Source organism: Ylistrum balloti, unplaced genomic scaffold (assembly GCF_031769215.1).
Source record: "Ylistrum balloti isolate Yb309-2 unplaced genomic scaffold, AGI_CSIRO_Ybal_v1 Utg371680, whole genome shotgun sequence".
Classification (NCBI taxonomy): domain Eukaryota; kingdom Metazoa; phylum Mollusca; class Bivalvia; order Pectinida; family Pectinidae; genus Ylistrum; species Ylistrum balloti.
The window spans coordinates 421,056-493,144 of NW_026782849.1; the positions used below are offsets into that span (position 1 = coordinate 421,056).

The following is a 72,089-nucleotide window of genomic DNA, read 5'->3' on the forward strand; positions in this document are numbered from 1 at the left end:
GGTGGAACCCCTGTCCTCCAGAACCGGCTCGCAGATGTAGTACTTCATCGTCAACTAGGGATAGACTTTTCAATACTTATTGATCTAGCTTTTTTGACCGAAATCGTACATAACAACTGGGCTTTTATGACCGAAAATGGCCTGGAAAGTTGTATCGTATTACGGTGGTACGAGTTATTCCCCTTAGTATACATGCATTCTATTTAAGATAATACTTAATCCGTTTAGACTAATATGTCGGTACAAGTGTAGCGGGTGTATTAACGTTTGTAAGTGACAATGTATAAATATATAATCTATAAATCCTTAATTCGGTTTAACAGCATTTCGGTTTCCGTAAAACCTTCCATACATGTTTAAGCACTGATCTTAAAAAACTGAAGGGCTCTGACGTCTAGAGGCGGTCATTCAACGGGTCCCTATTTAGTTGGTTGTTTTTACGTTCCCCGCCCGTCAGAATGCACCTTACTAGTATGAAGACCTTTTCCAGGTAAGAAGTGTTATTTTACAGTTCTGTAAACACCTGATATTGTAGTTACCTATCGGGAGGCTGCTTTATAGACTTGTTGACGTCATTTACCCAATATATGGGTGAGTACGATCGCATTTTAATGTAAGGTTTGTGTTAATAGACATTTTAATCCTTTAAACTTCTTTATGAGATTAAAATTGGACAATATAGTTCTGTATAGGACTAGTTAATAGGGTTTATATATCAGGTGGAAACTTTTCAATATGGCACCTATATTTCTGTACATGATATACCTATTTCAATTTGTTTATCAACCAAAATGGTTAACTAAACGTGATCATTTCCGTAATTATTCATACATAGAATAGCTGTATAAATTGATAAAAAATATAAATGAATAAACAAATAAATAAATAGCCTTCTACAATGAGATCGACAAATAGTTTTACAAACTTTAGAAAAAGTATCGACCAAGGGCCATATTTCAATCGCAATCAAAGGCTGTAGATTATATTTTTTTTCTTTCCGTTTCATAGAATTGTGATAAAATATTGTTATAAAAGAGGGGAAAAGTAATCTGATATATATGTGACTTCACTTAAATAGAAAATACCACAAAATCAATATGCCTGTCTAGATGTTATACAAACAAATAAATTGGTCTACAAATGTTATAGGTGTTGCCATTTCTGTTGTTGTTGGTAAGCAATGTCAAGGTTGTCGCAGCCCGTTCCATTACCTTTTCAATCTATTTTCAGAAATTTGCAGTTAAACAGCTTTTTCAATATATTTTTTTAACTTTGAATCACGTAATGCTTTTTTTAGGAAATCAGAAAATATTGAAAAATATTATCACAAGATAATAAATGAATGAAAAACGTGAAACAAATAGATATGTTGTATTCTGTAGAAATATTGTAAGGTTAATTTAAAATAAAAGGAAAAGCTTATTTGTCTATCATTTTCAATACATCACACAATTTCAAATGTCAGAGTCGACACCTAAACTATCTTAATTTGTGTAAGATAAGAACATTTATGGACATATATCTCTAAAAAAGTGCAGAAATGAGGAATTATTCGTTCAGCATTAGCACTTCAGTATTCATCTTAGTGCTTTCAGTATTCATCTTAGTGCTTTCAGTATTCATCCTAGCGCTTTCAGTATTCATCTAAGCACTTTCAGTATTCATCTTAGCAGTTTCAGTATTCACCTTAGCGCTTTCAGTATTCACCTTAGCGCTTTCAGTATTCACCTTAGCGCTTTCAGTATTCATCTAAGTACTTTCAGTATTCATCTTAGCGCTTTCAGTATTCATCCTAGCGCTTTCAGTATTCATCCTAGCGCTTTCAGTATTCATCTAAGCACTTTCAGTATTCATCTTAGTGCTTTCAGTATTCATCCTAGCGCTTTCAGTATACACCTTAATGCTTTCAGTATTCACCTTAGCGCTTTCAGTATTCACCTTAGCGTTTTCAGTATTCATCTTAGCGCTTTCAGTATTCACCTTAGCGCTTTCAGTATTCACCTTAGCAGTTTCAGTATTCACCTTAGCGCTTTCAGTATTCACCTTAGCGCTTTCAGTATTCACCTTAGCGCTTTCAGTATTCATCTAAGCACTTTCAGTATTCATCTTAGCGCTTTCAGTATTCATCCTAGCGCTTTCAGTATTCATCCTAGCGCTTTCAGTATTCATCTAAGCACTTTCAGTATTCACCTTAGCAGTTTCAGTATTCACCTTAGCGCATTCAGTATTCACCTTAGCGCTTTCAGTATTCATCCTAGCGCTTTCAGTATTCACCTTAGCGCTTTCAGTATTCATCTTAGTGCTTTCAGTATTCATCCTAGCGCTTTCAGTATTCATCTAAGCACTTTCAGTATTCACCTTAGCAGTTTCAGTATTCACCTTAGCGCTTTCAGTATTCACCTTAGCGCTTTCAGTATTCATCTTAGCGCTTTCAGTATTCATCTTAGCGCTTTCAGTATACACCTTAGCGCTTTCAGTATTCATCTTAGCGCTTTCAGTATACACCTTAATGCTTTCAGTATTCACCTTAGCGCTTTCGGTATTCATCTTAGCGCTTTCAGTATTCATCTAAGCGCTTTCAGTATTCATCTAAGCGCTTTCAGTATTCATCTAAGCGCTTTCAGTATTCATCCTAGTGCTTTCAGTATTCATCAAAGCGCTTTCAGTATTCACCTTAGCAGTTTCAGTATTCACCTTAGCGCTTTCAGTATTCACCTTAGCGGTTTCGGTATTCATCTAAGCGCTTTCAGTATTCACCTTAGCGCTTTCAGTATTCATCTTAGCGCTTTCAGTATTCATCTTAGCGCTTTCAGTATACACCTTAGTGCTTTCAGTATTCATCTTAGCGCTTTCAGTATACACCTTAATGCTTTCAGTATTCACCTTAGCGCTTTCAGTATTCACCTTAGCGCTTTCAATATTCACCTTAGCGCTTTCAGTATTCATCTTAGCGCTTTCAGTATTCATCTAAGCGCTTTCAGTATTCATCTAAGCGCTTTCAGTATTCATCTAAGCGCTTTCAGTATTCATCCTAGTGCTTTCAGTATTCATCTAAGCGCTTTCAGTATTCACCTTAGCAGTTTCAGTATTCACCTTAGCGCTTTCAGTATTCACCTTAGCGCTTTCAGTATTCACCTTAGCGCTTTCAGTATTCATCTTAGCGTTTTCAGTATTTATCTTAGCGCTTTCAGTATTCACCTTAGCGGTTTCAGTATTCATCTTAGCGCTTTCAGTATTCATCCTAGCGGCTTCAGTATTCATCTTAGCGCTTTCAGTAGTCACCTTAGCGGTTTCAGTATTCATCTTAGCGCTTTCAGTATTCACCTTAGTGTTTTCAGTATTCATCTAAGCGCTTTCAGTATTCACCTTAGCAGTTTCAGTATTCATCCTAGCGCTTTCAGTAGTCACCTTAGCGCTTTCAGTATTCATGGACGAATACTGAAAGCGCTAATGCTTAACGAAGACTTCGTCTTTTGTGCAATATAAAATATTTTAAACCGAACAATGTAAATATATACTGTTACATTATATGGTAACCATTTGCAGACTGATCATTGGGACTTACGATGGAAAATGACCACGAAACTGACTCAAATACAGTTGACAACAGAGCCACAAGTGGAAAGACACAGCGGACACCAAGCGTGACTTTTGGTGGGGTTCATTTGCTAGCGACGCCGGATCTTACAGAACCTATACCAGAAAAAGACGACTTCGACCCAACCAGGATCCCTTCTAGTATACTTCGCCGGAAGTCCAATATTGCAATGGACAGTGGAATTCCAGGTATACATTTTTATGAATATTTTCTTAATGGCTGGCCACGTTAAGTGTAATTTTGTATATAGTACAACTGTAAATGGCAGAAAGTCGATATATTATTACAGTGAGTGTTATTCGGTCCAAACTTTGTGTAAACCTTTGAATCTGACGTTACTAAACAATCCTAATGAGTACTGTGTAAACTATTGCATTATCATCTATTATAAGGATGGTGCCTCGAAATGGAACAAAGTAATTTATTTTCACATTTAGAATAATTAACACCACTTTCGATCTCTTGGGAATGAGTGTTCGGCCCTTTAAAAAACTCTAGGTAAATTCGCACCATGCTAAAACAATTGTTAAGTGAATCGTCAGCCACCATAAATCTGAGTAGAAAACTTAACCAGAAGAATGACCAAAGTTCAAAAGATGCCAAAAGTTATGTGAAAAAAGAAAACAGTTGTCATCCTGTAACATTAATAATGGCAGGCCCCTAAAACTGCTATATATAGTATCAGCATCTGATTATTAAGTGAATGGTGAGCACATCAATACCTTTAACAGTGAAATATTATCCAATGTTAACTCGGACAACCCCCGTTTTACCGGTACTAATCAGTGTTCTCTGTATATGTATTTGACATAAGTATGTGTTTAGATAATAAAGTATAGTCTAGCTGCATACACTTCTGCTAGGTAATGTTCTCCTTGTTTGACACATAAAATCAACCATTATGATCAAAATATTTAAAATTCTAAAGACGGGGATCAGTCTGATGTTAATTGTAACTAAATATTTCATTCTATTTCTAGCGACATCGATCGATGTACAACCAGCCACGCCCACAGTGGACACTATGATACCAAGACGAGAAGCTGAAAACAAAGCGCGTGCGCTCCTGACAGAGGAAACTCTCACGTTACCGACCAGACCAACAAACAGAAGCAGAATAGAAAAGTCGTTTGTAAACTTTGTTGTGATTGGTCATGTTGATTCTGGAAAGTCTACTTTGATTGGTCATCTTGTTTACCTGTGTAATGGTATCGACAAAGAGACGATGAACAGATTAGCACGAGAGGCTGACCTGGTGTGTGAACTAACTCTGTGTTAATTTTTCTTTTTTGATCGTAATAGCCATGTATTTTGTTTCATATCAGTGCCCTTGTATACCGTCACATATATATGCCAATGTCATATTTACATTGTATCGTATAAAAACTCAAAATAGTTTTCCGTTATCACTAAGTAACACCATGATTGTCTCGGTTCTGAAAAATACGTGGCGTCCGAGTTTATCTTTTAGTTTCAATTTTAAATTTTAAAGCTCGCCTTTTTATACGCCCGTCGAAAGACGGGCTGTATTATGTTTTCACGCGGGCGGGCGGGCGGCCGCACATAGGTTTGCGTTCGATAACTTGAATATTTTTTTGTAGATTAATTTGAAAATTCACATGAATGTTGATTACCATCAAAGCCCGGTCAAGTTCGATCACCAAAACTTTTCGCCCTTAATTTCCCCTCAATAACTTGAGTAATTTTTCATTTATTTATTTGAAACTGCGTATGAAGGTTCATTACAAAAATAGTTTTGGACGGACGTGTATTGTTCCGCCCTGCGGTACTCTTGTTGTATTTAATTATGCTATTCCTTGGTTACAGGCGGGTAAGGCGTCATTTAAGTATGCCTGGGTCATGGACAAGTTGAAGGGGGAGAGGCAGAGAGGAATTTCAATTGACAGCAAACTGAGGCGGTTCGAGACTCCAAACAACTATGTCGTCATCATAGACTCCCCGGGACATCGAGACTATGTACACAACATGATCACCGGGGCATCACAGGTCTGTGTGCATTACATCACTGTTTTTCTGTGTAGTTTTGCATAGGATTATGCCTTAGCTTAATTATTGTATGGCAGAAGGCACTGTGCTCTATCAAGTTTGTCATCACTTTTATCAAATACTATGTCTCTTTCTCCTTTATACTTTGATAAAAAAAAATGTTCATATCGAACCAATTTCTTATTCTTAATAGGAGTTTACTTTACGGTTCCGTTTTAGGCGGACGTGGCTATATTGGTAATATCTGCAGAAAAGGGCGAGTTCGAGCAGGGAGTGAAGAGGCGGGGCCAGACAAGGGAACACCTCCAAGTCGCATATTCTTTCGGTGTAAAACAACTAATTATTGTCATCAACAAGATGGAAACAACATCACCGCCCTACAGCGAGGTAAGATTCTATACAAGGGAGATAACTGTCTTTGATAGAACATGACACACCAAAGTAACAGTGAAATAGAGTCTAAGCAGGGGAGAAAATTGGTTTTGGTAGGTAGGCCACAACAGTCTACACTTACGTAGGATCTACGGAGGGGAGATAACTGTCCTGTTACGATTTATAGCTCACAACAGTCCACACCTAGATAGAGTATATGCAAGGGGGATAACTAAGTTTGCTAGGATAGACCATCACAACCTACAGAGCTAATTTGTATAGTTTGTTTCACAGTCCCATATGTAGAAAAATATTCATTCCTTAATTCCTATGAAAATAATTCGATGGTGTGACACGTGAGAGTGAATTCTTTTCACTAATCTGCCTAAAGGGCCGAGTTCGACCAGTCCTTTAAGGGGTCACTTCTCTCATTTGCATATGGTTCTAATCGATAAGTTGTATCGAGTGATTTCGAGGTAGCGCCCCTTTAAGTTTTTCTTCTGTGTTATGTAGTTTTCTGCGGTAACAGGATCTTTAATTTTGATGTCTTCCACTAAGACAGTGATTCATCATCGTAAAAACTGTTTTATAATTACAATTTGTAACGGACACTCTGGTCAGCTTTTGCGACAGTGTGTTCGATTCCGAATGTCCATAGGTGACATTAACGTTGAAATGGCAAGACCTAGTCGTGGAAATAAGGTAGATAATAAAGCTCTATTTGAGGGAGTGGCGTGGTCAGCAGTGGTAATAGATTCACGGACAGAATAACTGAACAATGAGATTAGTGTTGAAACGAACGCGCCGATGGGGAACCCCCACTCAACTTCCGTCAGTAGCTTGAGTTCGACACGTGCGGTGACAGAGTCAAATGAGGAAACTTATATCGGGAGTGGATGTTGTCGTCTAGTTCGGATGACAGTTCCGATATACACAAAGCGAGTAATGCATTTTCTGTAGCGCTAAAGTCTTTATCCAAACGTTCGGGAATTAAAACGGAATTGTATGATTCTGTTGCCCTTCCTCAAAAGTATCCTCATCAATTTTGACATTTTGAATATATCAATGACAACATACCCTTTAACATGTTGTCCTTCAAATTGTTCGTAGTAGGCGAACTAGAAAATATAGCAAGTAAGAAGTAAACTGGAGTTGAAAGAGGAGGCATGACAAAGTATTTGTTAATTTAGCCTACAGTTGGTTCTTGGCTGTATATAAAAGAAATGGAAATACGGAAAGGGGATCAGCTAGTGTTGAAAGGTGTGCTCAAATTTGCGCTACATGTTGAAGGTAAAGGCAAAGTCGAGAGAGCCTACAGTTGGTTCTGAACTGTATATAAAAGAAATGGAAGGTACGGAAAGGGGGATCACCAGGGAAAGGTGATGCTCAAATTTGCGCTACATGTTGAAGGAAAGGCAAAGTCGAGAGAGCTCACCAGGAATCCTCCCAAGAATGCCTCAATCATATCTGACTTGGCCCAGGGTGTGGAAAATCCTCCCAGGAATGCCTCAATAATGACCCAGAGTGTGGAAAATCCTCCCAGGAATGCCTCAATCATATCTGACTTGACCCAGGGTGTGGAAAATCCTCCCAAGAATGCCTCAATAATATCTGACTTGACCCAGGGTGTGGAAAATCCTCCCAGGAATGCCTAAATCATATCTGACTTGACCCAGGGTGTGGAAAATCCTCCCAAGAATGCCTCAATAATATCTGACTTGACCCAGGGTGTGGAAAATCCTCCCAGGGATGCCTCAGTCATATCTGACTTGACCCAGAGTGTGGAAAATCTTTGTCTAAATTTAGGACAAGGAAAACTTTTGTAAATAGGCTCCAGTACTGTCTGGTTGAATAGTTTCTACCCTATCTTTATAATGATATAGGGTATATGACGTCAAACGTGAGGGTAAGAAATTCGAGTTTCTCGCACTAAAATCCGGAAAAATGTGATAGAACAACACCGTAAAATCCTGGAGTCGGGGTAATATAAGTATAATTTTGAAAGGAGACGGCTGTCCGTTAAATCGGCATTCAGCGTCGGTTTTTCCGAGCTGTGTTAACCAACCACAAAGACCGGAACATTTGCGATTTGATTTGTTTTCGCTTTGAGGTTTCAGATATCAACACCCCGGTAAGTAATCGGCTACAGTCATTGATTATCCTGAGCAAAATGATGAGTACATACATATTTGGAACGGGAGCTGAAGGTGGGGTCGTTATAGACCCTTTCGAGGTTATCCTCTCTCTGTATACATATAAGATTATCTCTCAATTCTGTACCTAAAAGAAACCAGGAAGAATATTATTAACTTCAGTCTACTATTAGGTAAGTCCGCCAAGTCTCACAAAGGTTACTTAACTCCATAAACATATACATGTAGTTCTAACATGTCCCAGAGTGAATGATCTTATTCAACTGATCAAAGAGAATGGCAGGGGATGTCATTTGTTCTGTTGATATCTCAAATGTACATACTGACAAATTCCTGTTGACCCTGGGGAAAATTACGTTGTGGGAATGTAGAGTGGTAAGATTAACTTTACAAAAGGGTACGGAAGCCCTACCAGACAACACCCAGAAACTATGTTTGTACATTCAGTTTTTAATAAGTATAAAAGTGCTGATTCTTTTTGCAATTATGGCACATTACTGGTTATGCAGAAATTAATTTGAAGTTAATCTTGCCCTGAGAGGTATAGCCCGACTCCATCCTCACTGCCTAAATAGAGCATCCCCCATCATTCCACAGATTTTGTCAGCGGGGCAAGTGTCTACTTGGTTAAGATAGACCACAACAACATGCAGCGATGTCCACGCGTTGTCTTTGTTAGGGTATGCATTGTATGTTTTGAAACATAAAGAAATTTAAAAAGACAACTTCATATTGTGGACAGATTTAAAGATCATTCCTGGTCTATATTGATTAAATCTACAGGATAAGTAAGTCTGAGTAAGTACAAATATATTGTAACCGTACCATATAAAGTAGTTGGTAATTACTGATAACTTGACCACTTTCATCTGTTATCTTTAGACGAGATACAACAACATCATCAAAGTGCTGACTCCGATGATCAAAAGGATCGGCTTTGACCCGGATGCCATTGCCTTCTTACCAATATCAGCCTTCGACGGCGACAATTTGGTGACGAAATCTCCAAACATGCCATGGTTCCATATGTGGCGCGTGAAAAGAGGTTCCGGTGGGGCTGGGGGCCACACCCTGCTTGAAGCGATGGACCAGGTCGACACTCCAGTCCGGATGCAACACCGACCCCTTAGGGTTCCAATACACTCCGTGTACAAACTAGGGGGTAGGTACTCAACACATACACCTCAGGGTCTCCGATATACTCCGTGTATAAACTAGGGGGTAGGTACTCAACACATACACCTCAGGGTCTCCGATAAACTCCGTGTATAAACTAGGGAGTAGGTACTCAACACATACACCTCAGGGTCTCCGATAAACTCCGTGTACAAACTAGGGGGTAGGTACTCAACACATACACCTCAGGGTCTCCGATATACTCCGTGTATAAACTAGGGGGTAGGTACTCAACACATACACCTCAGGGTCTCCGATAAACTCCGTGTACAAACTAGGGGGTAGGTACTCAACACATACACCTCAGGGTCTCCGATAAACTCAATGTACAAACTAGGGAGTAGGTACTCAACACATACACCTCAGGGTCTTCGATAAACTCAATGTACAACATATATCAGGAAACACGGTAAAGATTTATTAATAACAAACAATTCAAGATAATGCAATCTAGATAAACTATAACATATTTCGTTTGGTCAATGTAGTGTGATACCGTTACATTTAACTCACTAGAAACTATTCTGTCGGAATCAAATATTACATGTATTTTGTGTTTATGTGCTTACCTGTTTTCCATGCTTTTCATAAAGTAGATACATAAGTGTATATTTCATATGTTGATATTTTCCTAGATATTGGTATTGTGACAGCTGGTAGAATACACTCTGGATGTCTAAGACCAAACATGGCCGTCACGTTCGCCCCGAATGGCGTCAAGGCCAAGGTGAGTGAATCTAACGTTTTTCATGTACAGTACAATTACAACATGTGCATATTTAACACTGGTGATTTACTAGCCGCAACATACCACTGAGATAAAGAGAACTTCTTTTTAACTTGATCGGTCGAGTTTCAGACTAGTAAGGCAGGGGCCCCGGGTTCCAATCCTAGCAGAGTCATTTAAATAGACATGACTTATGTTCCATTTGCGCCTATGTAGGGACTCGGGAATAACATTTAGCTTTACTACACAAGCTTCTCTTTAACCCCTGGAAACTCGATGACGAGAGGGATTATGTAGCCATGGCAAATACTTGCCGCAATATACTGCTCAGCTAGGATTCGAACCCGAAACTCGCCTTTCACCCAAGCAACCTATGCCCGATTCCTTTATCAGGCTGTAGTGATAAACCACTCGCCTTTCACCCATACAACTTTGGGTCCGATTCCCTGATCAGGCTGTAGTAGTAAACCACTCGCCTTTCACCCAGACAACTTTGGGTAGTAGTAAACCACTAGCCTTTCAGTCCCGCAACCTGGGACCGATTCCTTGATCAGACACGAAAAGTCTACGGTAAAACCACACTAGTTTTCACAGTTTACCCCGGCTTGTTTCCAAAATACCTTGCGCCTCCATCTGGAAGAAAAAAGTCTTGGCGTTCAAATAAGCTGGTGTAACTTCTATTTCAACTGTCTAAAATTGATTTGGGTTCTGACATAATATCATTATTATACGGTGAACATTTCCGTGGCACAGGTAAGAGCTGTACAGGTGTTCCGAGAGGTGATGACGGAAGTCCACGCGGGAGACAACGTAGGGATCCAGATAGAAAACCTCGGACTGAAGGATATAAAAAAAGGCGACGTTTGTGGAGATCCGGAGGAAGATCCACCAAGGCAGGTCGGAAAGTTCACAGCTCAGGTAAGTAAGAGAAACCACACTGGAAGATCGTTAAGGTAAGTCATCCATAAGGTAGGTTATCATTGACCTGAGAGTCAAATAAAAACCTGTCCTGTCCCGTCCGTTCTGTTCTGTCCTATTCGGCCGAAAGTTCATAGCCAACTTTAAGTCGAAGAAATCACAAAGGAAGGTAAAAACGTACACAGTCCAGGTGCGTACACATATGTATGTCACAGGGTCCACAGCGGAAGGTTGGAAAGTCACAATTCAGTCACATACATGTAAGTATGTCACAGTATCTACACAGGAAAGTCCAGGTAAATTACAGGAGCCATCCACAGCATACATCAGTTAGGTCACATCATGCATTAAAGACGGATAGTTCGCAGCTCAGGTAAATAAAAAAGATTTCACAAAGGGAGATCAGGAAATACGCAAATAAAATATATCAGAGTATCCACACATGAAGGTTGAAATTGATAACTGTTTCTTGTTACCAAAATTACTTAGGAAAAGGAGTGTATTTTTACTGAAATAATGAAACAGACAGTATATTAAATGTGTTTTCTGTCCTCGATTAAAAAAAACTCGTCTTAAGTAGTATGTTACGGAATTTTCAATATTTTGTTGATAAACAGATAAAAAATTCGATCATTTGTTTATAGATCCTGGTGTTGAATCATCCTGGACAGATCAAGAAAGGTTACACGCCCCTTCTAAACGTTCACACGGCCAATGTAGCATGTAAATTCGTCGATATCAAGGAGCGATGCGACCGTCGCACCGGAGAGATGGCAGAGCAATCACCGTCCTGTTTACTTCCGGGTCAAGTGGGCGTGGTCGAGATGGTACCAATGAAGCCATTATGTGTGGAAAGTTTTTTTGATTATCCGTCCCTTGGACGTATTGTCATTCGCGACCTCAAGCAGACTGTGGCGGTCGGTGTGGTTATAGATGTGGACGGTCGGTCGACGCGTACAGATAGTGATAAGATGAAAGGTCAGAGTCGGTTTGTGTCCAATAATTTCGGAAATGATTCTCAATTAGATAACCTTACTCTTGGACCAGATTCCAGGCCAGTTACAGCTGGAGACCCACAAACAGTCAAAACTGACGAAATGGAAACCAGTTCACCTGTAATCATCAAAACTGATCCGGGAGAACCGGAGATCGCAGCAGACTGTGATCAACCGCCTTTAACAGACGACAGTAAAATTGACACTCTCAAGACCGATAAAGTAACGTTTCGAACTGGGTCAGGGAAACTCGAGTCAGAGTTGTAAAAAGTGACTGATTTTTATTGAGAAAAAACATATAACTAAATGCAAGGGTGATATATGATTTTTTTTTCTTCATTTATAAAATTTCACTGCTAAAGTGTTTACATATATCACCGCTACACAATGAACTATTATTATTTACAAGTATCAAATATCCGTACCGATGATTTTAAGAAACATGCTGTCATTTCCTCGCTGTATTGAATTGATCACTGACACAGTAGAACTGTAACATTAACCTATATAAGAAGACAGACAATTGTTTACTTTTATAGAATTGATACAGAAGTATCAACTGTTGTATTTAAGATGGCTATGTAATCATTGTCTCACCAATAAATTTGTCTAGCACACCTTATCACTGCTATTAAGAGAGATGTTTATACAAAATCTTATTACAAAAGATCAATGCAGTTTTTATCAAACAATTACTTTTGTTCCATACTTTGTTTCTTCATCAAAAATGAAATAATGGAAGGATGACTTAATCATCATCGGGACAAGTGACTGTGTTTGTGCTGAAGAAATGTCGTTTCGCCATGTTTGTGCTCCCAGACGTTTTACTCATATCATATTCCTATGTGTAATTGGATTGCGTCATTGTGTTGCCATGTAGGGTAGGTTTACCCATATATGGAGATCCGATATTAAACGGGGATGATGATATGTTATTTGCAAAACAAAGTTAATAATATAAGCCAAAGCAAACGGTTTTACTGAATGTGACTCTCTCTCTCCGTAAACATTTACTTGCAGTAACATGGGTTTAAATTAAATGGATGTTTTAAAACCGTTATAACGCTACGTTCGGACTTTGGTCTATACCCCGACTTTCTTCCACTGTCCGAAAAATCAACGCGTGTTAACTGAAACCGAATACCTGTCATGATCGCCAATTTCTTGGGGTTATATTGAATATGTCTACATCAACCAGCTGGACCGACATAACCCTGACATTCACACTGACGGACTCTAGATCATACAGCATATCGACAGAATTCAATTTACAGCACTTAATTAAACGTTGATTAAATGTATTTGAACACAACCCTGTTGGAATCGCATATCTCATATAGTTTAGCTTCATGCACAGAAAATCAGGGAAATTCATTGATAAATTCCATGAAATAAAGACAAGGACAACATGCATTCTCAAGGGTTCACAAGAGTGAAAAGAAAGCCCTCAACACCTCAGCATACCATAACTGACATACCACGGCCACATTCATACCAAGGAAAAGGTGAACACTATTTTCGGGAGCTTTGTTTCTCGTGATAACGCATGCCTGCCACGAAAATCACACTTGGCTTCGGTTTGAAGACGTGTATAACCTTTGCTTTTGTATTCTATATACGTACATTTTGGGAAATGTTTAACGCGGTGTTTCAAATCTGTTCATTTCGTTAGACAATAATTTAAGAATACCAGCGAAATCAGACAGTGAACTAATATCGGGTATTACATTTTGTAAATTGTGGTATTAAATTTCGCTCTTCACCTCCTTTTAACTTCATTTGATTTAATTATTTCTAGCCGATATAATTGTGTATCACGGGATAGGAAACGTATATCAAACGTATGTAAAACAGATCCGTATACCAAAACCCAATAGCTTCAAAATCTCACCACATTTGAAATATTTCGCAAAACTGTTGCTCTATAGTTTGTTACTTTAAACATGAATACCTCTCGATAGGTTGTTTTTATTAGGTGCATTATAGTTTAAGTGAACAAGCACCTTGTATGCAAATGAGTCTACAGCCACACGGGCGATTCTGTAAAACATGTATAAGAAATACACCAAAGGAAGGACGGTGGGCGTATCTTAGCCTCAAAAGGAGACCTTCAAACTTTAGTTATTGATTATTGATTTTTGTAAGTATCAGCAACATGCATGAAATTGGTGTTTTAGGACCTTCTGGTAGCTTAGTGGTGAGGCTAGCTGTAACGACAAGGTCACTGACAACAATTACCTACAATTGTTGTCCTCTATTGAAACTATTCAAGACGTCTGTTCTCAAAAAAGTGGAGAGGAATGACCTAACAACAAAATATATTTTGTAACTTTCGACAGAAATGAGTTGTAAACTTTATTGTATTAACATTATAAAATGTCTCGTCTTAAGAACATGACGTATAGCTGATCAAAGAGACCTGTATAACACATGTACATACAACCCATACAATAAATTATCTTATTCATTGAAATATATACAAGCATTCGACTAAAATTAATGTAATGTCGCAATATACTGTATGCAAGTCTTATCCACATATATATATTATTGTAGATAAATGGACTACTCAGTATCACTGACACAAGATTTTGATTTCAGGCTCCGTGTAAATCTACATCTGATATAACTTTGAAGTGACCCTCTTTGGCTAAGACTCTAAAATCGAATATACTGTGTTTGAAAAATGAATATCGTACTTGTATATGCCATTAAAAATAAAATCGAAATTATTGCAATATAAGAATGATTGTATATACTCACACTATTAAGAATAGGATGAATAGAGTAAAATCATGTCTCGCCAATATTTTACAAACAGCAGTAATTTATGTATAAGGTTAGATACGAACCCTATTAGTAATGCTAAGAAGATAGTATAGAAAACTCCATCCACATTTCTATGAAAAGAGCAAACTGAATGCAAAGCTTAATTTATCAAATAAACTCGCATTTGTTACATTTATCCTGCAGTAAGCCCCTTCAGAACTTAGACGAATATATGTAGCAGTTTGTCACTGAAATAAGTAAACCTAGATACATTGTTCATGTACTACAACTTCCTTTGTAGCCATTCTCTTAATACAACTTTGCAAATAGACATATACCATTTAGACGAATACCAGTCGCACAACCTATCAGGAGAGGTATTGATAAGATACGATGGTACCTACCATAAACTACTCATCGACATCCGCCCGAAGTAAAAAATAAAACAACATGATAATTGTCATTGTTGGTTGGGTGGTCCCTACCTTCCACATATCTTTTTGCACCCTTCCTCCCCACAACCTCCCCCGCCAAAAAAAGAAAAAAAAACATTATTTGAACTTTTTAATAAGGGGTAAATTTCTTCTTTTTACTAAAGATAAAATACACAGATAATTTTATTGAATCAATTTTACAAATACCAGTTGTTGTGGTCACGTTAGAAATTTTCGGAGATTCCTCTGTTTTCACTGTCTGATTCATTCCAGCGGCGTAAGACGCGAGGCGGGGAAGTGTGTGTGTGTGTGTGTCCCGCAGTTTTGACAATTTCATATTCCACTGATTCTCCTCTTTCGGACGCCTCCATGGTCGTGATCGGGGTACAGAAAGTTAAGTCATATCCCAAACGAACCGTCTCGTATAAAATCTTGGATGCCGCCAGTTTTCTCTTTGTCAGATTCGACCACTTTCACCTACTGTTACTCTGCTCTGAGGTCCGGTTTAGTAAAAGAGGTCCCCACCGCTTAAGGTGTATCATCAAATCTAAGGGAGGGTCATATAAGTATCCTTTTGAGTCCAGGAATTAACCATACGGTAATCTGTGCAAAACCTTAGGGACCCATCATTCTCCCTTACCAAGACAGCATTTGAAGAGTAATTGCTATAAATGATTCTCGTATGATCCCAGCATTTTCTTGATATGTTGTCGGACTTTCTCATACATAACCGTTTCTATTTTGCGATAAGGCTGTTTGAATGACATATCATCTGTAAGGTTAATCTTGTGCTGGTAAAGTCGGTATGGCCGATATCAAAGGAATCATTGGAAAAAGCACATTCTTACCAGGTTCTTTGCCTCATCTCACACCCAGTTCATTAGGTAAAGATAAGTTATCTCCCTTGTCCTTAACCATCCATTGGGAATCACCTTTTAAACTATATGTACTTGACAAATAAATAAATTCCGGAGCTTAAACTCAAGTTAGGTTTACCAGTATTGTTTCATAGTTTCACTGGAATCTTGGCACTAGATTTTTTTCTTCAAAACTTTGATAACACGAGGGTACATCGAATACTATAAAACATAACCATTACGATTCTCGGTGACTAGCCTATGTACATGTTCAGGTTGACGATAGTCATGAAAACATTATAGGTACACAGCTGATACTGTTATAAGCCACGCCCCATTGATATGTAGAGATCAGATCACTTCGTAACAACTTACTTACCGAGTCTGATTATGTTAGTACCCACACTAATATGACATGATCGATTTTGACACGTGTCTGGTACAACCAACATTAGAAATCTAAATTCATATATATACATTTAAATAATGATCTCTGTTACATGTAACATCATTTAGCATTCATATTCAATGAACGCATATCGAAATCAGTATGTCACGGGAAGCAGTATACTTAAAAAAGAAACATTTAAAAAAAAAAAAAAAAAAACACAGAAAAAGATCTGAAACACGGATTTAGAACAGAATCTGTTCTAAGCACGTGCTTCAAAAGACAATAAATTGGTCCCGAACTCAAAAGCATGTAAAACATGATGAAATTCACAGGAAGAATGATAATATATCGGTTTTTTAGCGCTAATGAATATTCAACATGCATAGAAGTTTGTAACAGCGTTATGTTGTAGGTGTTTCATTAAATCTTATCCTTAATAATTTTATATGTAAATGTAGCATACAATCTTCTTTCCTTCCTTTCTCGATTTTCATGTAAACTATATTAGGGTATTAGTGTGCCGGTGGAAGAACGCAATTTCATTTAAACTGACAGTTAACTAGAGAGTGAGGGAGGTTAACGGAACAGCCAATAATCCGACACTTTCGAACCTGATGGATATTAACGTTATCGTTCCTGTACCAACCACTTACAGTTTGAGGCCTCGTAAACCGTTAACATTACTTACTACAAAAACATCATCAACTGGTTGGAAAGGTTTCGGGCGTTGCCTCTGACTCGGTACAATTTTCAATATAGCGAAGGTAAGAAAAACGCACACACATTCTGAACTGTAGCTGTAGACATTTTAAGTACAGCATTGCCATAATATTTAAAGTCATGCGTAAATCTTGGCAAATGAAGGGTTGTCAAACCTAACCTGAAATCGCATTCCGTGACAGTACTCGGTAGGCACAGTGTGGCTATCGATCAACTTGCCATGTCCTATCGGTCATTTTTGACACCCTTGGCTATATCTGGTCAAGTGTGTTTACTGATTGCAATGCCATGAATGCTGAATGTTTCCCTTAACGCTTAATATGCGAAATATTTACGAAGATTTTTTTTTCATGCTGAAAAGTGAACTGTCAAGTATTTTAACAAACATTGTAGTGTGACTACGAAATGTCAGCCCCCGGTAAATTTTATCCGGTTTCGATAATATCCTTATAATTTCAACAACTCATCCTTCATTTACGGAATTGTTAGTATCGACTTGTAAATTAAAGTATATTATGTCAGGAACATGTCGATACTGCTGGCTTTGTGTAAATTTTATGGATATTTTTGGTCTCCGCCATAAAAATTAGAAATTATCACAGACTTAAATACATAATGTATCGCTAAGCCTGTGATACATCGTGGCTGGAACAGCAGGAATTTTTTCAAAATGATGTATGATAAACTGATATGAACCATTTATGTAGGTGTAACTTTTTCAGAATTGAAACAGATAAAAGTTTTAACGAGGAATTGTTGTTTCAATATCTTTCGTTGTTGTTCTATTGTTCAATTAGAAAAATCACCTTTCAAACATTGTAATAGTTTAACTGGAAAACATATAATTCTAAAAAGAAATAAGATGATTGATAAATGTACTACATCTAGTTTTCAAAGATGGCCAGAATTGATCATTTTGGGGAAACAAAGGAGATTCAAAACCACACAGGGGTTAATGTCACACCGTACACATTACTTTTCAGACATAATATCTGCTGTATGAAAGTCTGTGCTATTATACATTATACACTATGTTTTAAATCTATAAGAACTATGATCTGAATATTGCATATAAAATAAACTAAGCTGAGGGATCTTTATATTAGATTCTACATTCCCATGTAATTTTGTATACATGATATTATTTTAAAAAATTAATTCATTCATGATGATATGTAACTCTATGTGATCAATATTGCTTTATTTAAGGTTTTATTTTTTCTATATTTCTTCAGTTACAATTTAGATTTAGAATGATTTGAGTTGCATTGAGCCACGTTGAATGTGTTCAAATCGACCATTATTTTTGGTACAAAGCAGTTAGGTGAGACATATTGCTTAATACCTGAATTCTGAATAAAGGCCGGTTAATCTTTTTCTGTGTTGTTTGTGACGACCCAGATACCATTGAATTTAAACACTTAATCCGTCATGTAAATACAAAGCTAAGTAGGTAGAAAGTAGTGATCAGGGTTAGAAGTGATCTCCCAATCACGTGCAACCAATAGTTTTCTCTTCATAAATGGCTGCCTTCCTAATTCCTGTAGTGATATATATATATATAGCATATAAGGTGTCTCAACTGTTAAGGTGTACAATATTTGAGAAAATCAAAATTAAGAAATAAGACATGTACCAGACCTTTCTTTTGAAGTTTTCTATTACATTTCACGTAATTTTATCATGATAGTTTTATTAAAATGACACAATTAATGGATATAACTTAATTAGATTGTCCTCAATCAGTTGGAATATATATAATCAAACAGCTGGATTTAAAATTTACAAATAAAACAACATTTCATATATTTAAGCTGCAGTGTGTGTGAATTATAATGATTTGATAATACAAAAAAATTGTATGCACTGATGCATGTTTTCCACTTTGTAAAAGTAAATCATTTTCACGTGTATTGACACCTGAGCAGTTCTGATGGCTGTAATAGACATCCATTGTGTATACAAGGGAAGGAAAAGCTTGTAGGTGGTTATGGTACAGGTATGTTCATTTGTATTGCTGGGTGGATGTATGTCTGAGTAATAATGTGATGTATACCCATGAAGTGCATTGGTGTAGGTTTGTTGTAGTGGGTGGGTGTGGTTCTGTATCAATCAAGTGCGGTTAGAGTTTTGTATGTGTTTCTATACATAATGTATTTGACTGTAATATGCATTACATTAGGTTGAAGTTTTATTCATTATAGTTAGTAAGTACTAACATCATCAATGAATTTTTTACGAGGCAGGATCACATACAATGTAGATGACATTTGATTTGATGTTCATAATCAGACATGTTCTTATGTAGGTGTCTCATGTAGGTGTATACAGGTAAAATTTCTGCCAACAAAATAGGAAATTTGATGAAACTTGTGATTAGACATGCAATTCAAAGTTTATTAGTATAATTAATAAACACTACAATATAAGTAGGACCCTGTATCAGAGATGCAGGTGCCCTCTAAGGTCTAGCAAGCAAGTTTTCCATCTGTATGTTTTTATTTCAGCACAAAATATTATCTCATGCTTTGTTGGACCAATTAAGGAAATGTACCAGTAAATATAAAGGAATAAACAAAAACACATTATCGTTGTAATACTCGATTTAGAGTCTGATACATAATAATACAGGATCTTTCCTGATTTGTGTACCTGTCAGTACTTCCTTAAAAATGTTTGAAGGGGTTGTCTGGAGGAGTCCAAGCTATTAATATTAACAAACTTTTCATGAGCAGCATTATATGATTAGAGATTGCTGGGTTCTCAAAATTTATGTGACTTACGAAGGAAAAGTATGAACCCAGGAATTGTCTATCAGAATCACAATAATCACTGGATCCCTTAAATCTGCCTCGCCATACCACTTTCTAGCGTTAGTCATTATGAATCATATAATTACTCCTAGTTCATCATCAGCTTGCTTTATTTATTTATAAAAGGAGTGATGAAAAACACTGCCCTCACTGGGGTTTGAACTAGTGACCCTTCTGTCTCTAGGCAGATTTAACGCCCAACCACTCAACTAAAGGAAAGTTCCCAACAACCAAGGCTAGTAAGGCACTGCATACTCTCAACTTCTGTACATTTAAGGGTTTTTCAGTAAATACCTTGTACAAGGCTTGTATTGTGCATACGTTAGGATTTAAAAGACCTTGTTCTCTATCATTTGTCAATTTTTGTTCAAGTGCATCATGCATAGTCTTGAGATAAACATATGTATTTCACAATAAACATTGTATGGTGTAAGTATCAATTTTTTTTTTGTGTTTATTGTGTCCTGTTGGAGGTGTACTGTTTAGTCAGCTCTTACATTGACAACCACCATTAGTAACCACAGAACTATTCTTCTGCAGCTGACAATGGTTAAACAACTCAGATGAACATTAGCCATGAGAATTTTTTCACATAAAAAAACTTAGCATTGGGGACGGAATAAAAAGATCAATATATGTAGGACACTGTTATGTATGGTTGTACCTACTGTTACAGACACAGTTAGTCTACCAATAATGCACTTTTATATGAAATGGAATAAGGCTCTCCCTGTGCCAAACTTATCAGGAGGGTCTGTATTGAAACAATTACCTGGCCCCTCGTAACTGAAAAAATTGAAAAGAAGTACAATTTAGCTTTAATTGCTCAAAGTGCACAGTATTTTCTATTGATCAGGTGTATGTACAATGTAGACATATATACATGTACTGTAGGAGATATTACACAGACTTATTGCTGAATAAATATTGTACAACATGTACATCAATGTGGTGACAAGTCAAGTCCCATGTTAGCGTCTCCTCTGTATAAATGAGAAAAGCTAAGCCAACAGTTTCAATTCAGTATACACCCCAAGCTCCAAGAAAAATGTAAATATTTCAACAGGTTATGTACTTATCTGCTGGATGTACATTAAATTACTGAACAACTTTATTTGTAATCATTTAGGATAAAACCTAAGCGGTCTGGATTGCAGTATACATATACAACTAGTGTAAGTCAACGAAAAATATTTACCTTTTATAAGGAAAAATCAATATTAAATTATTTGAAAGTCAACATGAAGCAAATCATCTTTAAGTATAGTTAATAAAGTGTTTCTCCCTGCATGACAAAATTTAATATACGAATGTATTGTTAATAAAATGTACCCTCAAACAACAAAACATTTAGTAATTATAAGTAAAAGCAGTATAAAAATGGAAGATTTGATTCAAGACTTGTAGTTTAGCAAGATACATATGCAGGTATGGTTACGGTGTTGAATCATGATATAGTGTTCTTTAGTTTTGACTGAAACTCTACAGACATAGATATTTTAGGATTACATACTGAAAAAGTTGTCGCAGTTTGAAATGTCAATATTACATTATTACAGGGACAGGATTAAAATTAGTTGCTGGCCCAAGGGTCCTCCATGTCAGTTGATCTCACTTTGGCCAGAAAGGTTTACAGTAAACTGCACCACCAGGCCAATTTTTTGTTGAGGTTAAACTAGGATATAGTTATGTTTTCATTATTGTCTATAAATAATGGGAAATCAGTTAAAATACATATTTGATTATTGATTAAAATCAAAAAGGCTTTTTAATGTAGTAAATTGATGACATAGTTATCTGACTGTTCAATGTTTATAGAAAGTGAAGGTATTACAGTGATAGCAATATTTTCTTTCTTTTTTTTTATTTTGTAATTTTATGTAAAATACATGTTCCTGACTTAGCTAGAATTGATATTAGATTGAATAGTTTCTTATAACACAACCAGCAGAAGATAAGACGTTTCAATGACTACACGGTCACCTTCATCAGACAAATGCAATGATGGTGACCATGTAGTCATCAAACTGTCTGACTCTAATACACTGCTGTTTGTGTTATAAGATGATGGTGACCATGTAGTCATCAAACTGTCTGACTCTAATATAATACACTGCTGTTTGTGTTATAAGATGATGGTGACCATGTAGTCATCAAACTGTCTGACTCTAATATAATACACTGCTGTTTGTGTTATAAGATGATGGTGACCATGTAGTCATCAAACTGTCTGACTCTAATATAATACACTGCTGTTTGTGTTATAAGATGATGGTGACCATGTAGTCATCAAACTGTCTGACTCTAATATAATACACTGCTGTTTGTGTTATAAGATGATGGTGACCATGTAGTCATCAAACTGTCTGACTCTAATATAATACACTGCTGTTTGTGTTATAAGATGATGGTGACCATGTAGTCATCAAACTGTCTGTTTGTGTTATAAGATGATGGTGACCATGTAGTCATCAAACTGTCTGACTCTAATACACTGCTGTTTGTGTTATAAGATGATGGTGACCATGTAGTCATCAAACTGTCTGACTCTAATATAATACTCTGCTGTTTGTGTTATAAGATGATGGTGACCATGTAGTCATCAAACTGTCTGACTCTAATATAATACACTGCTGTTTGTGTTATAAGATGATGGTGACCATGTAGTCATCAAACTGTCTGACTCTAATATAATACACTGCTGTTTGTGTTATAAGATGATGGTGACCATGTAGTCATCAAACTGTCTGACTCTAATACACTGCTGGATGTGATATAAGATGATGGTGACCATGTAGTCATCAAACTGTCTGACTCTAATACACTGCTGTTTGTGTTATAAGATGATGGTGACCTTGTAGTCATCAAACTGTCTGACTCTAATATAATACACTGCTGTTTGTGTTATAAGATGATGGTGACCATGTAGTCATCAAACTGTCTGACTCTAATACACTGCTGTTTGTGTTATAAGATGATGGTGACCATGTAGTCATCAAACTGTCTGACTCTAATATAATACACTGCTGTTTGTGTTATAAGATGATGGTGACCATGTAGTCATCAAACTGTCTGACTCTAATACACTGCTGTTTGTGTTATAAGATGATGGTGACCATGTAGTCATCAAACTGTCTGACTCTAATATAATACACTGCTGTTTGTGTTATAAGATGATGGTGACCATGTAGTCATCAAACTGTCTGACTCTAATACACTGCTGTTTGTGTTATAAGATGATGGTGACCATGTAGTCATCAAACTGTCTGACTCTAATACACTGCTGTTTGTGTTATAAGATGATGGTGACCATGTAGTCATCAAACTGTCTGACTCTAATACACTGCTGTTTGTGTTATAAGATGATGGTGACCATGTAGTCATCAAACTGTCTGACTCTAATACACTGCTGTTTGTGTTATAAGATGATGGTGACCATGTAGTCATCAAACTGTCTGACTCTAATATAATACACTGCTGTTTGTGTTATAAGATGATGGTGACCATGTAGTCATCAAACTGTCTGACTCTAATACACTGCTGTTTGTGTTATAAGATGATGGTGACCATGTAGTCATCAAACTGTCTGACTCTAATACACTGCTGTTTGTGTTATAAGATGATGGTGACCATGTAGTCATCAAACTGTCTGACTCATCAAATATAATACACTGCTGTTTGTGTTATAAGATGATGGTGACCATGTAGTCATCAAACTGTCTGACTCTAATATAATACACTGCTGTTTGTGTTATAAGATGATGGTGACCATGTAGTCATCAAACTGTCTGACTCTAATATAATACACTGCTGTTTGTGTTATAAGATGATGGTGACCATGTAGTCATCAAACTGTCTGACTCTAATACACTGCTGTTTGTGTTATAAGATGATGGTGACCATGTAGTCATCAAACTGTCTGACTCTAATACACTGCTGTTTGTGTTATAAGATGATGGTGACCATGTAGTCATCAAACTGTCTGACTCTAATACACTGCTGTTTGTGTTATAAGATGATGGTGACCATGTAGTCATCAAACTGTCTGACTCATGTAGTCATCAAATATAATACACTGCTGTTTGTGTTATAAGATGATGGTGACCATGTAGTCATCAAACTGTCTGACTCTAATATAATACACTGCTGTTTGTGTTATAAGATGATGGTGACCATGTAGTCATCAAACTGTCTGACTCTAATATAATACACTGCTGTTTGTGTTATAAGATGATGGTGACCATGTAGTCATCAAACTGTCTGACTCTAATATAATACACTGCTGTTTGTGTTATAAGATGATGGTGACCATGTAGTCATCAAACTGTCTGACTCTAATATAATACACTGCTGTTTGTGTTATAAGATGATGGTGACCATGTAGTCATCAAACTGTCTGACTCTAATATAATACACTGCTGTTTGTGTTATAAGATGATGGTGACCATGTAGTCATCAAACTGTCTGACTCTGTTTGTGTTATAATATAATACACTGCTGTTTGTGTTATAAGATGATGGTGACCATGTAGTCATCAAACTGTCTGACTCTAATACACTGCTGTTTGTGTTATAAGATGATGGTGACCATGTAGTCATCAAACTGTCTGACTCTAATATAATACACTGCTGTTTGTGTTATAAGATGATGGTGACCATGTAGTCATCAAACTGTCTGACTCTAATATAATACACTGCTGTTTGTGTTATAAGATGATGGTGACCATGTAGTCATCAAACTGTCTGACTCTAATACACTGCTGTTTGTGTTATAAGATGATGGTGACCATGTAGTCATCAAACTGTCTGATACTACACTGCTGTTTGTGTTATAAGATGATGGTGACCATGTAGTCATCAAACTGTCTGACTCTAATATAATACACTGCTGTTTGTGTTATAAGATGATGGTGACCATGTAGTCATCAAACTGTCTGACTAATATAATACACTGCTGTTTGTGTTATAAGATGATGGTGACCATGTAGTCATCAAACTGTCTGACTCTAATATAATACACTGCTGTTTGTGTTATAAGATGATGGTGACCATGTAGTCATCAAACTGTCTGACTCTAATATAATACACTGCTGTTTGTGTTATGTGTTAGTCATAAGACTCATCAAATACTCTAATATAATACACTGCTGTTTGTGTTATAAGATGATGGTGACCATGTAGTCATCAAACTGTCTGACTCTAATATAATACACTGCTGTTTGTGTTATAAGATGATGGTGACCATGTAGTCATCAAACTGTCTGACTCTAATATAATACACTGCTGTTTGTGTTATAAGATGATGGTGACCATGTAGTCATCAAACTGTCTGACTCTGTTTGTGTTATAATATAATACACTGCTGTTTGTGTTATGTGATGGTGACCATGTAGTCATCAAACTGTCTGACTCTAATATAATACACTGCTGTTTGTGTTATAAGATGATGGTGACCATGTAGTCATCAAACTGTCTGACTCTAATATAATACACTGCTGTTTGTGTTATAATGATGACCATGGTGACCATGTAGTCATCAAACTGTCATGTGACTGTCTGAATCTAATACATGCTGTTTGTGTTTGTGTTATAAGACACTGCTGTTTGTGTTACCATGTAGTCATCAAACTGTCTGACTCTAATATAATACTCTGCTGTTTGTGTTATAAGATGATGGTGACCATGTAGTCATCAAACTGTCTGACTCTAATATAATACACTGCTGTTTGTGTTATAAGATGATGGTGACCATGTAGTCATCAAACTGTCTGACTCTAATATAATACACTGCTGTTTGTGTTATAAGATGATGGTGACCATGTAGTCATCAAACTGTCTGACTCTAATATAATACACTGCTGTTTGTGTTATAAGATGATGGTGACCATGTAGTCATCAAACTGTCTGACTCTAATATAATACACTGCTGTTTGTGTTATAAGATGATGGTGACCATGTAGTCATCAAACTGTCTGACTCTAATATAATACACTGCTGTTTGTGTTATAAGATGATGGTGACCATGTAGTCATCAAACTGTCTGACTCTAATACACTGCTGTTTGTGTTATAAGATGATGGTGACCATGTAGTCATCAAACTGTCTGACTCTAATACACTGCTGTTTGTGTTATAAGATGATGGTGACCATGTAGTCATCAAACTGTCTGACTCTAATACACTCTGTTTGTGTTATAAATGATAATACACTGCTGTTTGTGTTATAAGATGATGGTGACCATGTAGTCATCAAACTGTCTGACTCTAATATAATACACTGCTGTTTGTGTTATAAGATGATGGTGACCATGTAGTCATCAAACTGTCTACCAGGCTCCATAGAAAAACAACCATTGCCAGGGGGTAAGTCAATGGTGGTCAGGCTCCACCCATAGAAAAACAACCATTGCCAGGGGGTAAGTCAATGGTGGTCAGGCCCCACCCATAGAAAAACAACCATTGCCAGGGGGTAAGTCAATGGTGGTCAGGCCCCACCCATAGAAAAACAACCATTGCCAGGGAGTAAGTCAATGGTGGTCAGGCTCCACCCATAGAAAAACAACCATTGCCAGGGGGTAAGTCAATGGTGGTCAGGCTCCACCCATAGAAAAACAACCATTGCCAGGGGGTAAGTCAATGGTGGTCAGGCTCCACCCATAGAAAAACAACCATTGCCAGGGGGTAAGTCAATGGTGGTCAGGCCCCACCCATAGAAAAACAACCATTGCCAGGGGGTAAGTCAATGGTGGTCAGGCCCCACCCATAGAAAAACAACCATTGCCAGGGAGTAAGTCAATGGTGGTCAGGCTCCACCCATAGAAAAACAACCATTGCCAGGGAGTAAGTCAATGGTGGTCAGGCTCCACCCATAGAAAAACAACCATTGCCAGGGAGTAAGTCAATGGTGATCAGGCTCCACCCATAAAAAACAACCATTGCCAGGGGGTAAGTCCAAGGTGGTCAGCCCCCACCCATAGAAAAACAACCATTGCCAGGGGGTAAGTCAATGGTGGTCAGGCTCCACCCTTAGAAAAACAACCATTGCCAGGGTAAGTCAAAGTCAATGAAAAACAACCATTGTAAGTCAAGGCCCCACCCATAGAAAAACAACCATTGCCAGGGGGTAAGTCAATGGTGGTCAGGCTCCACCCTTAGAAAAACAACCATTGCCAGGGAGTAAGTCAATGGTGGTCAGGCCCCACCCATAGAAAAACAACCATTGCCAGGGGGTAAGTCAATGGTGGTCAGGCATCATTCATAGAAATACAATTGGTCCCAGCGGGTAAGTACAGTGGTAATAAGGTGGTCAGGCCCCACCCATAGAAAAACAACCAGTCCCAAGGATAAGTCTATTGATAAGGTGGTCAGGCCTTGTTATTTTACATGATAATCAATTTATATATATTACATATAAGGATAATGAGAGTTTCGTTGAAACTTTACTGACTGGTAAGTGTTTTCTGCTTCACTTCTTAATCATTAATAACTGCAAAAATTAATTCATAGACTAGAGTTGTCTCGGGTTAACATATACTATTCTGAGTCTTTTAATATTGAAAGTTCACAGTAATACAATATACTCTTGTAAGTCTTGTAAAATTCATACTTGCTTGTACACCTATGTTTAACTTTTTAAAAAGATGACTGATATGAAAATGTACATATCAAAATTTGTATTGAAGGTGTAGCACCAACGCCTATGGCCCCAGGGGCTGCTCCAGTAGGTCCTGGGGGTTGGGCAGCTGGTCCCCAACAGCCGCCAGACAACTGCCCTCCAGGGCTGCAGTACTTGTCCCAAGTAGATCAGCTGCTTGTCAAACAGAAGGTGGAAGGCTTTGAAGGTAAGCTGGTACCTTGTTAAAGTACATATGCCCTATTTATAATCTACAATTAGATTTCTAACTAGTGAATACAGGTAATATGTTTGATTGTGGAATTACTATCATATCTTTAACAAGAGTGAGTGCCCACAAACTATTAATTAAGGTATACTTACAGTGTACTCTTAATAATTTTTTGTTTACAGAAATCATTGTAAGCATCATTTTCTGAAAGTTGTCACTTGCCTTTTATAGAAGAACAATATTTCACCATTAAGAGCAAATGTAACAAAATTTTTTTTTTTTTATTTTACAGCGGTGACCGGAATAGAGACCAATAACAAGTATGAGGTGTTGAATTCTCTTGGTCAGATTGTTTACAGAGCTCAGGAAGGTAACTCTCTAATAATGTTTACAAGTTATGTAACTCTCTTGGTCAGATTGTTTACAGAGCTCAGGAAGGTAACTCTCTAATAATGTTTACAAGTTATTTAACTCTCTTGGTCAGATTGTTTACAGAGCTCAGGAAGGTAACTCTCTAATAATGTTTACAAGTTATTTAACTCTCTTGGTCAGATTGTTTACAGAGCTCAAGGGAGATAACTCTCTAATAATGTTTACAAGTTATTTAACTCTATTGGACAAATTGTTTACAGAGTTCAGGAAGGTAACTCTCTAATAATGTTTACAAGTTATTTAACTCTCTTGGTCAGATTGTTTACAGAGCTCAAGGGAGATAACTCTCTAATAATGTTTACAAGTTATTTAACTCTATTGGACAAATTGTTTACAGAGCTCAGGAAGGTAACTCTCTAATAATGTTTACAAGTTATTTAACTCTCTTGGTCAGATTGTTTACAGAGTTCAGGAAGGTAACTCTCTAATAATGTTTACAAGTTATTTAACTCTCTTGGTCAGATTGTTTACAGAGCTCAGGAAGGTAACTCTCTAATAATGTTTACAAGTTATTTAACTCTCTTGGTCAGATTGTTTACAGAGCTCAGGAAGGTAACTCTCTAATAATGTTTACAAGTTATTTAACTCTCTTGGTCAGATTGTTTACAGAGTTCAGGAAGGTAACTCTCTAATAATGTTTACAAGTTATTTAACTCTCTTGGTCAGATTGTTTACAGAGCTCAGGAAGGTAACTCTCTAATAATGTTTACAAGTTATTTAACTCTCTTGGTCAGATTGTTTACAGAGCTCAGGAAGGTAACTCTCTAATAATGTTTACAAGTTATTTAACTCTCTTGGTCAGATTGTTTACAGAGTTCAGGAAGGTAACTCTCTAATAATGTTTACAAGTTATTTAACTCTCTTGGTCAGATTGTTTACAGAGCTCAGGAAGGTAACTCTCTAATAATGTTTACATGGTATTGAACCCTTTGGTCAAATTGTTTACAGAGCTCAAGGGAGCTAACTCTCTAATAATGTTTACAAGTTATTTAACTCTATTGGACATATTGTTTACAGAGCTCAGGAAGGTAACTCTCTAATAATGTTTACATGGTATTGAACCCTCTTGGTCAAATTGTTTACAGAGCTCAGGAAGGTAACTCTCTAATAATGTTTACAAGTTATTTAACTCTCTTGGTCAGATTGTTTACAGAGCTCAGGAAGGTAACTCTCTAATAATGTTTACAAGTTATGTAACTCTCTTGGTCAGATTGTTTACAGAGCTCAGGAAGGTAACTCTCTAATAATGTTTACAAGTTATTTAACTCTCTTGGTCAGATTGTTTACAGAGCTCAGGAAGGTAACTCTCTAATAATGTTTACAAGTTATTTAACTCTCTTGGTCAGATTGTTTACAGAGTTCAGGAAGGTAACTCTCTAATAATGTTTACAAGTTATTTAACTCTCTTGGTCAGATTGTTTACAGAGCTCAGGAAGGTAACTCTCTAATAATGTTTACAAGTTATTTAACTCTCTTGGTCAGATTGTTTACAGAGCTCAGGAAGGTAACTCTCTAATAATGTTTACAAGTTATTTAACTCTCTTGGTCAGATTGTTTACAGAGCTCAGGAAGGTAACTCTCTAATAATGTTTACAAGTTATTTAACTCTCTTGGTCAGATTGTTTACAGAGCTCAGGAAGGTAATTCTCTAATAATGTTTACAAGTTATTTAACTCTCTTGGTCAGATTGTTTACAGAGCTCAGGAAGGTAACTCTCTAATAATGTTTACATGGTATTGAACCCTCTTGGTCAAATTGTTTACAGAGCTCAAGGGAGATAACTCTCTAATAATGTTTACAAGTTATTTAACTCTATTGGACAAATTGTTTACAGAGCTCAGGAAGGTAACTCTCTAATAATGTCCACAATGTGTTGAATTCTCTTGGTCAGACTGTTTACAGAGCTCAGGGAGGTAACTCTCTAATAATTTCCACAAGTTATTGAACTCTCTTGGTCAGACTGTTTACAGAGCTCATGAGAGTCTTTATCAATTCCACTTTTTTTGGTAATAAAGGTGGATGGATACACTGTAATGGCCTTGTCTTTGTATCTGTATTGTTTTATCCATACCAATAATTTCTTTGGCTCTGATTTGCTGTCAGTGCTTTGAGTAACTATATGTTTGATTAAATTCCTTAATATGAATATTTATCTTATAGATACATGTTGCTGTACTCGAAACTGTTGTGGATCAAAACGGCCATTTGACATAAAGGTCACAGACAATACTCACAAAGAGGTCATCCACTTGTCCCGTGGATTGAGATGCTCCTCCTGTTGGTGTCCTTGTTGTCTGCAGGTAAACCTCTCGGATAAATATTTGTAAAAAGATTTGACATCTTTTTGTCTCCTTTTGTCTAATGATGAATTCTTGACTTTTAGTGGGTTGGTTTATAATAAACTTGTGTTTCTTTCACACAGTGTGTCTTTTTACTTTGAAGGATATAAATATGTTTTTACATCTATATAATGAATCCTAAATATATTTTTCATCGTAACATTACAAGTCTAAAGACCCTTTTTGAAACTGTTGAGATTAATAAAATTCTAGGTTATCTGAAAGATGTTGGTCTTTATTATAAACTAAGACTTACCATTTTAATCTTTTGTGATGATATAACCATTAAAAATTTTTAGCATTTGTCTTATACCTTTTAGTTTATCGCTGTGTGTTTTACCGGTTGATGGCACTAATGACATTTTATGTGTTGACGGCCGTTCATAATTTAATGATAATGATAGTATATATAACTGTTTAAAATTTAACTTAGAAGTTTAATACTTATATGTGAAGAATGTTTTTCTGATATAGAAATACTTGATCAATTTTGTGATGATATTGATTTATGATATTGTGAAAACATATCACACAACCAATAAACGATCGTGGGATTTTGTATTACAGAAAGTGACTGTTGAAGCTCCACCAGGAAAGGTAATTGGATACGTGGCCCAATCATGGAGTTGTTGTAAGCCACGCTTTCGTATTGAGAATGCTGCGGAAGAAACAGTGCTGAGGATTGTGGGTCCATGTTGTACTTGGAACATGTGTGGGGATATTGAGTTTGATGTAAGTAATTTTTAATGGTGATGATATTTACATAGATAGTATTTAAACAGTATCCTTTAGGATGCTGGTCTTTCTGTAGATAATATTTACCAAGTATCTTTTAGAGCGCTGGTCTTTCTGTAGATAATATTTACCAAGTATCTTTTAGGGTGCTGGTCTTTCTGTAGATAATATTTACCCAGTATCTTTAAGGGTGCTGGTCTTTCTGTAGATAATATTTACCAAGTATCTTTAAGGGTGCTTGTCTTTCTGTAAATAATATTTTGGTGGTATCAGCTATTACAGGAATGAGTAATGGACTTCACTAACAAATAGCATTATATCTTAAATCACTTACTTAAAATATATTTCTGATCAAAACTTTATATTTTTGTCAAATTAATCAATAGCTTGATGTATACTTAAAATAAATTTAGAAACTTGAAAAAAAGGATGAAAAGTTGTCAGAAATATAATTATGAAAAGCATAACATCGGGATGAAATAGAACTCTTAACCCAAACATATGAATTGTTAGTGGTGATAGTAAAAAGGATGCCTCCATTTCTTTCAAGTTCACACAGTTCATGTGTCTTTAAAAGTTTTAACAGTTGTTGGTTAGAATAGTAATTTGATATAATAACCTGTGTTCAATGACTGCTATAAAGTTTTAAAGAAATTTGAACTGTGTGAACATTAAGACCCTTTCCTACCCTTGAGAATTGTACATTATGTCATAGCTAACAATCAAATGTTTACGGCCTAAAGAGAACTTCAGGGGGGAGGAGGGAGGTTCTTACCAGCAAAATTTGTCCTGATGAAGCCTCTGTTATAGAAGCAAAACTAGTAGACTGAGATTAAAAACCCACTTACAGGTAATGTGTGAGTATGTTGTGATTAATTTCTTCTCCAAACATACTACTTAATTTTTGTTCATCTCCCTCTATGCTCATTACAAAGTACCCCACTTAAGACCTATTTACACCTGGTGTTGGCTCCTCCCCATTTTGTTTCACAATTGTTATGAACTAGAAAAATGTTGTAGATTTAGATAGGATGGGGTCACAGAATGGTGGTCTTATTTATTGAATAGTTTTAGGTTTTCTTTTATAAAAGAATAATATCAATCAAAATGAAAAGATCAGCCAAAAATATGAACAAAAATCATATAACATGGAGACTGATGTAGTTTCAGTACAAGTTTTTATGAAATCTTACGTTCTTGCTGTGTTACAGGTTTATGCTGCAGATGAGGAGACATTTGTTGGTCGTGTGACGAAGCAGTGGTCTGGACTTGCTAAAGAAGTGTTTACAGATGCTGACAACTTTGGAATTTCTTTCCCCCTGGACCTGGATGTTAACGTTAAAGCTGTCCTAATGGGAGCTGTCTTTCTAATTGTAAGACTACATAGTGGAAAGGAAGAATGTTTTTCTGGTTTCATCTGAAAGCTTAATGTCAAATCTAGAAACCATTTAATCCGCAATTTATGATGCATAAAATGCCATTTTGTTACCTTTAATCTCATTTTTCTCATCTTCTTTAAATCTTGAAGTACAAGTATTTCCATTATTTAGAAATAAAAAATTACCACTCTCTCCAGCATTGATTGTTATGCAGATTACTGTATCAGATAATAAGTTTACGTCACAGTGGGTTTTTTTGTAAACTAATCTTTGTTCTGTTTGTTATTTCAGTCTTGATCAGTAATATTTGCTCTTTGCTTTCAGGATTTCATGTTCTTTGAGAATAACACCAAGAAAGATGATGTAAGTAGAATACCTATGAATCAAATTAAGTTTTAATGATAAAATCCATGATGGAGTTAAATGATATTTATTTTTGTCTAAAGAAAACCAGGTTTATCAATACTCCATAATATAATCAGCTGATATCTCAGTGAGATGGTTCTGAAAATTGTTACTACTTTTGTTTTACAGAAGGGAAAGAAGACATTATCAGGAAGTGCCTAATTCTTTGGGAGTCAAGGTCATTGCTCACATCATTTGAGGTCGAAGGTCACCTTACTGCATCATATGATTAAATGAAGATGAAAATATGTGTAGAATAATCTATTCGTTATAGTGTTTGTTTCTCATCGTTTTTTACGATCCAGTTTTACTATTGTTCCTGCTTTTTGTAATAATATCCTCATTATGAATACTGTAACCGTACTTAATTCGGCAAAATGAAATTTTGGCACAGAGATGAATGGGCTAGTCCATAATGATTGTTATAACAGCTTACACAGACTGTAATCACTGCAGCTGTATTTTAGCGCAGTACTTTCAATATGGAAAGTATTCAATTAAGAATATGTAAAAATATGTACTAGTATGTTTATAGTATTATGCTGTTCCAAAATGGCTAAGTGAAGTAATGCTATCCACATATTCAGTGACAATTGTATATGGACTATGGGTTGTATAGACGGGTGGTGTTAATGTTTGTTGCTTTGTTTACAGTTATTGTCTTTAATTACACAACAATTTCTTGAATTTGAGATATAGAACATTTAACTGTATTTTATCATATTTTATATATTGTTATACATGTATTCATGTTTTATGAAAGTTTTATTAAAACATTTACCCCTAAAAGAAGATTATTAATAATATCTGATTGCTTTACTAGAAATATTTTGTTGTTAAATTTTTTTCTACAAAACTCTGCTGTTTTTTTCATTATTTCATAAACATTGATATTATGGCAGTTTACCTTTTGTTTATATTCTGTTAATGTTAAATTCAAAATTTACTTAATGAAAGAAATTGATTATTTGTTTTTTAATTTGACCTTGTTGCAAAACATCCTTTTGCATATTTTGAATTTTTACTTGCAAATATTGTCCAAAACTACCACATTTTGTTTAAAACATAAATATGTTTCAAAGATGCTGCTTGTTTTAAACAGACTGGTGTGGTTTTAACTTCATACAATAACATCAGATATAGGGGTCAATCTACGATGATGACTTACCATAAAATGCAGTTCCCTGGCCACTTGTGAGGTAAATAATTATATCTTAATATCATGCTGAATATAAAAGATTGGGAGAAACACGTTTCAATGTTTCAAGAAGCAAATCACATCTGTTATGTCATCTGATAGGAAAACATTGACACATAGGTTTGACATGTTGTAGACACAGCTACTGTATGCAACTTATGTTTGTTTGATAACTAAATGATCTGTTCACCTGATATCACAAGAATTGGCAAATTCGCCAGAACACAGTTACACAATAAGAGGAAGCAATATGAAGACTGCTTAAATAAATTGTGAAAGGAGGATTTTCACATCCAAATTTCTATGCCAATGAATTTTCTTAAAATATGTAGAATTTTAAAATGAACTTGGGTTTGACTCTTGACTGATATGTTAAGTTTGGTTCTTGTTTTATATAAGAATCCCAATTTAGTACTACTCTTACAACCACAACCCTGCTGTACTATTATTAAATACTTTGATGTGTTGCTACATTTTCTTAGAGGTTGTTTTAGTCTTTCATCCAACATAAAAGAGAATAATGATTTTCTATCTGTAGGATTTCCATAAGATTTATACTTAGAAATGACATTTTGATGATAATTATATTTTGTATGGTATGACAGTATTAAGTCATTAGGACTGTGTATACAATCAGTACAAGTGTATGCTATTTGGTTATTGGTTCTCACCTACATCTCCAAGTTTTTGTTTGTTATTTGTTTTTTTTACCCTGCTTCAAAGTAGCTGACTGAAATATTTGTTGAAAGGGTTGTTATTACTTGTAAAATAAGGGAGGTAACTTTAGAATTAAAACAGGGTAATGGTATACAATGTAGAATCTTAGAGAAGTGTAGCAAAGTAAGGGTTTGTTTGTAGAGGTTGTAGATGTTAACATGTACTGTTACACTGTATAGTTTCTGTACCAAAGAAAAGTCAAGTTTCAACACAATAGGGGTTAGAGTTTATTTTCTGTAGTTTTGCCTGGTATAGGGTATTATCTGCTGTTACATGAAATAGTGATTGTCTTTGTGTTTGTTGTTTTCTAAAACTTTGTTAATGTCAATTAATCCACGTTCTTTGATTATGTTCACATGGCAATATCCAAAATAGTACTGTTGGTATATATTGCTACATGAATTCTCCATGATATTGCAGATCAAACTTGCTATGTTTTCTTGCAGTTCTGCAACAGAGCATCATAATTTGCAGGAAACTTATGTGGCTGAAATGAAATTCATTTGTGAAAATATAATGCTTACAACATTCAGTTTTTCATATGAATTTTGAAAAGTTGTGAGACAGATATTTGTGCCTTGTTTTTTAACAACATTACTGAACTTATTTTTAGGTGTTATACATTTGGATTTCTTTATATTTTTCCTATGAATGATGCTTGACTCTGATTTGAGGTCTTTCTCTATCATATTCTATCTTTATTTATTTGTTTCTCTTTTACATAAGATTAGAAATATATGTCATTGATTAATTTGCTCTGTAAACTTAAAGGATTTGTTGAATTAGAAAAATTAATTTAAATGGTATTTGGTTTTTAAAATGATGTAAGAAAAAGAAAATTGCAGATGAATTATTTCTTACATGTGAACATGCTCTTTGTAGATTCTTTAAAATGTTCAGCCTCCCCTACCTCTAGTCTAGTGATTACACCATGTCTATATATCTGCTACGGACATCTCGTGATTTCCCCTACCTGTAACGTCTTATATTAAATTTTATACGTGATATTGACCCAGATGTAATGCCTTATATTTCCTACTACTAGAGATTACATGTACAATCCAATGGTTGTATTTGGTTAAATTGGCATTAGACTGATAAGTTGCATTTCATATGATTTATATAATGATTGGCATTGTGTATGTAAAGTTGATATTCACGCCAAATTATTGCCTTTTTTTTCATTTTGGTTCAAAAATTTATGATATTAATTGATTTGATGAAAAATGACTTTAATTAATTAATACATGATATAAAATTAATTTAACTGATTAAATGTTGACATTTTAAAATTTTCTTCCATAAAAATAAATCTGGATTTATAAGATCTTTCTTAGGATACTCTGTAAATGAATTGTGATGTTATTTCTTTTTCTATAGTTATTAAGATAATTTGTTTTTATATAAGTTTATCTCCAACTCTATAGAATTCTATGTTGAAAACAATTTGCTGTAGTTTATGATATCTAGTTCATGGTATTTGCTGTGATTGTCCAAGTCTATTTTCTCCCCAATAACGTAAAAGATGGGTGAGAGGATTTTTGTAATTCACATAGATCTTTACTTTCTTACTCTTTATAGTTAATATTTATTCTTTAAAGATAAAATTTCTGATATTAAGTACATTTCCTGTTGTGTACAAGTGTCTTTCCCGGCATGTAAATGTTTATATCAATTTAAAACTATTTTGTAGATTAGATATATATATATACCGATTGTAAATGTTTAACCATTAGATACTTATGTACATTTGTGTCTTTTATAATTTGTTGTCTTAAATGTGTATATGTACATAATATATGTGTACATGATATATAACTTTCCGTCATTAAAATCATACAGGAAGCCTTACCTTGTTTTTGTTGTTTGCTACGTTTGAAGATAAAGTTGAAAATGAAGGCTTTTGTAGAAACCATAGAGTTTACTGGAGAAAATAACCTGCATTTCTGATAGGATAAATAATGACTGGACTTCCGTACCCCCATTTTTAAAAACTGTACAAATCATTGTATTTTTTAATCAATGCAAAATATTGTGGTGAGATAATTGATTGGTTAACTGCTGTAAATGAAATCACTGTATGTATATAGAAGTATATACATGGTGCTAAGATAGAAAACCACGCTTTTTACACCTTCCTCATTACTTGTATTACGGGTTTGGGTCACGTGACTCGAAAGGCCAGGGTGACCTTTGGTGACCGTTTTCGTCCGTCGTGATGCACCGTCTGACGTACTTAATTTTCTACATTCTTAACATGTCAATTCCACCTGTGGGAATGACCCAAAACTTGCTAGAAATGATCCTTACTAAAGCATGTGTTGTTATTTTTCGTGTCGTTTCGAAATTCAGTATGACTGCCATTTTGAAAATTACATTTTAAACTTGTCATGTTCAAATGGTGCCAGTGAAATGTGAATTTGAGGGGAGGTAAAGGAAATAAATCCGACGAAGGGTGGTTATTTTTCGGCTTCGTCAAAAGTTCATTATGGCTTCTCTGAGCTGAAACGTGTGTTAAATGATCCGGAGGAGGTGGTCAGTGACGAAGTGTTTCGGGTCAGTTCAAAATCCAATATGACTGCCCTCATAAAGAAACATTGTAAACTTCTCAAGGATGCAATTGAACTGAAATTTTGTGGGTATATGTCGACACTGAAATTGTTTCAACCATAATCGCTGAAATATTCTGAACTTTTAAAATCATTACATAAATGTACCACTGCTGTTGTTACTTGTACGTCATATACAGGCGTTTAACACAGGTAGTCAACTGACCATTCAGGCCCATGGGCCTTTTGTTTTCAACTAGGATACTTGTACTCTAATTTCATGGCGTCGTTTATTTAGCATTTCTATTATTTTTCGTTTATTCTTAGATGAAATACTAAATTAGTATGGATGTGGGTTGTTGTGTGTAACAGCAGAATATATTGGTTCTGCTCATCTGAAGCAAGGTCACAAAAAAGTAAAACCGTACTGATTATAGTTTGTTTGTGCGCACCGCAACATCAGTGATCTGAAACGGTATTATCAAGATAAAGATAATATAATAATTTGTCCTAGTCTTTCTTCACTAGGGAAATATTAGTCTTACCAGAATCTGTTTAACATGAATGAGTCAACACTGTTTTCTGATCATAGTTTGGTTTCTGTTTCTCAAATAATAATGATAGTTCTTAAAATTAAAGACAATATAATCACTAAACATACTGTGGTTGCTTCCCTTCCTGTTGGACAAATATTTTACAAGGTAAACGTGCGTGTATATTTAATTTGCTTACTTGTCGAATTAACGTCTCTCTGGCAAACAGGAATTTTAAATTGGCTGACGGTACAGTTTCGAAAAGGAAGCTTTCACCCAAAACTAGTACAAGTGACCTTCAACACTCGGCCAGGTGTTTTACACCGGATATAGTTATTTTTATGTCGGATGTCGCTTTTACTGTACCGAAGTTTCTTCTGTATACCGGATATCGATATAACTGTATTGCAAACTCTGAAGACAAAACATATGCCATTTCCTTTACACCGGATATTGTTGCATTCTGTATCATCGAATACAGCTATATATATATAATACTATCTCGTGGCCAATTATAGTTACATTTGTAGTTAAAAAATGTACTATATTTGAATGATTTTCATAAGCCTACTACTCCTTAGCTGCCTTTGAACCTAGGTGCTCTTTTTCTCGGAGGCATTGAAAAAATGATTACTTCTGTTGCAGAACAGAAATGAAGTCTTTTTATCAGGTTATGTGAAATCAGAATTGTATTTAGTAACATGGACATCTGTACCAACTTAAGTCAGTGCTAGCCTCCTGTGCAGTGTAGTTCCGTTTGGCCTTTCGATGTGATCTTGTCTAATAATGAAAACGAGTGTTTCCAACACTACCTTATAATACCCAGTATCTATCAGAGTCGTCATGTTTTATTTACTCTCACTATCGCACTAACTCAGACACAGATGCCTACAACAACACACATTTTCTAGATCTTAAGTGGTCGTTCACACGACAAATATTAATTACTAGTGCTTCTTGAGAACATTCACAATAGCAATTTGTAACGAGCAATTCATCTTGATCACTTAAAATACTGTTTACCTGACCAACGCGTTAAAATTCCGTGGTCATTGAACTCCGAAATCTAAAGTTTAAAAGGGCCTACAAGGACTAAGTCTGGTCACATGTACAAACTGTGTCGTGGTCAGTTACATCGGTTATGCGTGTTACATGAAGCTCTAGTTAATTTTTAGTCAGTCTCGTGGAATAATTACATACTTTTATATATAAAAAAAATAAACACATAGACCCGTGTATGTTTTTACTTGCAATCCTGATACTGCTTCCCTACAATTAGAAATCAAAGCCATCATGAAATCTACACACAAAGTTGATATAATGTTTTTTATTGTACAATTACACATTATTTACACAGGTATATACATGTAACATACATGTTAATTGTAAAATCTGACACTTGACGCACTTTTTCAATTCTTCATCTTCTTTCTGCCTTTTACACTAGAATTGTATTTATATATCTATATTTCGTATTCTACGCTCGAAACAACTCGACCAATAGCTGTTGTATTAACTCAACATTAATTACGTACAATATATTAACAATAATGTTAATAACATTTCCCATTATAGCTGTTTTTGACCGAAATCCAGGTCACGCGTCACTGATTTGATTACCTGATGTTGAGTTGATGATTGAGATTATTTAACGAGTTCGTACATTATTTTCCAGACCAAGTATCTTGATTCACCAAGGATTAAGTGCCTACATATCCTGCATGAAATGTCAGTTATTGTGTTGGTCAAATACACATTCGTTCAAATTACTTCACCATTTCACGTGATCAATCAGACAACAGATTTCTAAATAAACATGGTCGCTAGAGTGCTTGATACAGTGGTCAATCTTTATGGTTGTCAATTGTACTACTATGACATGTGAAAGTGACAAGTACAAAGAAAATTGAGCCGAAAACATAATACCACACGTACATATATACTCACGGCTAAGTGCGACTTTTGTAAAGTCATAATACATCTGTAGATATTTGTATTGTCATTAACGGGGGCTCTGTTCCATTTAAATACACTCATATCTCTGACAATGTAATTTCAATATAGGTGACACTGTTGTTCAATGTTTAAATAACATTTATTTCGTTTTGTATGTATATATTTTGAGACCAATCCTTGAAGATTTAGTATAACCATATCCGTTTGCTGCATGTTATGGGCGGATGTTGGTAACGACACTCAGTGGATAATTTACCTTGATTTATAGGATGTAAGGAATTTCAAAATAAGTTTATTTTGACGTTCTAACGAAGAAACAGATTCGATTCTAATTTCATGAAAATAAATTTCTCGACTGGAAAAAGAGGAATTTAACAATGTCCGTTATCAGACAGTATCTCAGTTCTCTTGGTCTACTGCTTGTGCTTCCTATGTTCACTGCAGCACCTACCGGATGTACGGAATCTGGGTCGTACGCCACGTGTGATTTCTCAAGCTGGATACCACCTCTTGTATCCGCGGACTTCAGCACTTCGCCATGTTATATCACACTCAACAATGTTGACGGGACACTTCCGGCAAACGCCTTCTCTGGACTGTCTGACTGTGCCGATCCAGCCGGTCAAAGAAGCATCGCCATGACATGCACCGGAAGTAAGTCATTGGTGATTGCAGCAAACGCGTTCGCTGGAACGATGACATGGATTACGGAACTTAGTTTAACAGACTGCACCATTTCCGCCGGATTATCTGCCTCAGATTTATCCGGATTATCAGGACTGGTCGATTTTTTAACTTCCGGTGGAACAATAGCTTCATTTGAAGCCACAACATTCAGCGGTTTATCAATGAATTCCATTGCAATGTCCGGTACAACTTTGACGGCCGCAACCTTTCCGAGCGGGTTTCTGGAGAATGCTGGTTCGGCTATGACCAAAATTACGCTTGACAATCTAGGATTAACATCTATACCAAGTGGGGCTTTTGACGGGAAGACGGCTGTCACCGCTTTGAATATCGCCAACAATCAACTGACAACACTCGATACCAATGCTTTGGACTCTTTGGTCTCTCTCAGCACCCTGTCAATCATGGGCAATCAGTGGGCATGCACGTGTGATATTTCATTCCTCGTGAAGTGGGTGAAATACACTGGTAAGTAATTCACTAATTGGACACTTTATTTTTAAAAAAAAATCTATATAAAACGGACAAATTTACAATTAGATTCAGAGATTATTTTCCTTTAAAGATTATTAGTTTCATTTAAATCAATAAAATGATTTCCAACTTTGCTTTATCACGTGTTTAGAACAAATGTATTTCATATAAAAATTCTACGATTAAACTCTTTTGATTTTCAGAATTAGACTTAGAAATTAGAAAATTTTGTACTCTTTTTCGAAAAAATGGATTCCTTGTCATGTTGCGGTGTATGAAACAAGACATTAACTCAGAATGAAAATGAAGATATATTGCATTCATATTTTTTCTCCCTCCGAATCTTATTCAACTTTCCAAAATGAACAGTTACTTGCGAACATGATTATGGTGTGTTTCAGGTGTGACGCTAGATGGTGATATCACTTGCACGACACCCACAATGTATAACGGCACGCTCCTCAACAAGGTTACATTCGCCCTCGGCTGCGAAACGACGGTGAGAATCTTTTGGTTACTTTAAAGAAAAAAAAAGAAGATAATTTTAATTTTATAATATCCGCTGTACTTTTTTTGTGAGTTCGATAAATCACATTCCAAGTATATTTGTCACCTTATAATTTATTGGAAATACCGTTAAGTTTTGTTTAAAGAACTTAAAACATCTCGTTTACAAAACGGAAAAAGTACATAAGCAACAATTATACAGTCTCATAAATATTTATGTAAAGATTATCGTATATTTTACTATAATGATGATAAAAAACTTGATATGTGTAAGTGGAATTCACTTCATGACGTGCGAGCTTAAAGAAATTTTCGTTATAGTATGTATATATCGTGGTATTTAGACATGATGTTAACGTTATCGAACTATATATACTTATTGATGAACACAATAAAGAAATTTTGATATCTATGTTCCTGAAATTAAAACTTCCTATTTACTTCGGACACTGTTTGAACATATTGAGCACATTGTGTTTTCTATTGTTAACTCTTTAGGCATGGTGTCATTATAGATATGATGGATGGATGTTTCAGAGCTTCTTATTGTCTTGTAATTATTTCTGCTCCTAGATACGTTATTTCAGAACTTAAACAAATGTGGATAAATAGAAATATTAAAAAAAAAAACAAAAAACAAAAAACAAAAAAAGAAAACACAAACAAAAAAACCAGAACTTTCTGGACGATTTGTAAACAGTTAAATCTGCAAAAAAAAAAAAAAAAAAACTGTTTAATTGAAATCCGCGTAATACGTGATACGAAAAGTTGATTTTAATCAGAATCTTTCTGAAGGTAAATTATTGGTAGAGGCTTACTATTAGCAGTTGATATAAGATTTACAAAAGACACACAAGTAAATAGTACCCTTTAATACAAATTTAGAGTTAAATGTAATAGAGACAATACTGACATGCTTCATACTTCATATGCTTCAATGATTCATATTTAATTGGTGTCAGCAAAAGTAGTAATAGCTAAATTAATCACTAGCTATCTATCGAGCATAAAACATAAAGAGGAGAGGAAATATTCCGTTTGCTATCTCAACACATCCTGATTCTCCACTGTCTTGCTGTGGAGATGGTTTGATATGTCCTATTGTGAGTGTTATTTCGATGTTAACAAACAGACGACGTTCTTGGTTGTTCGCAAGTGATGAAAGAGTGTTCTTAGTTCCCTAACAGGACAATTTTTCACCAACCCTACAACAATAGCAGAGAGAACAATGACGGCGGCGAGATGTCGACGTAAACAGAGTAGCGCTTATTGTGTTCAATTTCCTTTGCAGCGGGGAGAGGTGTTTTTGGTTTTTGCTGGTTCAAAAAAAAAAAAAAAAAAAAATTACCGATCGATAACAACTCTCCGAATTGGTCAAAATTTATTCAAGGGCTGTGTTCCTATAGTGTTTTGGAGATAGGGAAAGTCTTTAGTGGTACGATGTTCATGAACATTTAAAATATTGTTTTGTCCTCAAAGAAACAAATTATTTCAATTTACGTAAGTCGTGATACAATTGAGAGAGACAGTGCCTGATAGGTATTGGAATAAAACAGTGTTAATAATACATCTGTAACGTAACTATTTTTATGATTGTTGTCAAATACATAGTCAAACAATACAAATTAACGTAACAATAATGGTTCATGTTAAGAGGACAGGAAACTTCACCTTTTTCAAGTAGTAGTATCACTTGACTAATATTCTCACTCAAACATGTGTTGATGTAGCTGTAAAGTTAATAGGTGTGTGTAGTGTATACATCTTGTAGTTAGATCAACATAGAGTTCGTAGTTCCTGATAACGTTGATGGTGTAAAGATTTTATCACCGACATCAACTGAAAGACCACTTCTATTATCTAAATAAGATTCATAGTATCATAATATGACGTAGACAGTTTATCGTCGATATCACTTGAAAACCCACTACCATAATATCATAATTTGATGTATATAGCGGCGTAGTAAATATATTTAAGGGATGCATGCTTTCAAGAGAGGGTCCAAGGGCAAAGCCCTGAGAGGGGTTCTGGGGGCGATGTAGAGCAAAAACAAAAGTTAATAAAATATCTCGATGGAATTTATGTGTATGCTTAAGTATACAAGTATCCATTACAGCTACGCCAACGGTATTAATTGATAATATGTGTGTTTTGTTTCTTTGTAGACATCCACTTCGTCTGACGAAACAAGTAAGTAAACACACCCACTACAACATTCTGACTATTCAATCTCCTTAACAATGTTTTAATACCTTTATTTCAGTATTTATCAGCTGATTTTACACCTTCGCAATTTAGCAAGATACCTTTTAATAGAAAATATATATACATTTATATGGAAAAAAATATAAAAATCCCCGTTATAAACAATGGAAAAGGACACAAAATGTTGCATAGGACACTAAAAACACACACATTTTGCCTACTGTAAAATATAATTTCAATCAACTACATTTCAATTTCCTACTTTATGTTATGGTATCAAGTTATCCTTGAAATAAAGGATCATCGAGTCGTATAAAATATTGAGTTAAAGTATATTGGGAAATATCATAAAAGTAAAAAAATACAAATGTACAGAGTTTACGTGATCTCTTTTACATTTGACCAAGGCATGTAATCACATAGGCAGTATAATGATGATCATGGAACTTTTCCAATAAAAAGCTTTTAGACCACTTTTAACAGTCCTACCCTCACTAATCCGTTAGTCAAACATGCGCGGCATACATACACATATCATTTACTCCTATGTATTGTGTACATGGTGTCACATGTATAAACCAGAAGTCTAATGCCGTCTGATTTCAGCCGCTTCCATGTAGATTTACGTCTAAATTTGTTATTGAATTTCGTGGTTTTCTTATACTTTGTAGGAGATTTTGGGGGTAATGTCAGGTCTGAATTAAGATAAGGAATAAAATCATTATAAAATGTAGAGTTAATGTCAAGTCAGAATAAAAAAAGTTATATAGCCACTGTAAAAAGTAGAGATAATTTCAGGTCAGAATTAAGATAAGGTATATAGCCAGTGTAAAAAGTAGAGATAATACCAGGTCAGAATTAAGACAAGGCATACAGCCACTGTAAAAAATAGGATAATCCCGGGTCAGAATTAAGACAAGGCATACAGCCACTGTAAAAAATAGGGATAATCCCGGGTCAGAATTAAGACAAGGCATACAGCCAATGTAAAAAATAGGGATAATCCCGGGTCAGAATTAAAACAAGGCATACAGCCACTGTAAAAAAAAATAGGGATAATCCCGGGTCAGAATTAAGACAAGGCATACAGCCACTGTAAAAAATAGGGATAATCCCGGGTCAGAATTAAGACAAGGCATACAGCCACTGTAAAAAATAGGGATAATCCCGGGTCAGAATTAAGATAAGGTGTACAACATGTAACAAATAGAGATCATGCCAGGTTAGTATTAAGACTAGGTATATAGTCATTGTAAATGTAGAGTTAATGCGAACTCAGAATTAAGATAATATATACAACATGTAAAAAGTTCTATCATAAATCTGCTGAAAAATATTCAGTGTAGAAAATGAAACTCCATGTTAGAAAAACACATTTATTCGATGAAAGTTGTATCATATAGGAAGTTAATTTTTTGCATAAATTCGATGATAAATATATTGGAAATAAAATAAAAGAAGAAAACAGTAGTACTAGGTTTTTGTATGAAGCTTTTCGGTAAAACTATCAATACAGGAATACATGCATTTTTTTATAGAAGCGACATTTTATCAATGTTTTGTAAAGTCTTATGCATGGAGTACAATTATATGTCTGTGGAGAAAGACCTTTTCTCAAGAAAATGATGTCATATGCATACAGAGATATTTTCCTGTCTGTGTGTTAACATTATAACTACATTAACATTTTTTCTTATCTTTTTAAAAGAAAAGTCATCAATGCTTAGTGCAGAAACGAATAAAAAGTCTATACGACAATGTTATGTTTGTATAGGAGTCCCAACTGTAGAAACAATGACTTATCTTTATAGGGATCATATTCACTAATCTTTTGCACGGTATTCGAAATTGCAGGTGGTAGACACTGCAATTGGACTATTAGTCCGCAAGGTATATTATAAGTTGCATGTCAGGTTTTAGTTTATTCAAATAGTGAAAAGTTTCAGAATAAAGTGTATATGTATTTGACGTTGTTCTTCGAATATCACATCAATGAAAATTACGAAATTGATTTGATTGAGTTGTTAGACCCCAAACAAAAAACCTTGATTTAGGATTTTTTTTATATCACTTTTGATTTTCCTGACTCGCCCCATTGATCTCAAAATTTAGTAGCATAGCTTCATCAGTGCATTCTAGAATTCTTATTTGACCCAAGTAATACAGTATCCAATTCTTATTTGTATATAAAATGTAAAGTTCACAAATAATTTACGTCTTTTGTTGATGTTCACCGACTGTCGCATAATCACATCGGTGTACTTTAGAAGTAATTCCATCATAATCATCATGATGCGTACACAATTCTCTTAACAACTTTTGTCTTCTTTTTTACAGCGTGGGACAAAGCGTTGAAGTACGGCACAGCTGTTATAGCAACCCTTGGGCTGGGCGTGGCTATCGCCGCTTTGATAAGTCATTGCTGCTTTATGCAGAAAATGGCACAAGCTAGCAGTTCCTCCAACACCCCGAACGACAAAGCAAAGTATAAAAAGCGCACCGTCACTCCTCTGCCTGTTAACGAACCGACTCGCAACTCATTCTTTTAAAGTTTGATTATCAAAAGAACGACAGCAAAAAGAAAGTGAATGTCTTGTACCATGTGGTTGAGCTTTTCTTTTCAGTTATATTAAACGTGTTTAAACCTAGTTGTTTTTAGTATGCTTGATAGAAAAATATATGGTTTGATTGTTGCCAAGTTGATTATAACTGAACGCATGTAAATCTTTATAATCAAAGCCATCTTGTGGAGAGAGAAATTCAATAATAAGATGGGAGAAAGTTATACGGAAGGGTAAAACTTCTTTTAATACATAAGACCAAATCAACACACAAAAAATCATCTCGTGATGTGAATTGGATTCTAGAAAAATGATTAGATGCTTTATATATATATATACATATAACAGATTTCCTGGTTTAAAGCTAACCCAATTTTTCTTTGACACTAACGCCATAAGTATAATATCTAATTCCATGTGCTCTATTTTGGGTTGCTACCAGACATACCGGCTGTTGATTATATAAACACCCAATAGAAATTAATGTCAATCTGTATCGTTATCGACTTCCATAACTAGATCCCACGAAAACATCAAATTCTTGATGTTGCAGCAGAGTACACACGGATTAATTAGGTCACCGGAGACAAAGTCTCTTGGTGATCTTTTGCGATCCCCTTTTGTCCGGCGTCGTAAACTTTTAACATTTTCCACTTCTTCTGGAAATATACAGAATGCGATTAAAAAAAAAAAATCGATTTTCTAGTTGACAACAGTTTTATTGAATTTGAGTTTGTATTATTATTATGTTGAAACCTTTGATAGGTTTTGTTTCTTATCAGCAAGCAAAATATTTTTGTCAAACTGAACCAATACAAAAAATATGCTCCATGAAGGCGTTCTGTGGGACCCTTCAAGTTTCATTGTGCCCTCTGTTGCCAATCTGTGGAACCCTTCCTGATACATGACACCCTCTTTCGGTGTTCTGTGGGAATCTCTTTCTAGTTACATTGTGCGTGGTGCCGTCTCGCGGCGCTCTCTGGGACCCTTCTAGTAAGATGGTGCCCTTTTGCGTTCTTTAGGTTCCAGCAAATTACATTACCGCCTTTGTCTGCATTCTCTTCAAATTGAAGACTTAACTTCAAATTTTAGATTTAACTAAAACTGTATGCCATTGGCCCTTCAGTAAATAGGTTCCGCTTCTATCCAGTCTTCTGTGCAACTGGTTTCAACTATAGTAAATGTTCTAGATCTTTCAGATTTTCAGTTTTAAAAACCTATTCCCATTATATGGGCAATACACCTTGATCTTCATTACCAATTTCTCTATAGCTAGCTAAAGAAAATCGTCACGCATTTGAATCGTCGAAGTAAACTGTGTTTACGATGGCAGTCATAATTGATTTTCTGACGAGATTAATAGATATAACAGTATTGATTTTGTATCCTGTTCTTTAAAAAAATCACTTCTTTGAAATAAATGTATTATCAACATTTGCAGAAAATATGTCGACAGTGACTCTTTTGTGAAATCAATAAAAACAGAGATATCACTTACACTCGGAAGCATCAATTGACTGGAAGTTTTTAATCTTTGCAATATGATTTCCAACACCTTGATATTTTACATTTCTACATATCTTTAAAGATAATGCGGATATTTACTATTCGGTCTTTCAACCAGAAGACAAATAAAATATCAAAGGATGATAACATGATGAATTTATTTAATCAATAACAACAAAGACAACACAATATATAAATGAAAGTACTGAGAGGCTAAACGTATTGAAAAATGTTCACAAATAACAGCTAAGATATATTACTTTCCCCATGCTCCTACACTTTGGAATGCAAAAATTACTAAAATAAGAGAACCAGAGGCTATTTTTCTCAATTTTAAGCGATTTTATATCTTCTTTAATTCTTATTTCAAATTTGACGACAATAATGTAATAAATCAAAATAGGTAAAAAAAAATAAATAACAAAATACACACAACCATATATTTATCGCCAACAAGCCAAATGATAAATAGCTCTATGATGAAGTTTACTAAATAAAACCTTTGAAATACCCAAGATGTTGCAATTACTATCCTGTCAATAAGAGGATTTAAACAAATCGAAATGACTTTATACCTACTTCTTTATTTTGAATGTATTGCAAAGTAAAGTCCTTACTTATTATAATTATATTTGTAGTTGAGGAAAGTAGATAAGGTATACACAGCATTTCAGATAGATAAAAGTGTAAGTAATTCCATTAAATGTATTTACATGCCTATCTTCCTTGAAGTATCATGGTTAGATTTTTCTTCCATTAATTATGTCTATAAAGGCATAGTTCTATGAGATTAAACCAGACTTCCATATATATACAAAATTTACAATATTTTCACTATAGCTACTACTATTTCTGATCTCCAATGCATTGGATAATGTCACCATGACACGCTAAATGAATAAATATGTTATGGAAATATTTCCTTTTAGTTAATTGATGATTATAAACATGAATATTTTGGGTTTTTTTTATACGCGCTTTGTTTGAAGGAATATTTTTATTTCAAGGAACTTTGATACACATTAACATTGAGAAATCAGCACAGTCAACCTTCATCAAATAAAACTAAAAGACAAAAAATATAAAAGTTATAACAAAGTCAACATCATGATCAGTACAGTAATAAAAATATATCATTCATAAATCATGAGCACCAAATGTACCTTGCCTACCAAGCGCAAACTTTTTATCTTCAAAAACTTCAAAAAGTGCCATGGCGGTGGTGTGAAAATCCTGAAAAAAAGTGTCATATCGGCGGGTGTGCACGTGGGACGAACAGTCCGATTTTGTGACGTCTAATGATGTAAAGTGATGTTATATATTAAGACGATCTTGTCACAACGACAAGGATTAAAGCAAAATTGATGTTCTGTTTGTAAGTTTTGTTTGTTTATAAGTGCTGTTAGTTGATAATTCAAACCAAGCCCCAAGACTAGCTTCTTATCATGGCGCCAACTCGCACGTACAGTGTTCTGTACGCTTACGTCATGTCGAGAATTCCGTAAAATATATTGTTCAAAATTTATCAATAGTTCAACCACACTGTGCGTCTTTTTTTAAATATATAGTAATCGTATTGTTATTAAACAAATAAACTAATTTTGGATGCTTTTAAAATAGCGATTTGAAAAATCGCGGCATTATTTACGCAGAAAATTGCCGCTAGAGGGCTCTAACACTTTTCGATATTTCAGCCAATGAGAAGGCCAGGATCGGTAAATTTTGTCTGAAAGGCCGTCGCAATAGGCTTTGCGTACTGAGTACGTTTAGCCTAAAAAGTGAACATTACCGTTATATAGCTCTTTGTCCAAAGGTACACACATGCAATGATGTAAAAACGTAGAAACCATACTTAAAATACTAAAATGAAACACAACAAACATGTTTCTTTATGTTATATAGTTTGTGTGTTTTAACAAAATCACTAATTAGTGCTTTGGAATTGTTTTACTACGTCCGAGGCGAAATTGATTTAGTATCAGTAAGAGTTATTCCAATCACAGTTCACAAATCGAAAAATAATTCGAGGAACACGGGTCATTTTTCAGTCCATCTCCACTGACAGATAAACAATTTCCATAAGCAGAATCTGTAGCTTTCAAAGTCACTAGTTTGTCACTGACAGGCTGAGGCGGGTCTCCTCCATCCCACCATTTCCTGTTCCCGTCTACTACGTACAATCCTCCATTAACCCTTAAGCGTCTCTGTACTGTTTGTAATATAGAAGTTTTCCAATCACCAATGAATTTCAAAATGGGATCTTTTATATCTCTTTAATAGGATTTTTGTTATTGTTACATTTTACTGACTAAACGTCATTTTTCACGTCACATTTGGATTTGAATACTTATAAGATATCTTGATACGTACGACAGTAACTTACCGAGGATGCTACTAGACGACCTGACTCGCTGCACAAGGTCGAGCTTCTCTAAAGAGTTGATCACTAAAAGTTTCATCTCGAAAACGGCACAAGCAGTCATGGCGTCTGTCTTGTTGTACTCTCGAGTGATGACCTTGTAAATCAGTCCTGTCGTCAAATCAGTTGTCATATACAGGTCTACGTGAGCTGGAACATTCAGTGAAACATGTTTTTATTAGTGTTTTACGTAGTGTCGTTTCATATAGTATTATTGAGACAGAGAGAAAATTATTGGCTGACCGAAAGCCGCTCTTAATAAATCTATTTTATCTAAAATAACCTCTGTATAATAAAAGAAACCAAGATTGAGTTCAACAAACTTAATTTGTTTACCTTCTCTCTGTTGGATGATTGTACTCAACATTGAAACATCTTTAGGAAATATGAATACTTTTTTTATTTCTATTTCATATACGAATTAAGAATTAAATGATACACGTTAGAGTAATAAAATGTATCAATGTAAGATGTTTTGATATGAAGCTATTATCAAGTTTTGAGTAAAAATATTTTTGTTAGTTTAAAACGGTTGCATGACAATATCTGACAAAGGCATGTGGATACGTTTTATCTATTTAGCAAAACTAGTAATTCCAAGTCTTAAGACAATAAGGTACATGCAATGTATCTATCGTCGACCAAATGTTTATTACGTTGTTCTACTGTTACATATTCATTCTTAAAACAATATATCGAGGTTAAAAGAAATGTATTTTTTAAGTTTTTTTTTTCTTTACGCGATTTGATGCTGGACGTGTTTGATGCTCTTTACATTGCCCGTTGGTTTTATATCTTGTTCTCATTTGAGAACGTTGAATTACTTACTTGGATTGAACAAGATTTAACATAGTTGATATTGTTGCTAACTCTACTGGAACACCCGGTCTTATTCTCCTTGTACATTTTCCAGAGTCTCTGTGTAAATCATCCTTTTCTTCATATTTTGTCCCTGGTTTTATTGAATTTGAGTTTGGATTATGATTATGTTAACATGCTGGTGTTTTCTTATAGCTTCTGCCTTAGTTTTTCAGACTTTGATTCGTGAATATGATTATGTGGACATGTTAGTGTTTTTTGGTTGTTTCTACCCCAGTTTTATAGAATCTGAGTTTGGATTATGATTATGTTAACATGCTGGTGTTTTCGTATAGTTTCTGCCTTAGTGTTATTGAATTTGATTCGTGAATATGATTAAGTTGACGTGTTGGTGTTTTCTGGTTGTTTCTGGCCTAGTTTTAAAGAATTTGAGTTTGAATGTTGATTATCTTGACATGCTGGTGTTTTCTTATAGTTTCTGCACTAATTTTCTGACTTTGAAACGTGAATATGATTATGTTGACATGCTGGTGTTTTCTTGTTGTTTCTGTCCTAATTTTAATGAATTTGAGTTTGAATTATGATTATGTTGACATGTTGATACTTTTTTATTGTTATTATTCACATAGAACATTGACCATGAGTTTTTTTATATCCATAGCTTTGCTTTTTTCAGTTATTCTGTAACGATTTGTTTCCTTGGAAACGCGGTTTATTTCATTGAAATGTACTAGAATTGATATACTAAACATTCAACTGTTATTCAATACTTACTCATGTCAAAGTAATAGAGATCATTCTTGTCCGAAATCGCATGCTCGCCAGCTTGCTTTGGCTCGGTGTATTTGCTGACGTTGTACAATTTGCACTGCTTGGAGGTGTCGCTGTAAGAGAACGACCGACATGTGACGTCACGGTGACACCGGACACTGCACACTCCAAGATTTTTAGCTTCAACGATTTTCATATCTTCGTCACTGATAGTTCCAACTGGCAAGGGGAGATAAGTGAATCTTCGCTTCCCGGTATCTAGTAGTCATACCAAGAAATATAAAAGCAATGCATTAATACAAAATGACGATTTTGATCGTATAAACTGCAATGAAGCAAGAAATCCAAGATGGTTCTAGTCGCCCACAATTGTATTGAACTATGTTGCTTTAAATAAGTTTCATTTCCACCTGCTATTCCCCTTTGTCCATTTATTTGTTCATCAAGTTTGTTTGATCCGTCGGTTCCAAAAATTATCATGCAAAACGAAGGATTGGAACCGACATATGGAATTTATTAATAATCAGTCCTTTCAAATTTTCAAAATCTAGGGTGGCGCCGATCGGTAATCATTATTTCCAATGCGTCCTATAATTACCATTTGTAATGTGAGATCAAAGGAAACCAGCACATGGAATTTGAAAACAGCCCATGGATTTTCTCTTCAGAAATGATGATAACTAACATTAACTGTCAAATTCAAAGATTGTCGCATATCAGACACCTCTGTTTCTTCCTACCGTGAACAGGGAAGTCTAATTTTGGAAAGGTACAATCAGCAAATTATAACCAGGATCGCATTCAAAATTCAAACCAAATTTAAAAGGCACTACCAAGTACTTAAGATTTTGAGAAAGATCCAGTCAGTGTTTATCATGAAATAACGATAACGATCTTTAATGGTCAAAATCCATGATTTCCACCTTACTGCCATTTTATTTTCCTTCCCTGTCTCAAAATCAAAATGGCATTACTAGGGACCGGGGAACCTAGTGACCTGTGAACAAGAAACTAAAAGTTCCTCTGAAGATACAGCGATAATCAATTGAAATTGTCAATATTAAATATTTCCTTCGGTCGGTCATTTTAGAGTTAATTTTATCAAAATTAACAGGAAGTTTAAACACAATCCACACAGTGCCTCTCAAGAAACAGTGATAAAAAGAACTGTTTCAGGATGGACAATCATACGGGTGAGCTATATCAAACACAAAAACAGTAGAATGAAATGAATAATCTAGATTTTAACCTCCTTGAATTGTAAAACTTTAAATGACTCTACAATTTCTACAATCTAAAATATTCAGTTAACCATTAGATAACAAGTGTGTAAGACATTTTAAATGCTACGTATTAACGTATAATAATGTGTAAGATTATATTGTGTCTGAAGGTATTGTTTAATATCAACATAAGTGAAGATACGTGTCACAAAATGACTTGACTACATCAAGTTGTCAAGTGTATCAATATTTCAATATATTTCCTACATATTCCAGAATGTTTTGTTTTTCATTCTATAAGAAAACATACAATTTTCTATTACAAAGACATATCATTTAAACACGTGATGTTATATTAATGGCTTTAATATCAGGTTTAGAGAGGAAAATGAAACACGTTGATTATATCATTGTAAGTGAATCATCTTGACAATGGTAGTAGGGTGGTTCAAAATCTACACACGCGCACGGCGGTCATCTATTGATCCAATATATAAAAATTATTAACTTTATTGAATAATGAGGCTAATGCACCTCATTATCCAGATTTTAACATTTCTTTTAACCACTTTTGATTTCCATCAGTCGCTTCTCAAACTTCAAAATCTAAGCCCTTAGCATCACTTCTGTGTCCTCGAAAGAAGAAGCAGCTATATTGTGTAGTTTAATGTATTATTTGGCCCTGTTGTGTTCAAGTTTGAATTTTTATCAAAAGTTCCTATTTATCTGCGTGTCTTTTGCACAACCAAACAGTAAATAATCCTATTTTTAAACTATATAACAGAAGAAGATAAATTAAGAGTATTTGTAAATTATGTAAATAAGAAACAGATTAACGGTTACAATCTTATCTTTCTGCTGTAAAGGCAGAGCAATTGACTTTTTCTGCCAATCATTAAAGTTACTGATCCAACTAGAAATACCATGGTTACATCCGATCACATCAAATCTGAGGCATGGCACATTTTGTGATGTAGCAGTTGTCCGGACTCTTATACGGAGGTACTGAGCCGTGACAGGTGGACTAATGCTGCCGTATTGCTTTGAGTTCAACACGGTATCATTTGGACCATAGAAAGTCTAAAACAGATAAAAAAGAAAGCAGAGCGTTAATATACCGTGTGATATGGATACGTAAAATATGTGGTATGATATATGTACTAATGATAAATAGGATACCGGCAATATTACGTGGATAGGGGTGGGGTTATGAATGCGGAAGTTATGTATTCGTCATAGAAATAGAAGGGGGTGGATATGAGGGTTTTTTGTTACCTTGCGTAAGATCAGTAAAAACCGGAACACTGTCATTTCATGGAGTATTTTAGACGGACTTGATCGGAAGATACCAGGAAATGTAACTTTCCAAGCTTTCCATGGTTAAAGATAAAATCATTATAGATGGGCCGTGTACAGCTATCGAAGGTAAAAAAAATCGCTTGCTAGATATTTTTGTTTGTATGAATTAATCATTTACAAGCAAGCATTCATTGTCTGATTTTCTTAATTACGTCTAGTCCATGCATGATTATTTTCGAGACACTCACTATGGTGTTGTTCAGTTAAGCGAGTCGGACGGCTAATTGTTACCATTCCAAAAATAGAAAGAAAACCAAATTTGTCTGAAAGCTTTCAGTGAACACTAAAATTATATCCACTTGAGTCGCAATATAAACATCAAAAGTAAGTTACATCTGAGTTTGTAAAGAAGTAAGACTCTTCAGCAGGAGTATAAGTTGATAATATTTGTGACGACCCCTACCGCCTGCTAGCTCTGAAATACGTTCGCAGCTATGAAAAAAAACAATCATTATTTAAAACACTTAATAGCTTACTGAAAATGTCAACACAGTAATCGATATAAATTCAGGTATTATTTTATACCGACGCTTCAAAGGACATGTTATAGATTTTACTGTAAACGTAGCCCATGCCTCACAGCTTCCATGCGGCACATTCGTCCTTTTGTTTTGCGATAATGCTGAGCGAATACTAGTATCTATTAGGAAATACCAATAGACATAAAGAAGTTATATCCTGATATGTACTATTATTACCTGTGTGACGCCCGCTGATTGAACGTACTTCCAGTCCTCACCGTCGGTACTATACAACACGTTGAAAGTACGGACGTCATTCCGAGTCGACGTTCTACTCAAACGATGTTGAACCACCACGCCAACTATCTTCTTTAAGTCAGCAAACTTTACCTTCAACGGTACAAGTGTGAATATATGACATACAACATAGCGACATTTTCACAATGAAGAGGTTTAATTACAATACTAGCATCACAATTTTTGATGGTGTGCTGTAAATGAAATGAGGCTGATACATGATATGTATTGTAATATTGTAAGAGAAAGCAAAACCATCAAGCGTTAGGTTGGCAAAAGTATCTAAATGTAGGGTTAGGAAAATATTCCCAACAAAAACAGATATAAAATTCATAAATAGATTTTGTGGTCAGTCAAATAAAAGTTTATGCACCGTTCCTTTAGATGTCACCCGGATCGTTTTTTATCTGAATTTAGACATTGACATTCAGGATTATTTACATATACCAATAAATCAGAAAGGATTTACCAAGAAAAGTATATAAATAAATTCATGAATGAAGCATTGCACGTCCAAACGGACAATCTCTTTTATTACATCATAATGGCCAGTACCTACCTGAATATATGGATCACTCGTTCGACCGCACCATGCTGCTACATGCGGGATTGAGCATCCCTCTGAATCCCACTTTTCGAACGTATACAGACGGCCACAAGCTGGATTATAATGATAATTATGTTTATTGTTCTTAAAAGTAGACGATGCTGTCAAGGCTGAGTCGGGTACTCCTGGGGAACCAGATATGAGATAATCCCAACAATCCATTTCACCCCAGCACAAAGTGAAGACTGAAACAAGAAATGAATGTGGTGAAAAAACTTGAAAATGAAAACAAGAAAACATTCATATGAGAGACAGACAGATAGATAGACTGACAAACCTAATTGGCCAAAAAGTCAATCTGTTTTCAATTACGAAATCATTTCTGGTAATTCTTCATGCAATAAGGTTGAAACGAAACATGAAGCCTGGATATGGTCGGATCATTTTTTACTTAAGTTACAATAGTAAGTTCAATCTGCAAACAGGCACGGCTTTAATGCAAATAAGGTTTATTACGTAATTACTAAATCCATTGAATACAAAAGGCGCCTTTGAGTATGCATAGCTTCAAATTGTAAGTGAAAGTAACACATATTAGTAAAACGATCGAGGAATAATTAGCTGTTCTTTATAAATCTATTCTCATTAAACATTCAAAATTGTACAAATGAGACATATATCGTATTGCTTGTCAAATTTTTTTCTTTTTAAAAAGGATGTCTGTTACAGAACGGTCTCATTATTTCTAATTTTAGCGATCACGTCAATATACCGCGAAATAGCGAACATATCATCCTCGCAAAAATAACCGGCTATATAGAATATCCTTTATGGATTTTGAATCTGACTATATACATTGGAATGACAGTGCACTTGTAGAGGCAGAATAGCGGCAAACCTCCAATCAAAAACTCCAACATTCTTTAACAAAACAAGTAGTACGCCGCAATATCTAAACACCCTATTTTCTCCCTTTGTGGTAGAATATTTTCTACACCAAACACATAAAACTTGTATTTGCCTAATGACTGGCTAGAGTTATCTAACCTATCTATGTTACCTCTACAATAAGACATTGCTCCAAGCGAGAAGGCACAACGTATCATTTTCATCTTTCAAAAATGTCAATCGTAACACAGATTTATACTCTCCGGTACCTAACACAGCAAATATAATATATACTATATACAGGAATACGAAATTATGCTTGTACACGCATATATTCCTGTCGTCATGAATGTACTGAGAAGGAGGAAAACTAATAATCATATATACTCAGCAATGTATCTTGGCTATACTTGTTATAATCATGTAACATTTTTATAGGGACTAAATGGTTAAATATTAATTTCATAACTGATAAAAAGCATTATAACATTTACATATCTGTTAAAATTGGTTGCATTTCCATTAACGTCAAAAAATTAAAATAAAAAACCAGCGACCAAAACTAATTCATATCACTACCGTTCGGAGAGTGTCTTAGCGCATGCAATTTCATTTTAGATTCAGATTAATTCAAATTCATTTATTTATCTCTGCCATACTTATAGTGAGAAAGAAGATGTCATTTTAAGGAGGAATAATTGAAATATGGCTGGCAAATTAAGTTTTGGCTAGTTACATAATTGTACATTTTAAGAAATCATATCAAAACGGCAGGTTAAAACGAGGCTCCGAAAGGTCACGTGATAAATTCTCCAATCATGGGTGGTAGTCACAACATCGATTGTCGGCTAGCGTTAATTTCAAGCTGATAATCTTTATCAATTTCTCCCAGAGAGTGTTATAAATTTGTAGAGGGTCCGAATTAAGTATTACAACGCTTTCCCGAAATCAAACGCATGCAAAATAACGAAATCTAACCATTTAGTCCCTTTATTACATCTCTCTTCATTTCGCATATGGAAGATTCATACTTCAATAGAAGATTATAGGCATGACCATTGAACTCTCACATGGTCTTAGTTCTTCTGCCTACGACTTTAGAAACCGTGTGCCACGAGTCTCTCCGTCAGCCAAAGATATCTTGCATGAAAAACGTGACCCCTGGAACAAGCCTATGACCATTATACACCGAACCAACCGCAACACATAAAACAAGCCTATGACCATTACACACCGAACCAACCGCAACACATAAAACAAGCCTATGGACATTAAACACCGAACCAACCGCAACACATGAAACAAGCCTATGGACATTACACACCGAACCAACCGCAACACATAAAACAAGCCTATGACCATTAAACACCGAATCAACCGCAACACATGAAACAAGCCTATGGACATTAAACACCGAACCAACCTCAACACATAAAACAAGCCTATGACCATTACACACCGAACCAACCGCAACACATAAAACAAGCCTATGACCATTACACACCGAACCAACCTCAACACATAAAACAAGCCTATGACCATTACACACCGAACCAACCGCAACACATAAAACAAGCCTATGGACATTAAACACCGAACCAACCGCAACACATGAAACAAGCCTATGGACATTACACACCGAACCAACCGCAACACATAAAACAAGCCTATGACCATTAAACACCGAATCAACCGCAACACATGAAACAAGCCTATGGACATTACACACCGAACCAACCGCAACACATAAAACAAGCCTATGACCATTACACACCGAACCAACCGCAACACATAAAACAAGCCTATGGACATTAAACACCGAACCAACCGCAACACATGAAACAAGCCTATGGACATTACACACCGAACCAACCGCAACACATAAAACAAGCCTATGACCATTAAACACCGAATCAACCGCAACACATGAAACAAGCCTATGGACATTAAACACCGAACCAACCTCAACACATGAAACAAGCCTATGACCATTACACACCGAACCAACCGCAACACATAAAACAAGCCTATGACCATTACACACCGAACCAACCTCAACACATAAAACAAGCCTATGACCATTACACACCGAACCAACCGCAACACATAAAACAAGCCTATGGACATTAAACACCGAACCAACCGCAACACATGAAACAAGCCTATGGACATTACACACCGAACCAACCGCAACACATAAAACAAGCCTATGACCATTAAACACCGAATCAACCGCAACACATGAAACAAGCCTATGGACATTACACACCGAACCAACCTCAACACATAAAACAAGCCTATGACCATTACACACCGAACCAACCGCAACACATGAAACAAGCCTATGGACATTACACACCGAACCAACCTCAACACATAAAACAAGCCTATGACCATTACACACCGAACCAACCGCAACACATAAAACAAGCCTATGGACATTACACACCGAACCAACCGCAACACATAAAACAAGCCTATGACCATTACACACCGAACCAACCTCAACACATGAAACAAGCCTATGGACATTAAACACCGAATCAACCGCAACACATGAAACAAGCCTATGGACATTACACACCGAACCAACCGCAACACATAAAACAAGCCTATGACCATTACACACCGAACCAACCGCAACACATAAAACAAGCCTATGACCATTACACACCGAACCAACCGCAACACATAAAACAAGCCTATGACCATTACACACCGAACCAACCGCAACACATGAAACAAGCCTATGGACATTAAACACCGAATCAACTGCCACACTTGGAACATGATTATAAACATGAAAGACTGAACCAACTCTCACACCTGGAACATGCTTATGGACATTAAACACCGAACCAACCGCCACATACAAAGCGGAGGATGCATGTGTATCACTATATAGACATCGAAAAAACCACAATAGGGAATTAAAAACCATCAGGTTTATTATAAAGCATGGCGAAAAGCGGACAGGCCTGTTGGCCTCGCTTTATAATAAACTTTAAGACACTTAATCTACCGGAACACCTATTCTTGCGCTAGTTTTATTGATTTTAAGCTTTAATTATGATTATGTTGACAGGCTGGTATTTCTTATTGCTTGTTTTGTATACTATAAGGTCAAGTTTCAGATTTGGCAATGACAGTACAGTGTATTTTATGGTAGTAAAGGGTATCAAATGTATATCGAATGATGTTAAGACGTTTTCAATGCAAAATAACGGCATTATTAAGACTCCTCACTGTCCAAACTATCCTTCATAGGATGATCGGATGGAGTACACTCGCCTTTCATCTAGACGACCATGGTCCGATTCCTGGAACGGACGGGAAAAGGTATGGGGTCACCTGTGGGTTTTTCACAGTTACTCTGATTTCTTCCCACGGTAAGATCTCTTGCATACTTCCATCCAGGCCAACAAGAGTGATTAATATGTTCGAAAAACTTGATGTTAAAAGATTGTTAAAGAATTAATAGAATTTATTTATTTGAAACGGTATCAATTTGACATGCATAATGATAACATATTTTAACACGTAAAAGGAAACATGTAGGGGTCACATAACAAAAATTGCTTAAAAATTTCAATTTTTATATCGACTTAAGAGGAAATATTCACTATTTACAAATGAATGTTTATATTAAATAATAACTTACCTTGTGATATAGCGGCCACAGGTAGAAGCCACGTTGCCATATTCTCAAGCTGATCCCTGTCTGAATTGATCACTTTGAGACCCTCGTCCCGTGCTTGTCGACTCCGCTAACACCACGTGATCTGTCTTTATCAATTATTTGTAATATTTCATGGCTGTTGATAACATTAGAAATATAACTTATGTATGTTACTACGAAAGCATTCACTTCATAATTAATTGGTAGATGAAAATATAAGAGGGGTGTTTTGGTCGTCATGGTGACTTCATTTAGAAATATTCTATTTCTTTGCCTGATATGCAGATGGACTTTTTTTATTCTCGTTTTTTTTATTGGTTGATTGATTTTTCCGCCTGGTAAAAAAATAATAAAAATGATACCTGATACCATCTTTACAATCGAACAAGTATTAAACTTTAATATGTCACATCGTCTAATCTAGCCTGTAGAATGACGATATTGTCGTGAAACATTGATCGATCGATTGATTGATTGATTGATTTGTCTATGTATTACAAACTAAGACAAAATCTTGACGCTACATGTATGAATTTTAACAAAATAGTCTACATGACGTTATTGCTTTTACCGAGGATTCAATGATGAATGATTTTGGGCAAAAAGAATTTTAAAAAGCTGTGTCGCGAGAATGACGCTTGAAGGGAATGAGTGAAAAAGCGAAAAGTATTCCTGATTCTTAAACTGACAAACATACGGTACACATCTGAGATACTTGGAAAAGTTCTGTGATTAGGAATAAACATTGTACCAAGCTGCATGTACATGTTTAAATTACATGCGTGACAGCGTGATATAGTAATTATTTAACAATTAAGTGAATGTAATCAATGTATACCGTGACGTTCCAAAACCTTTCCATGTCTACATAAACAGTTTATATAAACATCTCTCATTCAAATATTAAAATACTAACTCACTTATCTGGATTATTTATTTGATGACATCCCGTTTCATTTAACTTAAGCCTCTATCCGTCTTGGAAGAATAGTGTACAGAGTATCAACATATCATGGAATGAAAGACATTCAAATCGATAATACCACATCAATGAGTTCGTGGCGTGTTATAATTTTGTGCTGCACTCGCTGGAGGTGTTTGCCTATGACCATATTTCAAAGGGCAAAAATGCCCATTATTTTCTATGATTTCTCATTCTCGAAACTTGTTTTTAAAGGTAAGCTAATTCAACCATACAGTCAAGCCTCGCTATCTCGAACTCGAAGAACCCATTCGAAGTATTTCGTCGGTCCCTGGCTGATTTTACATTAAATATTCGAACTTGCTTCAATCGAACACTAGGTTATCTCAAAATTTCCCCATGGTTCCACCGAGTTGGAGATAACGAGATACAACTGTATTTCCATTTTCAACAATGGCCCTACCTTATCCATGTAAACGGAGTATTTGTTTTCTCTCACCAGGATAATTTTATCTTCCATGTTGTTTGACGTTTGTTGCTGTGCTAAGATAACTCCACGCAAACTTGAATATGAATGTAAGGGAAAGAACTCAAATGCTTGTAACGCAGAAGAGTGGAACATTGCTTACCTTTGGGTTTTGTCTGATGCAGTGTCATGAAAACGTGAAAGGATTTTGGCACGTCACTGTAATTGCAAGTGATCTGATGACAGACTATCCAATGAAACTCGCTATTATATTATTACATTGAGGAAATAGTCTGCAATTTAATTTTGCATTTCATACAACATATTTGACATTGAAAAATATGTATCTGGTTATGTCAATACATGTACACTAGGTTATATGTTTATATATGACAGAAAAACAGGAAGTTGAATACATATACGAGTAAAAATCTTGTACCGAAGCTTTGTTGGTGATCATACCATATAGCGTGCACGTGTTGTACAGAGTTATTGTCATTGGTCACACCATATCACGTGAACGTGTTGTACCGAGTTATTGTTAGAGGTCACACCATATCACGTGAACGTGTTGTACCCAGTTATTGTAAGCGATAACACCATATCACGTGCACATTTTGTAATGAGTTATTGTTAGTAATATTTTGCCATAGAGGTTGAAATTTGCTATTTGTTCCTCGTTTTTTGTGTCATAAAAGAAAGACAAAATCAGATATAATACCGATGAAATAATGCTTATTCTTATGATATAATGTATAGCACATTACCGTCCGGGTGTGTCATGGCACTAGAGAAAACTGACATTTATGTAAAAGATATATCATTACACACACACACACACATATATATATATATAAACCTGATTTAAGACGTGTACAGGGTAATCTTATTCATTTAAATACCACGTGATTCCTTCCAATAATTAAATGTGAGACAAGGAAGTAAGACACACAGATTAATCTTGGACACATTAAGGTAAGGTACATGTTTTTGTCTCAGGTTTATTTGAAATCTTTTTTATTTTCACACTTTGCCAAATTTTTAATGTCAATTAAAAATAAGGTCTTAGGTTCTACTTTAGATATAAAGATAAAAATATGTCTGATTCTACCGTTAGTATTTAGGTTCTGCCTTAGACATAAATATAGCTGATTCTACCGTTAGTATTTAAGTTCTGCTTTAGACATAAATATAGCTGATTCTATTGTTAGTATTTAGGTTCTGCCTTAAATATAAATATATCTGATTCTACCATTAGTATTTAGGTTCTGCCTTAGACATAAATATAGCTGATTCTAGCATAAGTATTTAGGTTATACCTGATATACTTATACCATACCTGATTTTGTTGTTACGATTTAGTTGATACATTAGATGTTCCATCAATAAGAGGCAAGTTGAATAAAAACAAATTGAAAATAAGGATAAAAATACGTCTTAACCTGAACCGATGATAGCAAAGACATTATGCGTCCCGGCTAAAGAACATTAGATCTTTTTAAAAAGAATGAAATATATTAGAACAACTATAGGACTATTTTTATCATTTATTTAACTCTGTATTACCTTTAACGTATATCAAATTAAAACTTTGGAATGGAACTAAAATATGTATCGCTAAATGACGGTTTCCATTGTGTATATGCACGCAGCGGAATAATAGACTTTTCAGTTATATAATATCATATTTCAGATGACCATGTGTATCTATTCATGAACATTATGTGGTCTGTATTCGAATACGCTAGTCCCTGAGACACTATGGTTAGGCACGCAACCAGCTAAACTGATTAGTTATTTTATAAAACCTCTATCATAGGTATTCCGATATTTTTTTTAACCATCGAACAATATAATTTCTGCACAAAGGAAATCTAAAAATGTGTCGTATATATTTGTAAATTACAAAAATTTGCAGTACTAAGAGGCAGCATGTGGCTGAAAACTATACTGGTATAGTCTCTTATTACCTCTAACTGTCTTATAATTGACTATTTAGTAAGAGAGCCACTTTTAAGATTGCCAGATGTAATATATAGGACATTCAGCGGTAAGGTCTGTATAGATACCCAATTAAAGTACGAAAAGGAATAACGGTTGACATCACAGCTAGGTTTTAAAAATAAAGACAATAGGAATGTTTCAACAAATCGAATTTTGTACGAGATTAGTATTCGACGCAGAGAACGGTGGATCAACAAAACCAAATCTTGGTCAATCTGCTTCACACAATAAATAATTTTAAAGTTTGAATTTTTCAATACATGTTTATTGTAATCTTACGAGCTTTATTGACTGTCTTTCAAAAATACCGTTTTGATGAAGAATTAATTCTTTTTATCATATTGCAAAACTTCTGTCCATGATATATATTTCCATGACAATGCAATTAACCGGCTGCTCACACAAATTAACCCATTACCATAGGTCGTACAACTGTCCATCAATGGTTGATGAGCGTGGTGATTTCAATTTCCCTAGTCTTATTTTTTCTTGGAGGAGGGGCGGGGGAAGAGAGGTTAGTAGCATTCCTGCTTGCGCAACGCATTGTATTTACATGTCGCAGTTGGTTTGATATGCAAGGGTTTGCTTCCAATATCATTCCTGTGCAGGATATCGACCACTAGCAGAGAAACCTACGACACATGGTTTAAAGAAATTATGGTCGTTGCAATACGTATCATAGCGAAATTTTCTGATGCATGATATTATGTCTGATGATGCCATTATTATCAACCTTGTTACTCTTCTGAACGTCAACGTGACATGACTTATTTGACTGATCAAGACTTACATGGCGGATGTCGTCGATAAAGCAGAGGACGCTTACCCTTCTGGAACGTATGGTCTTATTATTCTTCCCCATGTAAATATTTATTACTGATGTTTTCCCTAGTTTCATTAGATTTGAGTCTGAATTAATGAGTGTAAAACAGAAAATGACAACTTGTGAACAGAATACGGATAGCATGCATCAAATACGTCTAGCTTCTTATTACACAAAAATAATATCTCTCCAATCTCCAATTTTCACGAATATTGATATATTGGAATCAAATCCTTCATTATCGAATAAACTGCGGCATGTAAACACCATAGATAGGGATGCAGGGATGTTGTTATCCTATTTTTGTTGACATGCGGTATTTTCATAGATATCTTTCAGTACCTGGCTGATTTCATGTATGTACATTGTTACTTGACTCATTTAATGAGATTAGTTTGGCATTTTCATTTAGACAAACCTGAAAGCTAGATACGCTCCTAAGGCACATGTTTTTAATGTTTTTTTTTATTTTACCGAATGTCCCCTACTCACATACCACGTAATTTTTGTATATACAAGGTGCCTATTGACAATGTGGAATGATACGTCGCCTGGCTGGTATGAGATCGTTCTCAGTATGTCCAAATATCAAACGCCCCAAGTAAGTTTTCGTAAATATATATCGATTAAAGTGCACAAATATGAAATATATATTCCGATTAATGTTATGGTGTGACGATATATATGTTGTTTATCTCTCTGTGAGAAAATATCACCCCATCATGAAGCGTAAATAATGATATCCCTGAAACTCAAATGGGACATCTGCATTTCCATTCTAACTGACATGCTGTTGCAGTCACCACAATAACGCATTATTGGATGTCTGAAGACCTGTTAATAGACACGAAAGTAAATACTACTTTACATTTTAATAACAAAAAGATGAAAATACCGTTTGGCCAAACATTGAAAATATACCTTCATTATACTACTTATTTCTCTCTCTAGGACTCTGCATGAATCATGAAACAGCTGTATGGTCAAATATAATGTTTTCTTTGCAAATGTTAAGAAAGGCAATTTTGTAGACAAGGCAGTCCTGTTCCGTTCACATTAATGTTTTGTTCACAGGAAAATGCCCCTGACGGGAGGCAATGTTGCAGGAGTATCATATTCTCAGTAGTGGCAATACTGATCGTTGTAGCTGCCCTACTTTTCATTTTCATGTTCAGGGACGGTAAGTATGGAGGTTTTATTCAGATAGCCCGGTGGCCATCGGTTGTCAGGCTTATCGCTTTTTATCTTATTGAGTGGAACACAGGGATGTATCTTGGGATATCATAATGGAAGTTCAAGACAACTACTTTTTTCGTCATTATTTTGGTGGTCAGTTTATTTAAGATACATAATTCATGACAATTGTCTTCTCTTTTAAACCAAATTGTATATATACAATTCAGGATATAGGTATATAAATCAAATAGACAACCATTCCTTCTCGATCAAATTGACCTCCGCTATGACATAACGGAGTCGGAATAGAGCTTGGATTGCATCAGGAAAAAAAGAAAAGTTCTAAAATTAATGACCGCACCAAAAAAGAATGAAATGTAATAAAATATCAAAATAGTCTGCAGTATATCTACAGTTTATTTCTGTTTAATCCATCTGCTTCAGGTAAGATTACATCACAATGCAGCTACTGATGATACGTACATCAATGTTAAATGGGGCATGAAAACCCAGTTCTCAGAATGATGAGAAGTTACAGCCGAAATAACCATTAAACAATGATTTAGAAAATCAAACGACAAATATCCTTATTATGTGTAAATATTGGTGTCTTTAAAATAAAAAAAGTTTTTTTAATTAAACAACCTAGATAAACCTGATAAAACATCGCAGGATATTGCAAGACTGTTACTGGCAATGTCATATGATTTGTCGGCATGAAATAGTGTCTTTCGTCATAGTGCAATCTCAGGGTTACTTAGCTTGACGGAGAGATAATATTTCACTTGTTTCCTAATAACAGGAGGAATCTCGGAAGGAAATTAAATCAATGAAGTCGGTTTAAAGTTTCATGTTATTATAAATGAAAGCCATTCAAAATTACACACAATTGCTAAACTACACACTGCTGCGTAGCACAGTTAAGGATTATACAGCACATAGCATATCCCATACGAAAAAATAACATTTGGCAACGGAATACCTATTGCAGTGCTAAATGCCCCTTGAAAACATTTATAAAGAAGGAAAGAATTTGCAACGTAATTGAATGAATTGATTATCAGTTACAGACGCAGCAGAAAATCTGGAAATTGTTGGGCCTACAACGGTGAACGAGGGTGATAGTTAAGTGGTGAACTGTACCGGGGATCTGGCTCCATCAGATAGTACACTGGACATGTATACCAGAACCGTAAACGCTACGTTATTTACAAAGTCTCCGATTAATCCTCAAATCACGAAAGTGACGTAACTAAATCCTGCTACCTCCACACAACAAAGAGGTACACTTTAAAAGCTGACAGAATGGATAATGGTAAAGAGATCAGATGTGAGGCAGAAACGTCCTCTCCTAGCTCACGCACTATCTCTGTTTCAGAAATGCTTTTTGTGAAAGTTGCCGGTAAATATTTCTTAATGATCGCATTATTCAGAATGCCCCTTGAATATTCTACCTGTATCTATTTGTTTATCACTGAATAAAAAGAATGTAAAAAAAAAAAAAATGTTTCAACAAATCGAATTTTGTACGAGATTAGTATTCGACGCAGAGAACGGTGGATCAACAAAAACAGATTTTGGTCAATCTGCTTCACACAATAAATAATTTTAAAGTTTGATTTTTTCAATACATGTTTTTTTGTAATCTTACGAGCTTTATTGACTGTCTTTCAAAAATACCGTTTTGATGAAGAATTAATTCTTTTTATCATATTGCAAAACTTCTGTCCAAACAAACAAAAACAAGTTAACTTAATAAAAGTTCTAAAACAAGAATTATAAATGTTTCTTGAAATTCAAAAACACAAAAATAAAAGTATTCCTGAAATTATAAGTAATTTCTTCAACCATTTAGAATAATCTAAGTATTAATTTTAATCTATAACTCTTGTGCGTCTTATCTTGGTCAATGCAACCGGATGGCCGCGAACAGCATGTAAATATAACAACACGTGACCATTTCCAATGTAAAAGTAGCTTCCTCAAACCGTTAAGCCTGCCTGAAACAAAGTCATTTCATATTATATATTACTTTACCTAATACTAATAAATACACTGTAATTACTATAAATTACATAAGACAGTCATAACTTATTATCTAATTTGCAAGAAAGCGGGCTTCAACCAAACTTAGGCCTGCTACTCTGTTTCTGTTAATGTATATAGATCTACCTGTAATTGAGCTTCAGAAATATCATGCCACGATAAACAAAAAACGAATTCAATAGACTAAAAATACCTAACAAATAAACTGAGGTTTTGGAAACAAAATAAATATCTAGACTTACCATGTCAAGCAGTAAATGCTCAGCGTTATGCAGCCATGTGCTCCGGTTAAAGTACCGTTGGCGTCTATACTAGTGCATGGAATAATCGTGGGCGTGTTCGACTCAAGCGACGCGCATACAACAAATAGTTATGAAAACTTAATACGTCTTTTTGTTGTCTTAATATTTTAATATGTTTATATACTTATAAACAAATCGAAATTCTTTGTTGGAATGAATGTGATATCTATTTTATCTACTGTAAACAAATAGCTATAGGTCAGGCTACAGCTACATGTATTAAGGATGAATGGTCATGTGAAAGGCGAGTGAAGAATGTGAGCCCTCCTGCGAGAGGATATTTCTGTATCTATTTGTATATCACTGACTAAAAAGAATGTAAAAAAAAAAAAAGGATTGTTTCAACAAATCGAATTTTGTACGAGATTAGTATTCGACGCAGAGAACGGTGGATCAACAAAACCAAATCTTGGTCAATCTGCTTCACACAATAAATAATTTTAAAGTTTGATTTTTTCAATACATGTTTTTTGTAATCTTACGAGCTTTATTGACTGTCTTTCAAAAATACCGTTTTGATGAAGAATTAATTCTTTTTATCATATTGCAAAACTTCTGTCCATGATATATATTTCCATGACAATGCTATTAACCGGCTGTTCACATAAATTAACCCATTACCATAGGTCGTACAACTGTCCATCAATGGTTGATGAGCGTGGTGATTTCAATTTCCCTAGTCTTATTTTTTCTTGGAGGAGGGGCGGGGAACAGGTTGTATTTACATGTCGCAGTTGGTTTGATATGCAAGGGTTTGCTTCCAATATCATTCCTGTGCAGGATATCGACCACTAGCAGAGAAACCTACGACACATGGTTTAAAGAAATTATGGCCGTTACAATACGTATCATAGCGAATTTTTCTGATGCTTGATATTATGTCTGATGATGCCATTATTATCAACCTTGTTACTCTTCTGAACGTCAACGTGACATGACTTATTTGACTGATCAAGACTTACATGGCGGATGTCGTCGATAAAGCAGAGGACGCTTACCCTTCTGGAACGTATGCTCTTATTATTCTTTCCCATGTAAATATTTATTACTGATGTTTTCCCTAGTTTCATTAGATTTGAGTCTGAATTAATGAGTGTAAAACAGAAAATGACAACTTGTGAACAGAATACGGATAGCATGCATCAAATACGTCTAGCTTCTTATTACACAAAAATAATATCTCTCCAATCTCCAATTTTCACGAATATTGATATATTGGAATCAAATCCTTCATTATCGAATAAACTGCGGCATGTAAACACCATAGATAGGGATGCAGGGATGTTGTTATCCTATTTTTGTTGACATGCGGTATTTTCATAGATATCTTTCAGTACCTGGCTGATTTCATGTATGTACATTGTTACTTGACTCATTTAATGAGATTAGTTTGGCATTTTCATTTAGACAAACCTGAAAGCTAGATACGCTCCTAAGGCACATGTTTTTAATGTTTTTTTTTATTTTACCGAATGTCCCCTACTCACATACCACGTAATTTTTGTATATACAAGGTGCCTATTGACAATGTGGACTGATACGTCGCCTGGCTGGTATGAGTTCGTTCTCAGAAAGCTCAAATGTCGAACGCCCCAAGTAAGTTTTCGTAAATATATATCGATTAAAGTGCACAAATATGAAATATATATTCCGATTAATGTTATGGTGTGACGATATATATGTTGTTTATCTCTCTGTGAGAAAATGTCACCCCATCATGAAGCGTAAATAATGGTATCCCTGAAACTCAAATGGGACATCTGCATTTCCATTCTAACTGACATGCTGTTGCAGTCACCACAATAACGCATTATTGGATGTCTGAAGACCTGTTAATAGACACGAAAGTAAATACTACTTTACATTTTAATAACAAAAAGATGAAAATACCGTTTGGCCAAACATTGAAAATATACCTTCATTATACTACTTATTTCTCTCTCTAGGACTCTGCATGAATCATGAAACAGCTGTATGGTCAAATATAATGTTTTCTTTGCAAATGTTAAGAAAGGCAATTTTGTAGACAAGGCAGTCCTGTTCCGTTCACATTAATGTTTTGTTCACAGGAATATGCCCCTGACTATTCTAGAGACAATCCTAGACACTTAAGCGGCCAGCGTGTATTTTATCACACCCCTCGGCCTCAGAGAGACGGGAGGCAATGTTGCAGGAGTATCATATTCTCAGTAGTGGCAATACTGATCGTTGTAGCTGCCCTACTTTTCATTTTCATGTTCAGGGACGGTAAGTATGGAGGTTTTATTCAGATAGCCCGGTGGCCATCGGTTGTCAGGCTTATCGCTTTTTATCTTATTGAGTGGAACACAGGGATGTATCTTGGGATATCATAATGGAAGTTCAAGACAACTACTTTTTTCGTCATTATTTTGGTGGTCAGTTTATTTAAAATACATAATTCATGACAATTGTCTTCTCTTTTAAACCAAATTGTATATATACAATTCAGGATAAAGATATATATAAATCAAATAGACAACCATTCCTTCTCGATCAAATTGACCTCCGCTATGACATAACGGAGTCGTAATAGAGCTTGGATTGCATCAGGAAAAAAAGAAAAGTTCTAAAATTAATGACCGCACCAAAAAAGAATGAAATGTAATAAAATATCAAAATAGTCTGCAGTATATCTACAGTTTATTTCTGTTTAATCCATCTGCTTCAGGTAAGATTACATCACAATGCAGCTACTGATGATACGTACATCAATGTTAAATGGGGCATCAAAAAACCAGTTCTCAGAATGATGAGAAGTTACAGCCGATGAATAAAATAACATGAAATAACCATTAAACAATGATTTAGAAAATCAAACGACAAATATCCTTATTATGTGTAAATATTGGAGTCTTTAAAATAAAAAAAGTTTTTTTGATTAAACAACCTAGATAAACCTGATAAAACATCGCAGGATATTGCAAGACTGTTACTGTTTTACTGCAATAAGATATAAAACAAATGTGTTTCTTCTTTTTTGGGTTGCAGGAACTCCAAAAACCAGTCCTTGTGTTCCGCCGAGTAAGTATAATATTGCTCTAGATTCGCGAGGCCCACACAAAAATCGAACCTTCGTATCCACAGGTGGTTGAAAGACCAATAGATCTTATATGGTTCATGGCAATGTCATATGATTTGTCGGCATGAAATAGTGTCTTTCGTCATAGTGCAATCTCAGGGTTACTTAGCTTGACGGAGAGATAATATTTCACTTGTTTCCTAATAACAGGAGGAATCTCGGAAGGAAATTAAATCAATGAAGTCGGTTTAAAGTTTCATGTTATTATAAATGAAAGCCATTCAAAATTACACACAATTGCTAAACTACACACTGCTGCGTAGCACAGTTAAGGAATATACAGCACATAGCATATCCCATACGAAAAAATAACATTTGGCAACGGAATACCTATTGCAGTGCTAAATGCCCCTTGAAAACATTTATAAAGAAGGAAAGAATTTGCCTCGTAATTGAATTAATCGATTATCAGTTACAGACGCAGCAGAAAATCTGGAAATTGTTGGGCCTACAACGGTGAACGAGGGTGATAGTTAAGTGGTGAACTGTACCGGGGATCTGGCTCCATCAGATAGTACACTGGACCTGTATACCAGAACCGTAAACGCCACGTTATTTACAAAGTCTCCGATTAATCCTCAAATCACGAAAGTGACGTAACTAAATCCTGCTACCTCCACACAACAAAGAGGTACACTTTAAAAGCTGACAGAATGGATAATGGTAAAGAGATGAGATGTGAGGCAGAAACGTCCTCTCCTAGCTCACGCACTATCTCTGTTTCAGAAATGCTTTTTGTGAAAGTTGCTGGTAAATATTTCCTTCGTAAACAAATTCTGTCACATTATCTTAATGATCGCATTATTCAGAATGCCCCTTGAATATTCTA

The 72,089-nt window shown here is 35.3% G+C and overlaps 3 protein-coding genes across 4 annotated transcripts; all 3 read left to right on the forward strand.

The window, feature by feature from the left end:
- Nucleotides 1-3,566: 3,566 nt before the first annotated feature.
- On the forward strand, nt 3,567-12,213 carry LOC132563334 (elongation factor 1-alpha, somatic form-like). Its single transcript, XM_060228096.1, has 8 exons — nt 3,567-3,786; nt 4,579-4,853; nt 5,426-5,605; nt 5,825-5,992; nt 9,013-9,292; nt 9,942-10,033; nt 10,787-10,951; nt 11,596-12,213. Exons 1-8 carry the CDS (start codon nt 3,567-3,569, stop codon nt 12,211-12,213), a joined length of 1,998 nt encoding a protein of 665 aa, XP_060084079.1.
- A 14,678-nt stretch (nt 12,214-26,891) lies between these two features.
- Nucleotides 26,892-36,828, forward strand: LOC132563329 (phospholipid scramblase 1-like). 2 transcript variants are annotated; one of them, XM_060228089.1, is made up of 8 exons: nt 26,892-26,926; nt 27,611-27,769; nt 28,065-28,142; nt 30,365-30,504; nt 31,111-31,275; nt 32,490-32,651; nt 32,982-33,020; nt 33,192-36,828. In XM_060228089.1, exons 2-8 carry the CDS (start codon nt 27,628-27,630, stop codon nt 33,222-33,224), a joined length of 759 nt encoding a protein of 252 aa, XP_060084072.1. In that variant the 5' UTR covers nt 26,892-26,926; nt 27,611-27,627; the 3' UTR covers nt 33,225-36,828. The 2 variants fall into 2 exon arrangements, with proteins under 2 accessions (XP_060084072.1, XP_060084073.1); XM_060228090.1 differs by lacking the exon at nt 26,892-26,926 and adding an exon at nt 27,120-27,157.
- A 3,564-nt stretch (nt 36,829-40,392) lies between these two features.
- On the forward strand, nt 40,393-46,440 carry LOC132563323 (carboxypeptidase N subunit 2-like). Its single transcript, XM_060228081.1, has 4 exons — nt 40,393-41,170; nt 41,578-41,675; nt 43,852-43,876; nt 46,229-46,440. Exons 1-4 carry the CDS (start codon nt 40,393-40,395, stop codon nt 46,438-46,440), a joined length of 1,113 nt encoding a protein of 370 aa, XP_060084064.1.
- Nucleotides 46,441-72,089: the final 25,649 nt, after the last annotated feature.

What these genes read in the sequence shown, in the direction of transcription:
- LOC132563334 (XM_060228096.1), top strand. Translation starts at nt 3,567, where the DNA reads ATGGAAAATGACCACGAAACTGACTCAAATACAGTTGACAACAGAGCC. An exon ending in TGATCACCGGGGCATCACAG is followed by an intron (nt 5,606 to 5,824) that starts GTCTGTGTGCAT and finishes GTTCCGTTTTAG; the next exon opens with GCGGACGTGGCTATATTGGT. An exon ending in TCGGAAAGTTCACAGCTCAG is followed by an intron (nt 10,952 to 11,595) that starts GTAAGTAAGAGA and finishes ATTTGTTTATAG; the next exon opens with ATCCTGGTGTTGAATCATCC.
- LOC132563329 (XM_060228089.1), top strand. Translation starts at nt 27,628, where the DNA reads ATGGCCCCAGGGGCTGCTCCAGTAGGTCCTGGGGGTTGGGCAGCTGGT. An exon ending in GTGGGGATATTGAGTTTGAT is followed by an intron (nt 31,276 to 32,489) that starts GTAAGTAATTTT and finishes GCTGTGTTACAG; the next exon opens with GTTTATGCTGCAGATGAGGA. An exon ending in ATAACACCAAGAAAGATGAT is followed by an intron (nt 33,021 to 33,191) that starts GTAAGTAGAATA and finishes TTTGTTTTACAG; the next exon opens with AAGGGAAAGAAGACATTATC.
- LOC132563323 (XM_060228081.1), top strand. Translation starts at nt 40,393, where the DNA reads ATGTCCGTTATCAGACAGTATCTCAGTTCTCTTGGTCTACTGCTTGTG. An exon ending in GAAGTGGGTGAAATACACTG is followed by an intron (nt 41,171 to 41,577) that starts GTAAGTAATTCA and finishes GGTGTGTTTCAG; the next exon opens with GTGTGACGCTAGATGGTGAT. An exon ending in CACTTCGTCTGACGAAACAA is followed by an intron (nt 43,877 to 46,228) that starts GTAAGTAAACAC and finishes TCTTTTTTACAG; the next exon opens with CGTGGGACAAAGCGTTGAAG.